Here is a 72089-nt window from a genome sequence, read left to right as displayed (position 1 = left end):
CATTGGTTAGAACTCCTGCCTTCGAACGCAGGGACCCAAGAGTGATTCCAACCTCGGGTGACAGCCTGTATGGATTTTGCACATTCTTCCCGTGTCTGCGTGGTTTCCTCCCACAATCCAAAGATGTGCAGGTTAGGTGAATTGGCCATGCTTAATTGCCCATTGTGTTCAGGGATGAGTAGGTCAGGGGTTAATATAGGAGGAACGTGTTTGTGTGGGTTTTTTTTGGAAGGTCAGTGTGGATTTGTTGGGCCGAAGAGCCTATTTCCACACTGTAGAAATTTTATATTCGATGTCTGTGCCACCCTCTCAGTTCAAAACAGACTCACAAATCCTCTCTCAATCCCCTGCCTTTCACTTTAAGTATGTATCCCTTTGTTTTTGACCCTTGGAGTAAGGTAAACAGCTGCTGTCTCTTCATCCTCTCCATTCCCCTTATGCTTTTGTACACCTGTACCAGGTTTCCTCCTCAACCTTCACTGCTGCAATGAAAAAAGGAGCAAATCTAGCCCTCGCAATTCACAGTTTGAGCACACACCTGTCTTGTTAATTCAGATGTGCATTATCTCACATTTATCAGTGTTAAACTTCATCGGCCAACAATCTGGATGAAGACATCATCTGTTTATATCGTCCTGTAGCCTAACCCTCCTGACTGTGAACCACTCATCTAATCTTTGTGTCATCCCCAACATTAGTTACCATTCCACTGCCGTCCATCTTCCACATTCTCACCATCATCATTAATGAATATCACAAACAAACCTTGATTTCCTTCCTGTTCTCCAGATGTTATTCACAAAAGAGGAATTAAGAATTCCAGTCTCTTGCTGTTCTTATTTTGGGGGATTTACAAAGTGATGTAGTTAACACCTATTGTGAGCAAGCTGCTAATAGCATTTTCGACACAGAGTTGAAATCACCTTTTACACTCTACCCCTCATCATGTCTTATTCATAAATGTTGTACCTCATTTAAGATGAACTAGGGTTTGGCACCTTTCACTTGAACATTAGCCATTTGTGTGGCGCTGTTCTTTTTATCAATAGTAGGGGCTGATTTTTTTCATCTGCAGGATAGACACTGACTCAGTGCTTGAATCAGTGAATGTGATGAGGATAAATATTCAATTAAATTCTACGTTATGGACAAACTGCAGGAGATCAAATCATATGCTCATGTCTACCTTGAATTGGAAGCAAATACATACTGTTAAAAAAAAATCAAAAATTTTGAGACACCATACCAGGGAAAAAAAAAACATGTCATCTGCATTTGATGGAGATGCTGAAATACAGAGTGAATGTGCAATCTGAACAAGAATCAAATGATAGAAAAAGAAATACATCAAATCATAATTTTCAATGGAAACAGATCCCAATTTTCCTGAACAGTGATGTTTTTCACCCAACCTCACATTTGCTAAAGCAAGATTTTCCCAGTCACTAAAACTTCATTAGCCATTCTTCCTCCATCTTCTTACTCTTTTTTGCACTCCTACTTCCCTTGCAATACCCCTTCTGCTGCTACATACTCTTCCATTGATGATAGCTCTTCGCATCTTCTTGTCCCACTCCCACTGTAAGTTACACCAGTTCCCTAGCTACTCCCACTTCCACTGGCCATTACTTTCCGTTTTTGCTTTCCAACTGGGGTGATGGGAACTGCTGCCTTCTGTGCTGCTATTGGTCTTTAGTGGATGATGAGATTGAGGTGATCAATGTCCAATTGGAGCAGATGTGTGTCTGTCACTGTCCAATGCACCGTGAACATGGTGATTCTGTTCCCCATAGAGAGTGGAACTGTATTTCGGACTCTTTGTCACAACGCTTAACCAAACAGCCTCATCACAAATAGGACAAACCTCTCCTCAGAATCAGATGACCATGCATCAGTTTTTCCTTAAATGTTGTGAGGACAGTGACCACATTGTTCAAATAAGCCGTGTTCTATCATTTTGCTCTTTACCATTTTAACTGATTTTCCAATGTCATTAGAGGTGAGATCAGAGTAACTCGCCTCACATCAAAGTAATATTTGACTCATGTAGCATCATTAACCCTCAGAAAACTGTGGTTAACGGGAATCAGAGGAAATTCTGTGCTGGTAATTTCCTCAATGAACAATGACACCTTCCCTAGACCTATTGGGAATGACAAATAAACTCTGCCTTTGCTACTGCCTTCCAAAACCATGGATGGATTTGTCTTATTAATAACATCATTTGTTTTCACGGTTTGGTCTAAAGTCTCAGAAAACTAATACCTTGCTGGTTGAGTGCCACCCCAATGACATCAGAGCATTACAATAAAATAACAATTCCGATTATTTTCAATCAGTTACTTTATGAGGACTGATCGTGCGATGTCACTGCCACTGAGATCAACATTTTCTCTGTCCACCAGCATCTCATCACATTGGCTCAAGGCTGCACCATTACCCAATTCTACTTCATTCTCCAGCTCATTCGCTGTGCTCGCCAGCTATATGAGGACTACAATCACTTAGAGATGCCTACGAGGTTCTAGACCTGCCATCCCACCCATGCCCTGCGCTCTGAGTCCATCCCCTCCCCCAAGGCCACCTCCTGTCGTGTATTCACCATCCCTCCTAAACTGCCACGCTGTAATGCTGAATGTTCTGTACTCAGCAAAGCTCTCAGATTTATCCCTCTGTACCTCCACTTTAATGAATTTCAGGAATGACATAATATTGAACTTCTCTTCCACCGCCTTCTCCTCGGTGTCCATTTCTTTGGACAAGAGTGCACTCACCACTCCACAGACCCTTAGCCCAGCTCCAACACTTTCCTTCCACCTGGACCCATTCCTCTGACATTTACTGTGATTCAACTGTACTTTGAGAACTTTCAATGTGACGTTGGTTGTTTTAATTTCTCTGCATCCCCCTCACCCTATCCCACCGATCACTCTCTGAAAAGACTGTACTCTGTATGCTTTGATCCAACCCTGACTGTGTTATTCAGCCTGTGCCGATAAGGGTGCTGCTGCTGTAGTATAGTGGACTCACCTCTCCATTTCAGAGGCTGAGTGTCAGCTGTCAGATACCTCCACATATCACCTGCTGCTCCATAACCCTGCCATGGCATTTCAGGCCATTTTATTAACTAAATCTGACAACATTTCATATGGAGATTCCCACCCACTCACCCCCACCTAACAGTTCCGAAGCTGATGGTCCTCTGATAGAAGAGCTCGCTTTTATCTCCTCCTGAAAATCCACAAACAGAACTTACTGGGCAGACCCATAGCTTGAGCCTGCTCCTGCCACACAGAGGGGGTGCATGGATACACACGTGGGCCCAAGTTATACCTGTTCCTTCATGGGGTACGTAGACCGTTCCTTGTTCCAGTTCTTTCTAGCCTCCACCCAAACTGTTTCTCCGATACGTAGATGATATCTTAGCTTTTGCGCCTCTCTCTTGGTCAGAATTGCAAAAGTTCATCGTTTCCAATTTGCACTCCTCCCTTATTTTCACCTGGTCTATCTCTGACTCCTCCCTTCCTTTCCTCGACATCTCTGCTTCTATTTCTGGGGATACGCAGGTTACTGATATCCAGTATTAACCCACCGACACCCACAGATACCTGGAGTATACACCCTCACACCCTGTTTCCTGCAAAGATTCCATTACATTCCCCCAGTTCCTCCGTCTCCACCGCATTGCTTCTGATGATGTCAACTTCAAAAATGTGGCCTCTGAAACGTCCATCTTGGTACTCAACTGAGAATTCCCCTGCACAGCTGTCGACAGGGCTCTCAACCAGTTATGACCCACCTCCTGCACTTCTACCCTCACCCTCTCTCCTCCCTCCTGCAACAGCGTTAAAAGTTCCCCTTGTCTTTACCTACCACCCCACCAGCATTCACATGCCGAAGATCATCAGTCTGCATTCCCCCACCTCCAGCGAGATGCCACCACCAGACACATATTTGCCTCCTCTCCCTTTTGCGCCTTCTGAAGTGACCATTTCCTCCAGGACACCCTGGTCCGTTCATTATTCACTGCCAACACCACCACTCCATCTCCCCCCAACCCCCCACCACAGGTCCACTTCACTCTCCCCTGCCGGAGGTGTTACACTTGCCCACCTGCTGCAAGCTCAGCAGGTCTGGCAGTATCTGTGAAGAAAAATTAAAGTTAATGTTCTGGTCCAGTGATCCTAATTAATCTGTATTCCCAATGATTAAATGGTGTGTATATAAAATATAGTTCACTTTATCATATTTAAAATGATCCTGTTCAGTTCACATTGTCATTCCGCATTGCATCTCCCAAATGTTGGCTGTTTCCTTGTGCATTAGATTTAATTCTGTCTGGCAGAAAGAGTGATGATGACTGGGGAATATCATTGTATTCCCCATGCAGTCTCCACAGCCACTATCCCCATTCTGTCTTTTCTCCCAGCCAATGTTATGTTCATTCGAACCTGACTCATTAATTTATAAGTCCTAATGAATAAGTTCATTGTAATTATCACTTTTGGTTTTGGACTGAGGCCAAAATGGTTAAAAAATGCTGTTTTAAAGCAAACAAAACTGCATTTAGAAGTTTGTCAATTTGTATAAATAAATTATTGAAGCATATTCCCTAAAGAAGTTCCAAAGTTGCCTTATTAGAGCAGTGAGAGGGACATTCAGAGAAGTCCACACTTCCTGTCAATATTCAGGGAAAAGTGCCCAGTGAAGGTGTGTTGGCTGGCGTTTGTTCCCGTGGAGGAGAGACCAGCACAGTAACAACATCCTGATTGTGATTCTTTTGGGGGGTGGAGGGATTTGGGGCGAGATGGTTACAGCATAGTAAACGAAAAGAAAACATCCATCATTCTCCCTCACAACTGACTTCACTAGAGCAAATGGTGATGGGAGATTTGACCAATAGCCAGCAATGTCAACATGTAGTCCAGTCCAGTTATATTGTCAACTGAATGTGCTGGATTGAAAGCTGGGACTGGTTGCTCAGTGACTACGATTAATGTCAGTCTCCATGCAATGTAACTGTGTCACTGGAGGGTTTCCCTCTCCTATTGGTGAGGGGCTTCATTCACTGTGCTATCCCCTGTCGTAGCAAATGCATCAATTCCAACAGTCGCAGAGATCAACAGCTGCGTAGACAGAGAGAGGACAGATCTGAATCCGAGAATAGCGGACTGGAACATTACAGCAATGGAGAGGAGGTTTTTCTTGAGTCTTTTCAAGATTTCTCCCTGTTGGGAATTTCTACCATATCGTATATCAGCAGTGCTGATGATTATTCTGGCGGGGTGAAGGGTGTGCTACTAACCTATTATCGCTATTGTTGGTGTTCTCTGCCTCTGTCCATTCATTAATCCTAGAAACAAGTTTGAACTCCGTTGCAATTTCTGTTATCGATATTTGTCAGAGAAAGAAACTCTTGTCTTCAGTTTCAATTGCAGTCTCCATTCATTACCCATGAATTACAGACCACTCCCTCACCAACATCTGAGAACAAAACTGTGCAAAACCCCGAGATCTCTTTTTGTCCTGAACTGATTTTTGTCTTGTGTTCTCTCTGTCACCAAACCTGTCCACTCCCAGCTCCTCATATCCACAATCTTCATCTCTGTGTCAGTATTGTTGCTGATCAAACCATTGGGTGCACGTTGGTAAAATTCAGACTTAATGTTTCAAGCTCTCTTCTGACCACTTTTCCAATTACAAATATTTCAATCACAAAATTGCTCTTCTTTCGGACGTTATTTCATGATTAGGACAATGTACGAATGTCGGAATGTCCTGGATATAATTCAGAAGCTAAGCTTATTAAACGAAAGATATTGTTTCAAGTGATTTGTTTCAAGTCCACCACAGCTGATGATAGAACTTAAATAAAAATGATAAGAATTGGAATAAAAGTGAATTTCACGAAAAACAAACATAAAAGCTACATTTTATCTGAAAACCTTCTTCTTTCAATGATCACCTTCGGTAAAGAAATCTAATGTTATTACCCAGTCTGGGTTAATTGTGACTTGAGACCCATGACAATGTGCTTAACTTTGTATTGGCTTGTGGAATGGCCTCTTAATCAGGGCGATTAGTGATGGTCATCAAATGATGCCCTTGGCAGAGATGCCAACATCCCACGAATTAACAACATTGAAGGTGAAATCAAGTAAAGGAAGTTGCTGAAAATCTGAAATTACAGAAAGAAATGCAAAGGAACGAACAGAAAGTGCTGGGAAGCATTCCTGAAATGAAAGCAGCTGGAAAGGAGTGTGATTAATACCGTTAACAGGGAAGTCTACTTTGAAGGGAAGGAGGAATCAATAGAGAAAGAGATATATAGTAGAAAAATATCAAACAAAGAGAATGATGATCAGCTGGGATGGAAATAAAATGTGAGATTCACCTCATTTATTTTTCGCCTTTCCCATCTTCCTGAATATCATGCCATTGTAAATACAGGTATCCCCCGCTTTTCACAAGTTCGTTTTTCGCCACTTCCCTTTCCGAATGACTTACATTAGGACCTTATTTCACTAACCAAAAGAAACGCGAACAGGATTTTCACTTTTACGAAGAAAGCCGAAATTTTTCCCATGTAAATTAGTGCTACTGCACTTTACACCATATCAGCTTGCGAACGGTTTTGTAGGAACACTCTACTTACAAATAGTGAGGGAAACCTGTATATATCAGCCGTATGTGTACAGGGAGTACAGTAGGGGGCTGAGGACACAGCCGTGTGTGTACAGGGAGTACATTCGGGGGTGAGGATACAGATATGGGTGAACAGGGAATACAGTGGGGGATGAGGGCACAGCCATCGGTGTACAGGGAGTACAGTAGGGGGCTGAGGACACAGCCATGTGCGTACAGCGAGTGCAATAGGGGACTGCGGACACAGTCATATGTGTACAGGGAGTGCAGTAGGGGGCTGAGGACACATCTTCCAGGAGCTTCAGTGTAGAGTCTTATTGTGGCAGAGGTGCAGATACCTACCTTCACTAATTGTGGTATTTGGGTCAGAAACCGTGGGACCGAGTTGCAGAGGGTGGAGCCACGACTAAGGTCAGGGAATTTTGAGATCAGTCTGGAGGGGATAATGATGTTTAAGGTGGAGGTCAATGAGCAGGAGTCTGGTGTTGGTGTCTTTGTTGTCCAGATGTCCAAGGGATGAGTGCAGGGCTTGGGATTTGGCATCTGTTGTGGACCCATTACATCAGTCGGTATATTATAGGGGATGAAGTCAGGCTGGGAGATTGGAGGTAATATGGGCCATAACCAACCTTTCAAATCACTCCATGTTTATTGAGGTTAGAGCCATTGGGCGGTAATCATTAAGTCATTAAAGCATGAGCTTTCTCACTTACAAGGTTGATGTTAGTCTTCTTGACGCAGGTTGGGACTTCAGCTTGTGGGAGGGAAAGGCTGAAATTGTATGTGAATACCTCTGCCAGTTGGTCCATACAGGATCTGAGTGCTGAGCCGGGAACACAATCCAGGGCCGTCGCTTTCCTTGATTTGACCTGCAGGAAGACTGATCATGCCTGCAGCGGTGACAGCGGACACAGGCACATCCGAGGCTGTCGGGGCAGGTTTCACGCAGGCAGTCACACAGTCATTCATCAAAGACATCCCTTTGCCGACCTCCCTCCATCGTCATCAATAAACAGTGACATGGTTAGTGTGAGCACCACTCAGTTAGTATTGAGACTGAGTGACATCAATGGACTGGGATTGTGCGCCATAATACAGTAAACTCACAACAAAAGTGGGTAGAGTGTGCTTTTTCTGAGAATCAATGGTGCAGGGAGTGAAGGCTTTACAGGTGTAATTCAAGTGAAGCCACTGCTTCAACCTGAATGGAGTCAAGCACCTTGAGTGTTGTGCCTTGCAGATGGTGGACGGGCCTTAGGGAGCCAGCAAGTGTATTATATATGAACAAACTGAACAAAGGACTTGAGGGCAGTTTTGCTAAGTTTTCAGATGATATTGAGGAAGTGGGGAAGCTGCAGAAAGGCTTGAACTGTTTCGGACTGTGGGCAAACACGTGGCCGATGGAACACAATATGGGAACGTGTGAGAAAATTCACTTTGGTACGCGGAATAGAGGAGACAATATGTTCTAATAGGATACATTAAATCTGAACCACAAAAGGATTTTGAAGGACTCGTCCTCTCTTATGCTTAACTTACATGTTCAGTTGGCAGTTAGGAAAGCAAAAGCAATGTTCGCATTCATTTTAAGAGTGCAAGAATGCAAGACGGAAGACTTACTGCTGAGAATGTAATGGGCTATGGACAGACGGCATTTGGCCAATTGTGAGCTGTTTTGGACACCATCTCTAGAGAAAGATCTGCTGGTGTTAGAAATGATCCATCCTGGGGATGACAGCTTGTCATGTGAGCGGCAGCGTGTGTACTGGATGGAATTTAGAATTGTGGGGGATGGGGAGGATTTGATTGAAACAATGGATTACGGCAAAGATTGATACAGTCAGTGTGTAGAAGATATTTCCACTTTTCATCGAGACAATGACAAAATGGCACAGTATCAGAGTGAAGCAATGGGCTGAATGGCCGAAATATATTGCTATATCTCATGCCGTTTAGGCCATAGGGTCTATTATTCAGGATAGAATTGTAAGTCTCTGACCTGCTCTTGTAACCTTGTATTTTATGTTGATTTGACTTCGCTTTCTGTTCAATGGTAACCCCTGTGATATGGACGGTGGGAGGATTCAGTGTCAGCCAGTATTCCATTAATATTTCGAATATGAGCTGCTGTCAGTGAGTCTCATCTGGCGGGAGTACATTCTCTCCACGATGATTGTCATTTTCTGTCTGGTATTTTCGAAGGATTGATCCTGTTACACCAGTATTGTTGATTTAAACAAAACAGTAGCAATTTATCACAGCACTGAGCAACAATATGTCATCGAATACTGAACACCCTTCTCATAACAGAAAAGTCTAAAATGTTCAATATTAGAAACACTACTTTCCTGTTCATGTTCAAATCAGATAACCTGTTCAATCGAGATGCTCAGCTTGGAACTATTTTTTAAAAGTTTTTTTTGGATGTGGGCATCGCTGGATGTGCCCAGAATTTCTTGCCCGTCCCCAGTTGGCCTTGAGAAGGTGGTACTGAGCTGCCTTCTCGAACTGCTGCAATCTACCTGCTGTGCGGTGACCCACTAGTGATTACAGAGGGAAATCCAATGTTTTCACGCAGCAACAGTGAAGGAACGGCAATACATTTCCAAATCAGAGGGGAAGGGCCTGTTTCCACACTCTAAGTAATCTAATAATCTAATCTAATAAAAAAATTTGAAGGTGGTGGTGTTCCCAAAAGTCTACTGCCCTTGTCATTCCAGATGGAAGTGTTCGAGAGATTGGAAGGAGCTGTCTGAGGATCTTTGGGGAATTTCGCCATTGTGTTTTGTATGTCGTGCACACTGCTGCTCCTGAGTGACCGTGGTGAAGGGAGTGAATGCTTGTGGATGTGGTACAAATCAAATGGGCTGTTTTGTCCTGGATTGTGTCAAGCTTCTTTAGTGCTGTTGGGGATTCAACCATTCAGGCAAGTGAGGATATTCCATCGCATTCCTGACTTGTGCCTTGTAGATGATGGGCAGGCTTTGGGAAGTCAGGAGGTGAGTTTTTCGTGTAGTATTCCTAGCCTCTGATCTGCTGTTACATTCATGTGGTGAGTCCAGTTGAGTTTCAAGTCAATGATACCCCCAGGATATTGATAGTGGGGGAGTTTAGTGATGATAATGCTGCTGAATACAAAGTGGTTATATTGTTTCTTATTGATGACAGTCATTGTCTGAATTTATGTGGCACAAATGTTACTTGCCACTTGCCAGCCCAAGCCTGGATATTGATCAGATATTGTTGCTTTGGGCATGGACTGCTTCCGTATCTGAGCATTTGCGAATGGTGCTGAACACAGCGCAGTCATTGTCGAATATCCCCACTTCTGACCTCATGATGGAAGGAAGGTCAGTGTTGAAGCAACTGAAGATGTTTGGATGGAGGACATTATCCTGAGTGACTACTGCAGAGATGTTCTGGAGCTGAGATGACTGACCTCCAACAACAATTACCATCTTCCTATTTGTCAGGTATGACGCCAATAATGGAGTGTTGGCCCGTGATACCATTTTGGCTTGGGGTCCTTGATGTCACAATTGGCAGAATGCAGCCTGGATATCAAGGGCTGGAATTCAGTTCCTTTTTCGATTTTGAACTAAGGCTGTGACGAGGTCAGTAGCTGAGTGACCCTGGCAAAACCCAAACTTGGCGTCACCGAACAGCTGCTGCTTGAATGCACTGTCGATAACAACTTCCATCATTTTACTGATGATGGAGAGGAGACAGATAGGCGGTATTTGGACGGGTCGAATTTGTCCTGCGTTTTATGTACAGAACATACTTGAGCAGTTTTTCCCCATTGTCGGTTTGTAAACATACTGGAACAGCTTGGCTCGGGGAGCGGGATGCTCTGGAGTACAAGTCTTCAGGACTATTGCCAGCATGTCATCAGGGCCCATTGCCTTTCCAGTATCCAGTGCCTTCAACCGTTTCTGGATATCAGTTAATCGAATTTGCTGAAGACTGCTTTCTGTAAAGATGGGGACCACCGGAAGAGGCCGAAATGGATCATCCACTCAAAACTTCTGACTGAAGATTGCAACGAAAGTTTCAGCCTTATATTTTGCACTGATGTGCTGGGCTCTCCCATCATTGAGGTTGGAGATATTTGTATAGACTCCTACTCCGGTGAGTTGTTTAATCGTCCGCCACCATTCACGATCGGATTAGCAGGACTTCAGAGCCTAATTCTGATGCATTGGCTCTGTGATCGCTAAGCTCTGTCTGTCCCTTGCTGTTTATTCTATTTGGCACGCAAGTATTTCTGTTTGGAAGCTTCAGCAGATGAACATTTTATCTTTGTACATTCCTGGATCTGCTCCTGGCATGCCCTCCTGCATTCTCCATTGAACCAGGGTTAATCCTCTGGATTGATGGTAATGGTTTACTGGGGTACATGCTGGGCCGTGACGTTACAGATTGTGCTGGAGCATAGTTCTACTGCTATTGTTGGTCCACAGTGTCTTATGGACGCTCAGTCTTGAGTTGCTAGATCTGCTAAATGTCTACGCCATTTAGCATGGTGATAATGCCACACAACACGATAGAGTTTATGGAGACAATAGACTTTGTCTCCACAAGGACAGTGTGGTGTTCACTTTTACCGATCCTGTCATGGACATATACATCTGCAGTTCGTTGATTGGTAAGGATGAAGACAGGTTTGTTTTTTACCCTCTCATTCATTCCCTTCACCACTTTCTGCAGACCCAATCTAGTAGCTATGTCCTTAGGAGCCGACCAGCATGATCAGTAGTATTGCTGCCAAACCACTCTTGACAGTCGACTTTGAAATCCCCCAGCCAGAATACACTTTGTGCCCTCGCTACAGTCAATGCTTTCTCCAATTGTCATTTAACATGGAGGAGGACAGATTCAGCTGAGGAACGACGTTACGTGGTAATCAGTAAGAGACTCCTTTGTCCATGTTTAATTTTTGCTATTTCTGTAAGGAATGATTCCGTAAGTATGGCTATGTCAGGCTGTTACTTAACAAGTCTGTAAGGCAATTGTTCCAATGTTGGCACTAGACCTCAGATGTTAGTAAGGAAGACTTTGCAGGCTTTACACTGATATTTCTAATGTTGACTTTTCCGGTGCCCATTTCGATGCCAGGTGTTCCATCCGGTTTCATTTGTTTGAAACAATGTAGCTATTGGTACAACTGAATGACTCATTAGACAATTTCAGGGGGCGATTGGGAGTCAATGACATTGCTTTGGGTCTGGAGTTGCATGTCAGCCAGACCAGGTGAGGATGGAAGATTCCTTCATTGCAGGATATTGGTAAACCAGATGGATTTTTCTGACAATCGGCAATGATTTCATTCTCAGCAGTAGTTTCTTAATTCCAGTAGATTCTTAATTCCATTATTGAATTGGATTTCCACCATCTGCAGTGGCGGGATTCAATTTGGATCCACAGAACAGGAGCTGATTTGTCTGTATTTATAAACTATTGGTAATACCATGATACCTACTTTGAACCACATGTTGTACTCAGCTGCCATTTCTTGTGTTACAATGTTTTTCATTCATTGCTTATGTTATTCTGGAATCTTATCCTTCATTAAATCCTGATTGAAATACATAGTCATGAACGCCTTCTAGACTGCTCGAATTTCATTCAGTCTGTTTTGTTTGAACAGACATTTCAAGGCAGCTGTACACCAGAGAAGGGCAAGAAAAGATAATGGGTGATTGTGCACTGTTCTTGTCACCGGACGATCATATCTGTCCAGGAAATATTTATTGTGGGTCAGAGAACCTCAATTATTATGGCATGGATGGAGGACATTCAGCCCATCGTGGAGTCACAAGCTCTCCAACTGCACAATAGGGGATAGAGAGAGTATGTGAAGAGAGATTGTGTGAGATAGAAATAAACAGAGAGAAAGCAAGTGAAGGGAGATAAACTGAGAGAGGATTGAAAGGGGAGCGACTGACTGAGTGCGAGAAGAAGAGGTCTTAGATAAGGGTGAAGATAGATAGATCAGAAGACCGCATTATGGCCTTCTGGACAGACAGAAGTTAGAAGCTTTATTTAGAAATTCCTCTGTACAGCAAGCCTTTTGTCTGGGCGCCATACACTGTGAGCACTGCGCTGATGCTGACTGTCATCCCAGATTATTTATTTCCAACAATATCACAGAGCTGGGTTACTGACAGCTAAACGGAACCCATTAGGCCAATGGATTAGTTCCATAGACAAAGCAGAGTTTTTAAATAGATTGTGCCAAGAGCAGCAGGAAATGATAACCACCACCCCGCCTCCATCATTCCCCCCCCCCCCCCACCTCCACACCGGAACTGTATGCGAGACTAGGCCAGAGAATCTCAGTGGGGGCACTCACAGACAGACATAAAAACACGATCTTAGCTGTGGGTCAAATAAAGATTGATAAAGTTTGTACACCACTTTCCTAGTTACGTAATTCACATTTCAATTTATATAGCTCAACATCAGGAATATATTTTAACAAGCTTATTTCTTTGTTCTTTGCAAATATTAGTGGGTGCAGAAAATCATTTTGTTCCTTTATTTTATATTGCATAAACGCATTTCATTAATATTTTCCCAGCTAATTTCTCATTGTAGATGTATTCTTGAATCTGTTCTTCATATGAGTTATAAAGAGTAACGTTCCAATTCTGATAAATGGGGAACATCACTGTCCCTCCACTCAATCTAATCAGCCATGTCCTCCAGTCCATTCCGTCTTCTGTCTTTTCCCCAATATCATAGTCACAATGTAATTGAAGTCCATTAAATGACACTTCATGACAGTTCCTTAACATGGATAACATCAACAGCATGACCCACACCTGCCCTCTCTGATCCTGGAATAACAATCTGTACTGTGTTGGCCGTGTGCAATTCTGTGTAATCGTATCCATGCTGTTTGTTTGTTGTAACCCACGTTTCGTTTTGGCACATTTTGCTTTCAGAGCATCGATGAAACATGCTTTCTCAATGTTTTACTGATTTTGCAATGACTGATCAGTAGTTACGGGATTTATTTCTGTAATTATGAACAGAGAAGTATGTCTATGTTCCGTTAAACTTCTGGAGTTACTTTCATATCCAAGGCCGACTGAATGATTAGACACAATCAATCTGCCATCTTCAACATTCCTTCCTTCAGTCACACTCGCATATCACACCCAGAATGCATAAATGTTCAAAGTTTTTTTGAATTTTAATAAAGTAGCATTGAATTCAAAAGGGTTAACTGGAGCTATTTGTTGAGCGATTGTAATTATATCAGTCTCCATGGATCGCATGTGTTCCCTCGAGAGTTTCTCTATTCTATCAATAAGGGAATGCTTTCAGTGTTTTACCCCATAGTGTGAGCGGGAGCATGTCCAACAGCAGTAAGAGGGATTAGCAGCTTCAGAGACAAGGTCAGGAGAGATGGAAATCTGGGAACATTCGACTGGAATGTTCCAACAATGGATAGGAGTTTATTCTATGGTCTTTACTGGCTTTCCCAGTCTTGGATATCATTAGCATCGCGGATTGAAGATGTACTGATGGTTATTCAAGCTGGTTACTATCCTATCCTTGCTGTAGTTGGTGTTCCTGGTAAATCACTCTATTTGTTTATTGAAATGGTCTGAACTGAATCGATGCTCATGACATGCAGATTTTGGAAAGGTGCAAGCCAACGTTTTCAGCTCCAATCAAATATTCCATTCCTTAGAAATTATAACTAGCAAACTATTACTTACACATTACTCACCATTACGCGACAGTGAAACACACTTTTCTCAACCTCTTTGATTCATTTTCTCCTGCAAAGTGTACATCTCCATATCCTACCCGTATACCAATCCTGTCCAGTACCACCATTAAGACGTCCCAGTCTCCATCTCAGCCTCAGTTCAATTCCTGAATAAACCATCGTTTGTTCCTTTGTTAATTCCAGATACATCTGTTTCATGTCCCTTCTAACCACGTGTTCATTGCAAAATAATTGCACTTGAGATGTTTAAATTGTTCGCTGCACAAAATCTGAAAGATGGGCAGACAGTGTATGGTGGGTCACGTCATTGGCTCGTATTCTACAACCACAGAATAATAACCAGTTGATATCGGCTTGCCTTATGCCCATTAGAGAAGGCAGTGCGTCATCCTTCTCTGGTCAAGTCTCTGTTTAACTGCAAACCCACGGCAATTTATTTTACTATATATTGTCCTGTGGAACAGCTGAAACAGCCACTCAGTTCAAGATTAGCATAACATGCTGGCCTGAGCATGGCTGTACACATCCCGTGAGGGCAGAACAAAAGGAAAAGTAGCTCCCTTCCTCTGCCTGCATCCCATATTCCAACGGCTCATTTCCATTCAGGGAGGTAGCCATTCACTGTTTTAGATGGACTTTTTGTGATTGAGTCTCTCCCAAGAGTGATGTCCATCGCCATGGTGCTGGCTTTATTGACGCTGACCTACAGATGTAAGGATGTTTTTAAATTCTATGTCAGTGGCAGTGCATTTTAAATGAATGGCTTCCTGTGTCACACCAATGAAATGGAGCCAGTTAAGTGAGGGAAAGGAATTATAGTTATCAAACCTGAGAGTGTTGTTGAGGCAGTATTTGGGGAATTGTGGACAGATTTTCTATCCTTTGTATGAGTGATATCCTTACCACAGAGAGAATGAAGAGGAGTTCCACCAGATTAATCCCAGATGACGGCACCATGAGGAGTGAGTGAAGGTTGATCTGCAGTGCTGTGAGAGAATATCGATGATTGTATTAAACCCTGAGAGGGCGGACAATCACTCCTTATATTCTAAACAGGCAATGTGATAAATTCCATGACTGCTATTTCACTCAGGATGCATGATTCAGGATAGTTTAAGTGCTTGGACGGACATTACGCCCTTCCACCGCAAACCCTACTCCTCACAGAGAGAGCCAGAGAGGTCCAAGTTTTGAATAAACTCTCCCCACATTAATACAGTGCAGTTGGTGAGTGATCCTGCACTGAATGTGGTATTATCCATTACCCCGCCAGCAGCCACAGTACCTTCATTCTAAAACAGTTAACTGTTCCAGTTTCTGACCTTCATGAAGAACACGAATCTATCTTAGAGATACAAGGCACTTCCTTAAGGTTCAGACCAGAAGACTATAAGATATTGGAGCATAAATTAGGACAGTTAGCCCATCGGGTCTGCTCCGTCATTCAATCATCGTTGATAGGTTTCTTAAACCCATGCTCCGACCTTCTCCCCATAACCCTTCATCCCCTGGATGATCAAATATACTCAATGACCTCCCCCACAGCCTTCTGTGTCAATAAATTTCAAAGATTCACCATTCTATGGTTAAATAACTTTCTCCTTATCACTGTTATAAAAAGTATTCCCTTTCATCTAAGGCTGTGCCATCTGATTCTAATCCAATGGAAATATCTTATCAACTTCCAGGTCATTCAGTATCCTGTCTATTTCAATTACATTCTCTCTCATCCTTTCAAACTTTATCAAGTATAGACCCAAAATACTCAAACATTCCTCATGCAATAAGCTTTTCATTCCTCTGACCATTCTCGTGAAAAACGCGTGAACACGCTCCAGTACCAGTACATCCTTCCTGAGCGATGGAGCTCAAACATGAGCACAATACTCCAAATGTAGTCTTACCAGAGCCGTACACAATTCTTCTCGTAGTTAATGCTCCCAATTGCCCTCCTAACTACTGCCTCAACCTGCAAGCTGACCTTGAGAGAACCCTGCACTAGAACTCACAAGTCCCTTTTCACTTCAGATTTCTGAATTTTCTCGCCATTTAGAAAATAGACCATGCCTCTATTCTTCGTGCCAAAGTGCATGACCTCACACTTTCCAACGTTGGAATGAATCTGACGATCTCTTTACCTGTCCAAATCCTTGTTCAGCCTCTCCACTTCCTCAATACGACCTGTCCATCTGCCTATCTTTGTATCGTCTGCAAAACTAACCAGAGTGCCCTCAAATCCCTCATCTAGATTCGTTAACGTAACAAGTAAAAAGTTATGATTCTAACACTGAGCATTCTGGATCACCACTTGTCACCAGCTGCCATCCTGAAAAGTACTCTTTTATCCCCATTCTCTGCTTTCTGCCAGACAGACAAGCTTCTATACATGCCACTATCTTGGCTTTAACACCACGGACCGTTATCATACTCAGTCATCTCCTGTGTGACGCCTTGTCAAAGCCCTTCTTGAATTCCATGTGGATAACATCCATTGGCTGTGCTTAGTCGAGCTGCTCATTTCCTCTTCACAGAATTCCTATAGATTTGTCAGGCATTAACTTCCCTTGATTAAATCATGCCGACTTTGCCCTATTTTACCAAACACTTTCAAGTATTCAGAAATCTCATCCTTCAAAATGGATTCCAGGATCTTACCCATGACAGAGGTTAAACAATTCATAGTGGGGTTTTTTTGTCTTTTTCCTTACTCCGTTGTTAAAAAGGGTTAGAAGGTTTCCAGTACTCGGGATCGTTCCTTACTCGCATGAATCCTGAAAGATCACCACGATTGCCTCCACTCCCTCTTCAGCTATCTCCCTTGTAATACTGGGATGTAGTCCATCTGGTCAAGGGTATTTAACCACCTTTGGGCCATTACATTTTTTTCTAGCATGTTCTCCATGGTAGGGGCCATCATATTCAGCTCTGGCCCCTGAATCTCTTGAATGTTTAAGGTATTACTCGTGCCTTCCACCATGAAAGCTGATGCAAAGTAATCATTCAGTTCCTTAGCCATTTTCTCGTTCCGCGCTGCGATCTCTCCAGTATCATTTCCCAGCAGTCCAATATTTTGCCGCTCTTTTATACTTTATACATCGAAAGAAACTGTTCCAGTCTTCCTTTATCTTATTGGCGAACTTACTCCCATATTTAATAATCTCCCTCCTTATTTTATTTTGTTTGCCCTCTGTTTTGTCTTTGTAAGCTTTCAAATCCTCAGGTTTCCCTCTGCACTTTGCCACATTATATCATTTCTCTTTTGCTTTTATGCTATACCTGACTTCCCTGATCAGCTATGGTTGTCCCATCCTCCCTATACAAGCTTCTCTTTCCTCAGGATAAATCTCTGCTGTATCCTGAATTACTCCAATAATCTCCTGCCATTGCTGTTGCACTGTCTGTCCTGCTGGGCCCGTCTCCCAGTCAATTCTACCCAGCTCCTCACTCATGTCTGTGCAATGGCCTTTATTCAGCCGTAATACCGTTACTTCTGAGTCTACCTTCTCCACCTGAAATTGCAGAGTAAATTCAATCATATTCTGATCAGTGTCACTTTAAAAAATTCCCTCATCTAGTCTGCCTGCACAAGCTGCTCCAAAAAGCCATCTCGTAGACATTCCACAAATTCCTTTTCCTGCCAACCACCATCAGTCTGAATTCCCAGTCCATCTGTATAATAAAATCCCACATGATCACTGTAACTTTGCCTTTCCTGCAGATATTTCTAGCTCCTGGTGTATCTTTGTAGCTCCCTGTATATAACTCCAACTGCATTTTTTCAACTTTTTGATTCCTCAAATCTACCGACACAGATTCTACACCATCCGACCTTGTTTCATTTCTTATTATTGATTATCGATTCAATTCTATTCTTAATACTGAGGCAACTCTATCTCTCTGCCCACCTGCCTGTCTTTTCGACAGGATGGATATCCTTGAATATTCATCTCCCAATCCTGATCATATTGCAGTGATGTCACTGTTCTGCCCACAATGTCGTACCTGCCAATTTATGGTTGAGTCACAAGCTCATTTACCTTATTCCTTATACTGCATGCATTCCGATATAATAGTTCAGTCCTGTATTACCTGTCGCTCTTCTCATTGTCATTTGTTTGTCCAGCTGTTGGTACCTACACGGACCCTGACCACTGGATCATTCCCCTCCCGGTCCAAGTTCTGCAACCCAGATGATATATCCCAACCCGAGCACCATGTAGGCAACACAACCTTCAGGACTCTTAATCCCGATCACGGAGAACAGTATCTATGTTTTTAACTATACTATCCCCAATTATCCATCTTTGGGCAGCATGATGACACAGCAATGCTGCCTCACAGTGCGAGGGACTTGGGTTCATTTCCAATCTCTGGACCCTGTCTGTGTGGACTTTGTGCATTCTTCCCGTGTCTGAATTGGGAGCATTAACTCTTTTCTCTCTCCACAGTACGTCTCTGTGTTTGCTTCAGATTTCTACCATCTACAGTATTTTTGCTTTTGTTCGATGGAGAAATGCAACAAATGTGACAGGTTTTTGTAAATGCAGCCGTGGTTCACGGTTTCCTCTGGATGTTTAGGAATCTTGCCTGGCCACTTGTCTGAGTGCAGTGTCCCTGGATGCCCATTCCATCTCTCTCAGTTCCCTCAGTCCATCGTCACTACATGCAGCCTTTCCTTGTGCCACACATGGGACTCCCCACACCCTATTGCCTGGCACTGGATACTCCCTTCGCAGTACTGTGCACGCAACGACACTGGAAATTTTCTGACCCGCTGGGGATGCTGGGTAAAGACCCTGCCATTGAAAGGAACAGAATAACTAGAATCCAGTTGAATAGCAAAGCTGAGTAAACAGGCTGAATTACATCCATCTGCTCTGACATTTTCTAATCTTCTGTTTATCCTCGTCCATCTGCAAATAAATGGTCCGTATGTATGCCTTGTCAAACAGGTTTGGTGACGGGGATAGATGTCAGATCAGGTGGTCATTGGACTGATTCAGTGGTCTCACTTTCCAGACGTCACACGTAAGCTTTTATTATCAAGTCTATCCAGTTTAAAGAAAAGGCCTTGCTGGAGTTGTGCTGAAAGGATATTTGAATTTTGGAGACATTAGAACATGTCACGTGTGAGTGAGGTCAGGAATCGTAAGGTAGCACAGTTAAATACACGATCAAAGTGCTGGTCGGGGAGGCAGCTCTTCTGATATGTGGATCATTGGGATTCCCGAGTCGGGAGAATATACACATAAAGGACGGTATGAACCCGAACTGGCAGCAATTTACGATATGTGGATTACTGGGATTCACGGGTCAGTCGGAAAAACACAAGAAAGATGGGATGCACATGAACTGATAACAATCTCCGATATGTGGATCATTGGGATTCCCTGTTTGGTAGGATATAAACAAAATGGACGGGATGGCTTTGAACTGGCAGTAATCTCCTGTCAGGCAAGTTTGCTATTGTCCTTTACGAGGGTTTAAACTAGTGTGTGGCGGCGGTGGGGGAGGGGTGTGTGGAACCACAGCCGTAGGTCCACAGGTACAGTGACTGAGGAGGAGTTGGAGACAAATCCCAGGACAGCTAAGACCAACCAAAAAAAAAGAGGGCACTGAACACAATGGCCTGGCAGTCTGAAGTGTGCTGATTTAAATATGAGGAATCTGTTTGTTTGAACAAATATTTCGATGTTGCTGCATGTCAAACAATATGAAGAGATAATGGTTAATTGTCCACTGTGTCCTTCACTGGACCAGCTTGTCTCTCCAGGCACCAAAATGTTTTACTGTGGGTCAGAGAACTTCAGAATTGATACAAGACAGAAGGAGGCCTTTCAGCCCGCCATGCATCCATGAGCTCTCCAACTTGACAACTTGAAAATAGAGGGAATGATCGGAGCTAGACTGACAGGGAGAGAAATAAACAGAGATAAAAACAGTGAAGTGAGATAAACAGGGTGAAAAAAAAGGAGCGACAGATTGAGTGACAGCAAGGGGTGTCAGACGAATGTGAAGTTAGATCAGGAGACAGCATGAGGAGAAATACAAAGAAACTTTTCTTAGAAACTCTCACAGACTGTACGCCTTTTGTCTGATGCCAGACCCTGTGAGCACCATGCCGATACTGGCTGTCATCCCAGATCATTTATCGCCAATAGCATCCCAGAGCTGAGTTGCTGACAGCTAAATACAATCCAATAGACCAATAGATTGGTTCCAGGGAGAAGGTGGATTAATTTAAATATTCTGGGCCAACAGGAACTTGTAGCCCATCTGGACACTGCGTGAGAGGCAGGGTGGAATCTCAGTGAAGGGAATCACTGGCAGAGTGGAAATCAGGATCTCAGCTCTGGGTCAAATAATGATTGATAAAACTTGCACACCACTTCCATGGTTTGGTAATTCACATTACAATTTATATAGCTCCATATAGTAAGTGTATTTTAACAATATTGCCTTTTTGTAGCTTTCATATTTTGGTATGTACAGAAAAGCTTTTTTATTCTTGTATTTTGTGTTGAATAAACACATTTTATTACTGAGGAAGAAAGGAGCTGCTCCGATGGGACAGTCGTCATCTGAACCGTGCTGGGACCAGAATCCAAATGAATCCTAACCAGGGCTGTAGACAGAGCTTGAGGTGTGTGTGTGTGTGTGTGTGTGTGTGTGTGTGTGTGTGTGTGTGTGTGTGTGTGTGTGTGTGTGTGTGTGTGTGTGTGTGTGTGTTTTGGGGTGCAGTTATAGGGTTTATTTAGAAATACCGCATTAAAAGAGTTGGTCAGAGCACAGAATTCAGGAGAGGTTATTAAAATCTCCAGCACAGCCACAAGTAGGAAAGAGCATCTGGAAATGTTTAGCATATCAAACTTCAAGTACACTGCACAAATGAATGATAACGAGAAGAGGGACGGTTAATGCTGGACTGAAGCTGTTCCAACTGAATGCATGCTGTAAAAGGAATAAGGTAAATGAGCTGGTGGCGCAGAACGAAATCGGCAGGTATGAAGCGATGGGCATTGCGGAGATGTGGCTGCAAGGGGATCTGAATATTTAAGGAGATTTATCCTAACGAAAAGATTGGCAGGTGGGCAGAGGGAGTGGAATTGCATTATTAGTAAGAAATGAAATTAAAACAATAGTAAGAAAGGAAGTAAGTCAAATGATGTAGAATCTGCGTGGGTGGAATTGAGGAATCCCAAAGGTAAGACAACCACAGTTGAAGTCTTGTACAGGGCTCCAAAGAGTAGTCAGAAGCTGGGGCACAAGATACACCAGGAGATAGAGAAGATGTGTAGGAAAGGTAAAGTACAGTAATCATGGGTGATGTCAGTATGCAGGGGAACTGGGAACATCAAATTGATAGTCGTTTGCAAGAAAAGGACTGTTAGGAGTATTTATGAGATGACTTTTTGGAGCAAATTCTGGTGGAGCCCACTTGGGAACAGATGATACTGGATTTAATGACGCAGGATTCGTAAGGGAGATTAGGGTGAAGGTAAACTTTGGAAGCAATGATCAGAACATGGTCGAATTTATTCTGCAATTTGAGAGAGAAGATAGAATCAGAGGTAAGAGTAGTTCAGCTGAATACACAGGCATAAGTGAGAAGCTGGGTGGAGTTGACTGGGACAGGGGTCAAGCATGAAAGACAGGGGAACAGCAATGACAGCAGATTCCAAGATTAATTCAGGAGACAGAGCAGAGATTCTTGCCAAGGAATAGAGGCAATGTACAGGGAGGATGAGATAGCCAGGGCTGAGGAGAAAAAAGTCATGGATTGCTTACAAGCAAAAGAGCAAGCGTATAATGTGGTGAGAGGCAGTGGGAAACTTACAAAGACTAACGGGGACAAAAAAAAAGGCAGAGAAGATTAGATATGGGCGTAAGCTAACTATAATAGAAAGAAAACTGTAAGAGGTTCTTGATATAGATAAAGTGCAAAAGAGAGGTTAAAGTGAATATGGACCATTGGAAAATGATGCTGGAGAGACTACAGTGGAAAAGAAAGAAATGAATGAGGAACTTTGCATCAATTTTCGTGGTGGAAGACACGAGTGATTTCCCAAAAATTGAAGAGAGTGAGAGGGCAGAGCTAAGTATGGTGGTCATCACCAAGAAGAACATGCTAGAAAACTGAATGGCCTGAATTTGGATAAATCACCTGAACCATATGGACTACACCCCAGCATTGTAAGGGAGATAGCTGAAGAGGTAGTGAATGTGAAAGTGGTAATCTTTCAGGAATGACTAAAGTCAGGAAAGGCTTGAAAATTGAAAACGTGACACTCCATTTAATAAGGGAGTTAGGCAGATTATGGAAAATTACAGACTGATTATCCTAACCTTGCTTGTGGGTAACATCCTGGAATCCATCGTGAAGGAAGGGATTTCTGAATACTTGGAAGTATTTAGTAAAATAGTGCAAAGTCAGCATTGTTTCATCAATAGGAGGTCATGTCTGACAAACCAGCTGGAATACTTTGAGGGAATAACGAGCAGATTTAACCAAGAGAACCAAGAAATGTTATCCACCTGCCTCTCAAATCCTTTGATAAGGTGCCAGGAAGAAGGCTATTGAGAAAGATTAGGACCCCTGGTGTTACAGGCAAGGTGCTAGCTTAGATAGATACATGGCTGTCTGACAGAAAGCAGAGTGTGGAGATAGAAGTGTCCTTCTCAGGATGGCATCCAGTGACAAGTTGTATTCCTCAAGACTCAGTTTTGGAACCACAAAATTCGCTTTGTGCATTAATGGTCTACATGAAGGAACTGAGGGCATTCAGGCTAAATTTTCAAACAGTGCAAAGATGGAATAGAGGCATAGGTACCATCGAAGAGGTGGTTCGGCTGCAGGAGGGTGCAGGAGCACCCCTCTGATTCTCACCTTCCAGACCACCAACCTCAGGATACAACGATTCATCCTCCACCATTTCTGGCATCATCAGTCAGACTACACCACCTGAGATATACTTCCCTCCCCACCAGAATTCTGCAGAGACTGTTCCTTTCACGACTCCCTCGTTCGGTTCACGAGTCCCACTCCAACACCCCCCCCCCCCCCGCCCGACACACACCCCAACATGCCACTTTCCTCTCCTGGCACCTTTCCTTGCCATTGCAAGAGATATGAAACCTGTGCCAACAACTTCCTCCTCACGTCCATTCAAGGCCCCAAAGGATCCTTCCAACTTAAGGCAGAGAATATCCTATGCATCCAAACACCTAGTCTACTCTGTCCATTGCTCCTCGTCTACTCTCCATTGGGGAGACAGGACATTAACTTGCAGAACGGTTCAGGGAACACTGTCCGTCACACACCCAACAATCTTACTTCACTGTGGCTGAATGTTTCGCCTCCGCCTACCACTCCTTCAAGGACATGCAAGTTCTTGGCCTTCTCCACTGCCACATTCTAGCCACCATAGGTCTGGAGGAAGAGCGCATCGTCTTCCACCATGGGACTCTTCAACCACACAGTATGCAGCGCAATGTCACCAGTTTCCTCATCTCCCCTCCCTCCACCTTATCCCAGATATAACCCTCCTATTGAGCAGAGCCTGTTAAATTGTCTTACCTGTCTATCTTCCATCCCATCTATCCACTCCACCTTCCACTCTTACCTTTCACCTTCATTTAGCCATCGCCTTCCAAGCTACCTTCCTCTTAGCCCCTCCCATTCATCTCTCAGCCCCTTTCCGCCCACCCACTTCATTCCTGATAAAGGCTTCATGACTGAAACGTTGAATGTCCTAATCCTCAGAGGCCACCTGACTGGCTGCGCTTTTCTAGCACCACACATTTTGACTCTGATCTCCAGCATCTGCAGTCCTCACTTTCTCCTGTGAAGATTTGCACAGGTTAGTGGAGTGAGCAAAGAAGTGGCAGGTGGAGTATAACGTGGGTATTTTTGAGGTCATGCAGTTTGCCAGGAAAAATAAAGGCATGACTATTTTCTAAATAGCAATCAAGTTCAGATGACTGGAGCGGGGTGGGGGTGGGGGGAAGGGTGTGCTAGTCCAAGGATCTTGAAAGGTAAACCTGCAGGTTGTCAGCAGTTGGGAAGGCAAATAAAATGATTCCATTTATTTCAAGAAGGCTTGAATATAAATGCAGGGATGTAGTTCTGAAGATTTAAGATTTTGTATAAGATTTTGGCCATGCTACATTTGGATTATTGTGCACAGTTTTGGTTCACATATCTCAGGAAGGATATACTGGCCCTGGAGCATTTTCTGATAAGATTCATGAAAGTGGTCCCAGGAATGAAAAGCTTAACATATGAAGAACATCTGAGGGCTCTGGGTCTATATTCGATAGAGTTCAGAAGGATGTTGGGAGGTCTAATTGAAACTTGCAGAATATTCAATGACATGGATAGGGTGGATTTTGGGAAGATGCTTCCAATAGAGGCGAGGCTAGTACCCGAGGGGACAGAGTAAAGAGAAGACCTTTTCAAACACAGATAAAGACGAACCTCTTCATCCAGAGAGTGGTGAATCTAGGGAATGCACTGCTACAGAAGGCTGTCGAGGCCAGGTAATTGAGTATATTGAAGAGTAAGACAGATAGGTTCTTGATTGTAAAGGGGATGAAGAGTTCCAGATAGAAAGCGGAAGAAAGGGGTTGAGGATCTTAACAGACATCATTGAAAGGCAGAGCAAGCTCAATGGGCTGAATGGCCAAATTTCTGCTCCAATGTCTTCTGGTCGTATGGTTAATATCGGCTCTCCTCATTCCTCATTGGAGATATATCCTGGAATCTCACATTCTTATGCTTTATAAAGACTAACATCCCAATACTGATGACTGGGAAATATAATGTTCCCTCCCTCCAGTCTCTGCAGCCATGTCCCCAATATCATAATCACACTGTACTTGAAAACCAGTGCATGGTACTTAATGACAGTTGATTGACATCGACAACATTAACCGCATGACATTGACCTGCACTCTTTGATCCTCGACTAACCATCTGAATTGTGTGTCAAATCATATTCTCTGTTAAGATATCCATGCCATTTGTCTGTTATAACTCATGTTTTCGTAGGCACATTTGCCTGTCAGATTATATACTGACAAAGTTCTCTCCATATTTTACTGGCGTTATAATCACTGGTCAGTAGTTGCAGACTTTATGTTTCCATTTATAAACGGAGAAATGTGTTTATGTTCTGACAATCCTTTGACATTTCTCCCAGATCTAAGGCATATTGAATGAGTACATGCATTCAATCTACCATATCCAATATTCCTTTCCTCAGCAACCCCCACATATCCCAAGCTAAATGAGTAAATTTTAAACGTTCTTTTGAATTTTACTAAAATCAGTATTGAACTCAAAGGGGTTAAATGGAGCTATTTGTTCAGTGACTGTGATTAATGACCATGTCCGTGAATCCTAATTATTACAGAAGAGTTGTCATCGTTGAAAGATAAATGGGTTCTATTCAATGTGTTATCCCATAGTTTCAGTAGGAACAACACTTACAGCACTAATAGGGATCAGCAGCTCGAGAGAGAGGGGGAGGAGAGATCAGAATCTGAGATCATTAGACAGGAACGTTACAATAATTGTTCATAATCTGAGGACCATGGATTGGAATGTTCCAACAATGGATCAGAATCTGAGAACGTTAGACTGGAATGTTGCAAAACTGGATCAGAATCTGAGAACATTAGACTTGAATGTTCCAACAATGGACAGGAGTTTATCCTTGCCTCGTTACTGGCTTTCTCAGCCTTGGATATCATTAGCATATCGGATCCAGGATGCCCTTTGGATTATTCAAGGTGGTTACTATTCCATCCTCGCGACAGTTGGTGTTCCTGGTAAGTCATTATATTTGTCTACTAAACGGGGTTCAACTGAATTTCTGCTCATGATATAAAAATTTTGGAAAGTGCAAGTCAATGTCTTCAGTTCCAATCAAAAATTCATTTCCTTATAAAATTTAACTAACAAACTACAATTTATAAATTAATTGCTGATAGGCGAGAAGGAACCAGACTGTTCTCAAACTCGATAATCCATTTTATACATCACAGATTTACACTCCATGCCCTCGCCACTCACCAATCCTGTCCAATACCACATCATGATATTCCAGTCTCGGCCTCAGTCTCAGTGCAACTTCTGAATACACCATTATTTGTGCCTTTGTACGATCCGGATGCAACAGTTTAAAGTTCCTTCTAACCACATGTCCGTCACTAAATAATTGCTCTTGAGGATGTATAACGTGTTATTTGCACAAGTTTATGGTGTTCAAACCATTGACGCCTAATCTGGAACCACAGAATAATAGTCTGTTGGTATCTCATGAAGGAAATTGGTGGAATTTAAAAGCAACCATTATCATTTGTTATAATAACCCATCTGCTTGCCTCAAGTCCTTTAGGGAAGTCAATGTGTTATGCTTCGCTCGTCAGGTTTCTGTGTGACTTCTGTGATGAACACGTGAGTGTACTGTAACTTTGAGGGAATTAAAAACCAACAATAACTACCTAACAGCACCAAGAGTTCTGAAAAACAGATGTAATAAAACATTTGGTTGAACAATCCACTTAGCCCATTGTCTTGAAACAAATTCGGCAAAACATTTTAAATTATACCGCAAAATACCCACCTCCAACCAAGTTTCAATTTATTATATTGACAATCGTAATAGCCAATGATACAATCCAATAGTTTAACGGTAAAAGGCCATGGAAAATTGAACAGTTGAGAGGAGATCTGCCAAGCTACCAGCATGCCAAGATTGCCCGAATAATAGCTCTCCTATAGGTGTCTTTATTGATTAGTAACTGGTGAAGCAGAGACCCCAAGAAGAAAAGAAGATAGGAATATGGAGAAGAACCGAAAGCTTCCTGGTTTTGAGATAAGAAGTTTTCTGTCGTAAATCTTAATGAAGAATCTAATCGGACTCGTATTGTGGAGGGGGAAGGTCAAAGACAGTTCAGAGGAAGAAGTTGTAAATAGTCGTTCGTTTATTATTCTGTTATACTTTAAGAAACAAAGTTGTTAATTTTTACTTTAAATAGATCTGGACTCTAGAATTATCACGGATTACTGCGTGGGATAAATATTTTATCTGTTGCTGGTTTTAATTAAGCAGGAAGATTAATCCTGTGTTGTAACACTACAAACGCACAGCTATGCGTTTTACTCTTTATGGTACTGTGGAACAGCTGAACCAGCCACTCAGTTTAAGATCTGAATAAGATGCTGCCCTGACCAGGGCTTCATACATCCTGTGAGAGAAGAACAAAGGTAAAGATAGCTCCCTTTCTCTGCCTGTTTTATGTATTGCTACAGTTCATTTCCTTTCAGGGACCTGATCATCCCTTTTTTGGGCGTATTCAATCGCATTGAAATTCTCCCCGAGAGTGATGCACATCTCCATAGCTATCTCTGGTGCTGGCTTTATTGATGCTGGCGTACAGATGTAAGAGACTTATAAATTCAATATCAGTCGTAGTGCATAGAGAATGAATGGCTTTTTCGTGGCATAGGAACGAAATGGCGATGTCAAAGTGAGAGAAAAAAAAATTTTGACAATCCCTGAGAGTGTTGTTGAGACAGTATTTGGGGTACTGTGGATAGACTTTCTCTCAAGTTTCACCAGACTAATCCCTGGGATGATGGCACCATGAGCAGTGAATGAAACTCAGTGAGCGAATAAGAGGTGATTGCATTGAACCTTAAGGGGGATGGACAATCACTCATGATGTTCTAAACAGACACTGATACGGTGATAAGTTCCATGGCTTTTTTCACGCAGATTACATGATTCTCGATAGTTTAAGAGCCTCTGAGAACGTTCCACCCAATCACTCCCACTCCCTATTTCAACTGAGACAGAGAGAGAAAGAGAGGAGAAATGGTCGGGGGTGGAGTGGGGGGGGGTGGTAGAGAGAGAGTGGTTCAGGCTTTTGAATGAACTCTCCCAACATTAATACAGTTCAATTTGTGCGTGATCCTGCAATGAACCTCATGTTATCCATAATCCTGACAGCAACAACAATACCGTCATTATAAAAGCGTTAACTCTTTGCAGCATTGTAGAGAGAACGAAAGTATTTTTACGCCACAGGAAAGAAGTGGAGATGTCTAAGAGGAAAAAGAGTTATTGTGATCATCACTGAGAGTGTTGTTGAGGCAGTATTTGGGACACTGTGGACAGACTTTCTCTCCTTTATAAGGAATTATCGCCTTGCCACAGACAGAGTGCAGTGGAGTTTCACCAGACTAATCCCTGGTATTTTGGTACCATGAGCAGACAGTGAAGATTACTCTCTGGCGTTGTGAGAGAATGAGAGGCGGATTGCATTGAAACTTGAGCGGGAGGGACAGTCACTCACGATGTTCTAAATAGGCACTGATACGGTGAAAGATTCCATGGCTTCTTTTTTACTCGGGTTGCATGATTGTCAATAGTTTAAGAGCTTCTGAGATTATTCCCCTCACTCCACACCCAATTCCCATATCGCATGAGAGAGACAGAGGGCCAGTCTTTGAATAAACTCTCTCCACATTAATACAGTGCATTTGGTGTATGGGTCATACACTGAAAGTCTCGTTATCCGCAATCCCTACAGCAGCCACAATACCTTCATGCTAAAACTGTTAACTATTCCACCAGATTCTGACCCCCATGGAGAACATGGATGTGTCTTCTTGGCAATGGAAAATACCTTCTTGAGACTTGGCACAAATCATTTGGCCTCCCTCCTTTTGCCAGCAAACTATGTTAAAGCAGCACACGTTCTACAAACAATGGAACTATGTTTAACATCATGGAGTCCACTATCAGTGCAGTCTCGGTTTCATTGGTTGTTCATGTTGGAATATCAGTGACCCCCATTGTTCCTGTATAACTGTCTCATGGGGATGAATAGCCTTCTCCTCGTCTCATGGAACAGGTTTAAGGGTCTGATTGGGCTCTGCCTGCTCCTGTTTAACACTCGATGTACTGAACAAATCACTCTCCTTCCTGTGTAACAGGCAGGAGTATTGAATCTGCTGTCACTCTTCTTGTTCCTGAATGTTAGTTCATACCTGTGTTCAACCAACTTGAGATGCTGAATGAGCTCCTCTTTTAACTGTGGAAATGTGCAGTGTCTGGCCGTGCTGTTACATAAATGTTACCGAGACTTTAACAGCACAAACCGGAATGCTGTCAGGGTCTTGCTGCATATGGACACAGAATGTTTCAGGAACTGATGGGGGACAAAATGTTCTGAACATTCTGTAATCTTCAGTCATCATACCTGCTTCAGATTTTATGATGGGAAAAGACAATGATAGAGCAGCTGAAGATGTTTGTACTGAGGAGTCTAGCCTGTGGTTCTCCTGCAGAGATGTCTTGAAGCTGAGAGGACTGTTGGCAACTGACCCTAATCCTCTTTAGTTGTGTTCTGAAAGACCCCGTCCAGTGGGAACGTTACACCTGATCCACATTCAGATCAAATAAGTAGGTGGTCCCGATGCCATCCTCAGTCAAATACTGCATTGGTGTCAAAGCCATTCACTCATTCCTGAGCCCCTGTGTTCGCCTTCTGTTCATATCAATAGGTGACGGGGTATGTGTAGGGAGTGCTTTCCTCTCACAGAGGGTAATCACTGTCAGTAATTATCTGGGCGAGAGAACTAGGGGAGCTATATTACTGAAAGCATTTAAGGAGGGGTTAGATGGATTTTCGACCTGTCAGAGAGCTAAGGGGTGAAGAATTGGGCATTTCAGAGGAGTTACTGTCAACAGTAGATCAGCCATGATGTTATGCAATGGCTTGATCATCCGAATTACCTGATCCTTTTCCTTTTGTCCTCACATTCAATAATTGCAAAGTTAATGGCTGTAATTTTCCTGAATGTTCTTTTATTGAACGTTGCAATCTGAGAGAGTAAAGTATTTTGTGAGTCATCTCTGGTTGAGGTATTTGGACTATATTCACGGTGAATCTGGGTCTATGATAACACCAACAAATGAACCACACGTTGCAGAGAGTAAACACTCTGTAAAGTGACCAGAGGCGTCTTTCAAACCAAATAACATTTTCCAACCGACACCAAACCATGTGTGACAGTCTTGAGCGACTGAATGAGATCCTGTGTTACTGCTGACCAGGTATCTGGGACAAGTGGCCTCATCTGCTCCTTGCAGGAGGTGTGAGGAGTTGAATAGAACATAGAAACACAGGACTGAGCAGCAGGAGTGGGACATTAGATATTTTGTCACTGCTCCATATGCTTTTGGTCTCAGCAGCACGTTTCTGTCTGTATACCATTTTACTACATACAAAAACAACTTTGAATAAATGCTGACATCTAGGCACCACAATCCTCTCGGGAAGGGAATGTCCGCTTGAACACCACTTTGAGAATTTTTCATTTGAGTTCCAACAAATGTTGGAGTGTCACTATGTAGTTTTCCAGTCCCACTACTCCACTGGTTACACCCATCTTAAATGCAACCAGTTTAGTGAGGTGACCAATGATTTAGGTCTCAGGGCAAGGCCATTTTCTGGAATAGTGTGAGACACAGAGAGTTGAACTCATAACAAATGGTAAAATGATAGAGTGCCCCAAATGTTATTCTGCCTTTGAAGTTATTCTGCTCACACAACCTACTGGCAGTGGGATTCCTTTCTGAAACAGTGGGATTTGGCTGAATTCCCTTCGTTTCAGGCAGTGGAGAAATTCCAATGAGTCCTCACCAGAAATCCTTCACAAGTGGTAAAGATGATGCAAGGATTTTTGGTCTCACACTTTGCTATCTGGCGGAACAAAGTAAGATAGAGGGATCAATCGGCTGCTGCTTCTCAGGCAGACAACATATTTCTCCGTCTCTGTGTTGGAACATACAATTTTGTCAACTGAACACCAAACTGGAGCATGTGCGATCTCCTGGAACATTCTCTGAAAAACCTGATTATGGATTATAGGCATTTGCGTCATTGCTCTTGTTGTACACAATTCCTTCCAATCGCAAAAAAGTCCCCAATTTATAATTTGATGACATGCTTACATGTGTCTGTGCAATTTGTAAATATTGGTAGGTGTCTTCATAGTATGTGTGTTAATATCAATGGATCTTTTTCTTAAAGTTTTTTTTCTCTCGCTTTAGTCGCCCTGACAGGAGATAATATGCATCCAGCTGATACACTTTTTAGAAAGTCATGGATGGTTCAATATTATTTCTCAGCTAAGATCAAAACTGATAATCCCCCATATCAAAAGGCCCGGCATTTCAGGAATGAGTAAAGGGAAACCTCTTTGAAAATTTTCGAAAATAATTATGTACTTTTGTTTTAGTTTAGGGGATCAATCCTGCACACAGTGCATCAGGTGTGGTTTCAGCAATGCCCTGGACAGATGCAGTAAAACATTCCTGCAATTAAACCTTAACCTTTTGCCAAAAACAGCATCATTCCACTTACCTTCCAAATCACTTGCTGCATCTGCAGACTGACTTCATATGACTCATTTCGCAAGAACATGGAAACCTCCTGTATCACAGAGTTCTGCAATCTCTCTCCATTTAAATTGTTTACCATTGTTTCATCCTTCATGCCCAAATAGACAACTTACCTTATGTTATTTCTGCTGAAGCTTTGCTCACTAACATTCCCTGTCTGTTTCACATTGCAGACTCACTACCTCCATTTGACGACACATTGAATGACCATCTTGGTGTACGAGCTAATTGAGCTCCAAGCCAATCCCTCCCCTTCCTCCAGATCTTGATACAGATTGTTGATCATTGATGACCCCACGGTGATCTCTGAGGCACTCCATCATCGAGGTTGGATTGAGGGAACACGTTGCCCATTCGGCTGCACTGTTCAGAATCTCATGGCTGCTCCGAGTGTGACTGACCATCCATTCCCTGTCTGTTCCCAATAAATACTGACCCTTTCTGTCCAGTAATGATCAGTCGAGCTTTACCTTGAATACTGTCAATAACTGAGTCTTCACTGCTCCCTGAGGATGAGCACACCACAGGTAACACAACACTAAAGTGAAAGGGACGTCCTTATTTCATTGTGGGACTGTTATTTTAAAACCGTGTTAACTGAACATCAAATCACCACCTCTTTTCAGACATAAGAACATAATAATTAGGAATAATTAGGAACATAATCCATTCTGAACTCCAAACCTATTCCACATTCCCACTGACCCTTTCCAATCAAATATCCCTGATGATTTTCACCGTCCACTCCAACATGTACAGTGGTGTGGGGATGTCAGCTGGGACTGACAGCAATATAAAGCTCAGCAGGTCTGCCAGCATCTGCGGACAGAAGTGAAAGGACACGTCCTCAGAACTAGTGTCAGGGGGTTATTATATTACTTTAAGCACATAGAGACTGTCAGACTCGCTCCACGCTGATACACACAAATCGACACACGCGAAGACAGAGACATGGAGACACTCAGTAATATACAGAAGCTAATACAGACATGGATTGTCCGTCAGTATTTGTCTTGCTCCACCGTAACCTTGTCAATATTTCACTTACTCTGTCTGGTGTGTGTCAATATTTAAGACTGGCAGTGACGGTCATCAGGGAGCGTGTTAGTATTGCACTTGTTCACAATTGTGCGTCAGTATTTTGGTGTGGCGTGTGACTGTAGGGCAATTTCAATATTTGCAGATATCAAACCTGGAAGAGTTATAAAGTGTGTGGCGGACAGTGTGGAACTCCAACAGGACAGTAACACGTTGGTGCAGTTTTCAGGTTTATGGAAAATCAGGATCAATACAGAGCAGTGTGAGGTAATGCACTATGGTAGGAATAACTCTGAAAGTCAATATAAAACATTCTGTACCATTTTAAAGGGGTGTAGGAGCAGATTATATATGAGCACAGATTATTGAAGATGTCAGGACAAGTGGGGAGAGCTGTAACTCTCACAGATTAGTTTCAGTATCTGAGCTGTTTACAGGGGGAGGTGTAGGAGGGAGTTTCCATGCTGCCTTCCTGGGAGGTGGTGGTGACGATGTGTTGTGATCCCACTCTCCTACACACCGAGACCGTGGGGATTCCATTTGTACCAGCTCAACACGGAAGGGAGATGGTATCAGGGCCACGTCATCTAAATTGTGCCGGGGGTAAACGGAACTGCCATTTGGTTTAAAGTGAGAATCGCCCTTCAGTGAACATTATTCCTTGCTGGGTTGGTGGGACGTGGATGTTTCAGAATCTCCACACGAGGCGTCCTGATACTCTCCAGCTCATACCAGGGTCCTCCCCACATGGCAGGGGGAGGAAGGGTAAGAGAACGGGTATCGGTTACTCCACCACCCAGCTTGGTCCGTTCTGACCTATTTCAGACTGTTACTCCTGGCATGGGGGAATGAGAGGGAGTAAGAGTGGGAGTGGGTGGCCCTGCTATTACTGCTATTGCAGTTGGGAAGGGGGAATATGGTGAGGTGTCTGGAATGAGTCAATCAACAGTGCTATATCCATGCAGCGTTATTAGTGTTGGTGGTAAAGTGGAGGGAGAGCGAGAGAGCTCGAAGGTGCTGCATGCAGTAGTGCTGGAGAGTGGGGGACATGAGTCTTGTTTGGGGGTCGGTGTTATAACAGACGTACTGTGAGTGTGATGGAGCAGAGAGAATACAGTGACCCTTATCATGTCAGAGCGGAGAAGGTTATTGATGCTTTACCTGAATTGCTGGACATTTCTTCTGACGTATACTGCACTGAGCTGTGTGGTGTGCTCAGACCATGCTCGGTGAGTCTGGTGGTGTGGCCCACTCTGCGAAGAGAATGGTCCTCCTCTGTACTAGCCCATCCACCTGGACCTCCGTGCCTCTATCGACAAACTGTGGTGGAATTACCGCTTATCTGCCATGCTCGGGGTAAATTGTGCAGGGCAGCTCCAAACTGAGAAAGCTCAACCGTGTTCCCATTAACCTTTTAAAGATGGAACCAGTGCCAGGGACCACGGAATATCTAGGGTCATGCTGGCGGTGGTGAGTGCCTCCAGCCATGATGGGTTGGAGAATCGGGCTGGCATTGAATGAGAGGGACGCCATGGGGTGGGGTAGGTAGTTAATGAGGTGAGTCCGATAAGATATCATCAGGAAACGAGCTCAGGCTCGTACAGACAGTCCCTCTATCATACTCAGTGAAAACATCACTGAGACAAATTATTGTTAGATTCAACCCAATGAATCGAAGTCTGCACTAACCCTACTTCCCGTTACAAAGCTGCAGAACAAATGATGACCCAATGCTCTCCAGCACCTAAACTCACACCATTATCCTATTCATCCATCATTCCTGGAAACACTGTCTCATGTTGTAGAATACTGTCGAAGTGTCTTCATTCAGCAGTCTGGAACCTGTGATCACATCCTCCCATGACATTGTCTCTCAGTCTCCCCCTCTCTGTCTATTCCCCAAACCCCTGTTATTTGTTGATACTTGAACTGAATCCCCCGCCATCTCTCCCTGGCAGTGACGTTCACACCCACAGCACCCCGTGTCATGGCACAGTGGAGATATGGAGCTGTAAATGGATGAGAGCTGCACATCCTATCACTTCCAGCACGGGCTGCAAGTTTCCCCATGCTGGGCAGTGATCTAACACAGTGTTCTGACAAATGCACTGGGGTGATGGACACTATTCCACAACCTGGTCACATATCTCATCTGGGTTTATACATCAATGCCCTGCTGTGGTCTGTATACCTTTCCTCTCTCGGTAGATTGTGGGTTGTATTGCACAGTACACCAGTCCAGTCGGCACAGAGCTCTCTGCTGAAGACATACTCATCTGGGTTTATAGATCAATGTACTGCTATAGTGTGCCCAGTGTTCCGCTCTGGACTGATTGTAGGGTGGTGTTCAGCAGTACACTAGCCTGGTCTGCGCAGTGTTCCCCGCTGAACAGATATCTCCTCTGGGTTTATGGTGTCTAGTCTGGTTCTGTGAGGTGGATTGAAATTATGATATAACTAATCATTTAATTTAATATGGCAATGCCTTTATTTTGTTCTCATTCATGTGATTTGACCCTCTAAATTCTGATTTCTACAACCAGTCCCATTCTTCAATCTACCTACAACTTGTTGTATCATAAATAATAGTCCAGTTTCAATGCGAATAACTGTCCTGTCTGTTTCCCTGACCTTTGAAATTGCTCACCCTGGAGCATCGGATTGACTGCAGTAAGGTCACTCGTCAGAACCAACGCTCCAGGGAACATAGCCCCAGCCCATTCAGACTCTCCGTGTAGCTCAACATCAGTCGCCACCACCACCCAACCAAACACTGTCAATATGCTTGGAAATCTTTTCTGAACGCTTCCAAGATTAACAGAATCTTTTCAAAGCAGTGAGAACAGAATTAAAGTCAGTATTACAGAAATGGCTGAAACTAACATGGAGGCGAAAGTGAGTATTGCAAATGCGGGTGATTAGAGTCGAGAATGTGGTGCTGGAAAAGCACAGCAGGTCAGGCAGCATCCGAGGAGCGGGAAGATCGGCGTTTCGGGCAAAATCCCTTCATCAGAAATGAGACCGGGGGTTTGAGACATAAATGCGAGGGGAGGGGGTTTGGGGGAAAGTTATCCGAGAACGTGATAGTTAGATGAAAGTGAGGGAGAAGGTGATTCCTGATGAAGGACTTTTGCCAAAACGTCGCATTTTCCTGCTCCTCGGATGCTGCTTGACCTGCTGTACTTTTCAGGCACCACACTCTGAACCCAGTGTGTATCCCAGATGTCCTCCTTGTTGAAATACAGCAATTTCACCTCCCACGTGGTCGACGATGCCATCCAGAGCATCTCATCCAGTTCCTGAACCTTATTATTCGAATTCCACCACTCCAAACTCAACAGGAAAAGAACACCCTATTCCTCGGCTTCCACCCCACTAAACTTCCTGATACAACGCATTATCCTCCCCCATTTGATCCACCTACAAACACAACCCACCACCAGGGATATGTTTCCCTCCCTACCAGATCTGCATTCCATAAAGAACATTCCCAGCATGACTGCCTTGTCAGGTCCACGCCACTCATCAACCCCCCCCCCCCTCCCCCCCACTCCTGGCACTTTTGCCTGCAACTGCAAGAATTGGAAAAGGTGCACCCTCGCCTCCCCCTCACCTCCATCCGAGACCCCGAACGATCCTTCCACATCCTTAGGTGTTTTACCTGCACTTCCACACATGGTGCCTCCAGTATCCGCTGCTCCTGATGTATCCTCTACATTGGGGAGACAGGAAGCCAATGTGCAGAACACTTCAGAGATCATTGCTGGGGCACCCGCATCAAAGAACCCCACCACCCTGTGGCTGAACACTTTAACTCCCCCTCCCACTCTGCCATAGACATGCAGATCCTGCGCCTCCTCCACTGCCAAACCTTAACCACCTGACGACTGGAGGAGGCATCATCTTTTAACTTGGGACTCTGCAACCATTTGGGATCAATGTGGATTTCAACAGTTTTCTCATTTCACATCCCTCCATATTTTACCAATTCCAATCTTCCAAATCAGCACCACCCCATGACCTGACCTACCTGTCCACTTCCTTCCCATCTATCTGCCCCACCCTCCTCTCTGACATATCACCTCCAAACCCAAATTCATCTACCTTTCATATTATCGGCTACCTTCCCCAACCTCATCCCCTTCCCATGTATCTCTCAGCCCCCCTTGGGCCACAAGCCTCGTTCCTGTTGCAGCCCTTATACAACGAATGTCAATGCTCCTCTGATCCTGGCTGACCTGCTGTGCTTTCCCAGCACCACATTCTTCTCTCTGATCTCCAGCATCTGAAATCCTCACTTTCTCCCTTAAGTTAATGTACCCAGAAATTTCCCCACAAGACATTTTATGCAGCTGGTTTGCTATTTTATCTCTGTCTCCTGCAGTACTCTGGCAATACTCCCACATACAAGGAAAAAGTAAAACAAAATTGAAAGATTTACAGTCAGTCCGTCAGTAACCCTCATCCATTCATTCGAGACTGAATAAATATTCCCTTTTATTATGATATGAAATGTTATGTAAGGAAGGGGTTAACTGAGCCTGTTTGTTCGGTGACTGTGATTAATGTCAGTCTCCATGGATTCGAATTATCCCAGTGGAGACTTCCTAACTTTTAATGATAAATGGGCACTGTTCAATTTGTTATCCTAAAGTATGAGCAGGAGCATCACCGGCAGCAGTAACATGGATCAGCAGCAGAGAAGGGGAGGAGAGATCATAATCTGAGAACATTAGACTGGACTGTTCCAACAATGGATCAGAATCTGAGAACATTAGACTGGAATGTTCCAACAATGGGAAGGGCTTTATCTGATTATGTTTGGTCTCTTTCTATATATTATGATCGATTTTCATTATCATTTCGGATCTATCATGTTCTTCGCATTATTCAATATTTTTATTATCCTCTCCTGTCTATCAGGGGTGTCCCTGGTCAGTCTCACCGTCCAGCTATGTTTGTCTTTAAAACAGTTATGACTGCATTACTGTTCTTTCATATCGTCTTCCCTTTTTCCACCATTATTGTTTCATGTTGAGACTTCAAATCCAGATATTCACTGTGCAGACCACTACTAACGGCATCAGGGAAAGTGTTCAATTACTGTCTCCCTCCTTGTTTCTGGCAGTGTTACTCATGGGTCTCTATGTTGACCTACACAGTTTCAGATGTGAACAATTGTCTCCCTGATCTTGTTATTTAAATATTTGGAGTGTGAAGGTCATTGTCCTCTATTATGTTTACAGACTCCATTTCCATCCTGAGACTCCATCCCATCCTTTGCCAATACCTTTTTTTATTCATTTCTGGGTCTTGGGCATGGTTGGCTGGCCATCGTTTATAGCCCATTCTTGTTGCCCATGAGAAGACGGTGGTTAGCTGCCTTCTTGAATCACTGCAATCCACTTACTATGAGTTGACCCATAATCCCATTAGGGAGGGAATTCCAGGATTCTGACCCAACGACTATGAAGGAAAACTGGTGTTTTCCACATCAGTGTGGTGATTGGCTTGGAAAGGAACTTGCAGGAGGTATTTGACACAGACGAATCACAACTTTGATTATCCCTTTGGATCTCTTGAGCTGATTCCTGACACCATGCCCTGACCATTATTAACTTTAAATACTCATTGCTCCAGAATGAACTTCACTGGCTTAACCCACCTGCTGTTTTGAAACTTGAGCTGTGAAATACAGACTTAATGCTGACACCCTCGAGTTGAAACCTGCAGGAACAAATCTGATTCGAACTCAGATCAAAACCCCATCCAGCTGACATTTCTGTACATGCTGATCTACATCGCTGTTGTGTCTGGAAATGCCTTTATTTTAATATTCTTAAACACTTTAACTCGTCTGTCCATGAATCTTCCCTCAATCCCTCTGTGCCGATTATCCAAATCCCTGTCAGTTAGTCATATTTAACCTGGTTTCCTTCAAGTGCATTTTCTTTCAAGCATTGATTTTCACATTCAACCACCCAAATGCATACCCCCACCATACTCACTTACTCACTCACTCATACACTCACTCACTTATTCACTCACTCACTCACACACTCACACACTCGCACACACATACACATACGCCTTATTCTGTTCCAATGGAGATATAAATCTTCCTCTGCTGTGTGTATTTGATGTGTTTATCGTTCCCATATATTAGTAAAGGTTAGCAATGCTCCTCTTGCTGGGCAGATAACCCACGTTACTGAGCAATACATTAGTTTGGCCTGCACAACTCTCCATGTTGATCTTCTCCCAGTTTATGTTGTTTGCAGTATTCCGTGAAACCGATTCAGAATTTGATGAAATAATCCATTTCAGCTGATCTGAAAATACCTTTATTCAATGCTCTCATTCTTGTAATCTTGCTCTCTAATAAATCAATCCACCAGTTAGTCCCACTATCCATCTTTTCCTCTATATTTCCACAACATGTTCTCAGTTAATGAACTGTCTGTTTCTGTCTTTGCTGTGAATCTCTCTGTCCCTCTCTAGCTTTCGCAGGCATTGGTTTTTGGCTCTCTATTGTATCGAGTGCTGGCATTGTGAAGTTCAGAAACATTGGCACAGTGTATGTCAGGCTGATGTTCACTTCCTGGTGTGTCTCATGTGGTGCTCCATGGACGGGATTGTGTGCGTCAGGCTGTTGTTCATTTCCCCGTGTGAGCCAAGTACTGCTCCATGGATGGGGGTGGTCGTGGGGTGTCGTGCTGGTGTTCACTGCCTGGTGTGTCCCATGTGTTGCCCCATGCTGGAAAGGCGGGGTGTGTTTCAGGCCGGTGTTCACATCCTGGTGTGTCCCATGTGCTGTTCCATGTTCACGGATGGGGTTTTGTGTCGGGCTATTCACATCCTGCTGTGTCCCATGTGCTGCTCCATATTGGAAATGTGGGTGTGAGTCGGACTGTTATTCACTTCCCGGTGTATCCCATGTGGTGCACCATGATGGAAAGGCGGGCTGTGTGTCAGGCTGTTGTTCACTTCCCCGTGTATCCCAAGTGGTGTTCCATGGAAGGGGTTGGGTGGGTGTGTCAGGTCTGTTGTTCACTTCCCAGTGTGTCCCATTGCTGCTCCATGTTGGAAATGGGGCTGTGTATCGTTCTGTTGTTCACTTCCTAGTGTATCCCATGTGCTGCTCCATATTGGAAATGTGGGTGTGTGTCGGACTGTTCTTCACTTCCCGGTCTATCCCATGTGGTGCTCTATGATGGAAAGGCGGGGTGTGTGTCAGGCTGTTGTTCACTTCCCAGTGTATCCCATGTGCTGCTCCATGTTTGACATGGGACTGTGGGTCGGTCTGATGTTCACTTCCCGATGTGTCCCATGTAGTGTTCCATGTTCACGGGTGGGTGTTTACATCGGGCTGTTATTCACTTCCCGGTGTGTCCCATGTGCTGCTCCATGTTGGAAATGGGGGTGTGTGTCGGTCTGTTGTTCACTGCATGGTGTATCATTTGTGGTGCTCCAGCAGCTTTGATTCATATCTTTCAAAGATGGTCTGTGCCTGTCCACTAAACGTCTGACTTCTGTAACTGTCCCTCTGAGTCGATCGTGTGGCCAGTAAAACGAGGAAGCCCCTTGAATATTATTGTAAAGGATCAGATATCTAACATCTCTGACATTGCTGTCACTTTAAAAAAGTTTTTTTGCGCCTTTTCTTTAAAGAGAGATCTTAAATGTCGAACTGCCGACTACAAACGACTCAAGTATATAATTTAAGAGGTTCTTAGGTTTTCTTTTTAAATAGTGATAACAACGGCCAGCTCTCACAGACCAGACTTTCCACTTTTTCTGAGCTGTAACAGTCACCAGGTGCTTGCGGTCAGAGAAGGGACGGACACTTCAGTAAATGATCCTTTGCTGCTATTCTCTCTGAAATCTGTCTTGACGCTGTTTCCTCCTGACTTGGAGATCTGCATGGAAGACTGAAGGGCCTTGGATGTGTCTTTTTGTCAAGGGATGACTTTATGAGTAGTTAGTTCATTGTAACAGTTCATTAGTAGACGGTACTTATCTATTATTCTATTAAGGTTGGCGTCCAGGCTACTATACTAAAATATTTTAAGCCCGTCTGGTCTGGTCCACAGTAAACTGGGGACACTTACCCTGTTAGAAATCGACAATTCCAAATTTGGATTCGGAATTATTATCCCTATAGTGTGGAAACAGGTCATTTGGCCCATCAAATCCACACCAACCCTTCGAAGAGTAAGCCACCCAGACCTATTCCACTCCCCATTACTCCATATTTATCCATGACTATTGCAACTAACCTGCACATTCTTGAAAAGTATGGGCAATTTAGCATGGCCAATTCACCTAATTTGCACATCTTTGAGCTGCGGGAGGAAAACGGAGGACTGGGAGAACGTGCTCAGGGAGGTTGTTGGGCTCAAAGGCGGCATCTGGGTATTTAAGAGGGTTTGTTGTTCCAGGTGTTGAATTCGGTTGGTTTGAACAGTGCTGAATTCAGTAAAAAAAAATTTCTCTCTGGAGGAGTCCTCTGAGTGTGGAAGAAGTGAAGTTCGAGATTTTCAAAAGGTGAGGAAGGTAAAGCTGTTAGAATTGGCAGACAAGCTGGAGTTGGGTTTGTGTTTGTCTGTGAGAAAAGGAGAGATAATTAAAGCATTTTTAATGCTTTGCATTAACACTTTGGTGGAGACATCATCAGAACCTTTGGAAACGGATGGAATTCATTTGCAAACGAGGCAGCTTGAACACAAAATAGAATTGAGACAGTTTGGAATACGATTAAAAGTAGAATTAAAATAAAAGGAGAGGGAGAAGAAAGACAGAAAAAGAACGAAAAAATGCAGAAGGAGAGAGAGTTTCAACTTTAAAAGTAAACAATTTGAGAGGAAAGTTGACTTAGCAGGGTAGAGGTAAAGGGAGACGGTAGGCTGAATGAGGAGGATGTAAGGGGCATATTTTTAAGCTGATTGGCGGAAAGTATAGAGTGGATTTCAGAGGCGGGTCCTTTCCATACAAAATTGTAGGAACATGGAATGCGTTGCCAGTACCAGTTGTGGTAGTGAGGTCATTGCGGATACTTAAGAGACTGCTGGACATGCGTATGGTCACAGAAATTTGAGGGTTCGTACATTAGGTTTACCTTACATGAGGATCAATGGTCGGCACAACATCGTGGGCTGAAGGGCCTTTTCTGTGCTGTACTGTTCTATGTTCTATGATAGTGAGCAACTCTATGGTAGCAAAAGGCCTGATGGTGATCTGCTTAAATATGTCCAGGCCTTGTCTACATTTGCTGAGAATGATGGGGAAGCCTTTTTAATTTCATTTGAGAAAGTCGTTAAATGAATGCGGTGGCCAGTGACGATATGGATTTAGTTGATCCAAACAAAGCTGATAGGTGTTAAGAGAGAGATATTTGCATCCCTATCGGAGAAGGTACCTGGAGAGTATGAGGTGAAACAAGCATACAAGCATGTGTCAGAATCCGACAGACAGCGTTTTAGGAATCTAAAAATAGGCTCCCTGGTTAAACGTACATTGGGTTTGAAAGAATCAAACAAAGTAATTTTGAATGATGGGAAAGGGTATTAAAAGCAGAGCAAACCTATGGCACTCTTGGAGAGATCCTTACTTTGGAGGAGTTCAAAAATTCACTTCCTGTAGTTGTGAGAACTCGTGTGTGAGAGCAGGGAGTTAAACTCGCAAGATTAGAAGCTTAAATGGCTTATCATGATCAGTTGGTCCATAAATCAAAGTTTGGCTTCTGCGAGGGATTGAGAAGAATGTGCGAGATTTTCTTAAAACATATACCTGTGAGAGTAAGGTTTACTGGCATAGGCCAGGAGTAGCCGGTAAAGTGGTTACAGCATTAAGAGGTACAGAAACATTTAATTCTTTTAAGTTGAGACATGAGGAGACATGTCACTGAGAAGGACAGTGAGAGAGATAAGATTTGCTCCATTATGAAATGTATGGTTGGAGTGTCCGCTAAAACCATCAACAGAAATATTTCACAATGGGAAGGAGGCCTTGAGCTTGGAGTTGGTGTTACAACAATTCAGCATTTAAATTGCAAATAACTTGCCTGAGACAAATTTATATACGATCATAACGCCTCAACGTTTTTGGAGAAATTGAGGGAGAGAACTTCTGGTCTGTTCAGCTAGACGTTATTATTGTTGCCATTCAATTTAGATGAATAAAGACGGAGGCGTTCTGTGGCAGGAGTAAACTGACTGAAATAGAATGGAGTTGTGAATGTTTGCATACTTAGTGTCAATGCAATATGTACAGGAGTCTACTGAAACAGTAAGAATAACCGGTTTAAAATGAGGCCATCATTGTATATCAATGTTTCGGGGTTTGTTTTCAAAGGGGGAGTTGTGACGATATTTTCACTGCAAAATGGTTATTTTCTCTTGAAGTTATTTTATTTGAAAAGAGATCTGAAAGGCAGAGGTGAAGAACTGCCTACTGACAACGGCTGAAGAAAATAACTGAGGAAGACTTTAGGTTTTATCAAAACGGTGAGAACAATGGAAGGGCAGTGGCCAGCTCTTCCAGACAAGGTCTCTTCGGTTTGTTTTTAGCTGCAGCATTCAGAAGCTGCTCGGGGTCCCTGAAAGGTTGGATGTTTCGATACATGATCCCCAGCTGCTATTCTCTCTGAAATCTCTCTTGAAACGGCTTCCTCCTAGATTGGAGAACTGCATGTAAGATTCAGTGTTTGAATTTACCTTTTTGCCAAGGAGCATGTTTATGGGATTTACTGTATTAGCACTGTTAATTAGTAGAAGGCACTGTATCCATTGTTTGCACAAGTGTTACAATAGAGAAGCTATCCCAACTAGCTCTTCTCTTTGATTGTTTTTAACTAGAGCGTTTGAATAGATTATATTTTGCTTAACTTTGAGTGGTTTCACCAGTCCCGACACATCTGGAACGTCCAATTCATGTCTACATTTAAAAAAAGGAAGCATTAGGGTCTGGGCTGCCTTCTTAAAACACGTGTAGCTGAGGGGCTGCTGACTGGACTACCGTTATGGAAAAGTTAGTGGAGGTGTTGGGGATAGTTTGCAGCAGGTTGTGCTGTGAGCTGCCGCAGATATTCAGGAAGACCTGAGGATTTATTGACCCAACTTTGGTCAGAGCATTGGAACTGTAACTACAGAATCTTTGTCTGTAACATTAAACCCAAACAGAGCAGAGGCTGCAGGGAGGGGAAGCTCTGAAACACGGAATGAGTGTATGTGGGGAAAGGAATTTGTCATATCTATCTGTGTCTTGGCCTGGACAAGCACACACTCTCACTCTTCCCCTTATAAACACCAATGCACACCCTCACTATCTGCCCCACGCACAAATTCACACTCCCCCTCTATCACATGCACACATACATATTCAGCTGCGTCACATGCATGCATACACACCCCCTCTCTCTCTCCCTTCCACGCTCACTCATACTCTTCCCTCACACTCTCTCTCGTACACATACTGTCTCTCTCTCCCCTTCACACAAGCGCACACACCCTCTCTCTCTTTCACACGCACAAACACACACACGTACACAGAAACACAGACGCATCAGTATGCATATAAATGTGTGGGGTTCATTTACACTTGGTCATATGTATTTGCATATATAATCTATTTTGTTCCAAATACATACAATTTGCAGACAATTGTTCAGTGTTGTATTTATCACCTTCTTTGCAAATGAACCCAGTCTGACTCCAGGTGAAGACACAGACAGACTCCAAACAAGACCTCACGCCTAGAATGCACTGTCTGATCGGAGGGGTCACCTCCTTTCATCGATAATACCTGAAGGTATCTCCAGGCAGCGACATGAATGAAAAGCAGAGACTTGCGTATTAATCAAGCAAAACTTATCCCTTCATTCTAATTAATTAAAGATTGAAGAGCCATCGTAGATGTGTTCAATTCATGCGCATGAGTTGCACACACTTTGACCTTTTCCTTACAAATGCGGTCTCTAAGTCTTCTTCTCTCCCTAACACCTGGTGAAGAAACATCTCACAGGTTTTTAAGTAAACCTGTTGGACTATAATATGGTGTCGTGTGGATTTTGACCCTGTCCAACTCAGTCCAAAACCAGCATCTTCATATCATGGGTTTTATTAGTTAGCCAATACTCTCTCCGAGCATTTTTCTCTTCATAATTCAATGTGCTCTTGTCTTGCCTATTAATGTTTTGTGAGGCATGCATTGAAAATTGCTTGTGGAAGTCCCGATATAATACATCGCTAGTATCCCCTTTATCCATCTTGCTTGTCATATTATTTAAATGTTAGTCAAATCATTCAAACATGATTTATCCTTAGTAATCCTATGTTAACTCTCATGGACCGTGGATTGACATTGAAAATATCCCGTTATTAACTCCTTCATTTCAGATTCTAACAACTTTCCTTCAATCCCAATAATTTGTCCAATACTTTCCATTCCCTAGTGAAGTTGGTTATTCTAAGTTCTTCCCTTTCCATAACCCGCACGTTCTCTTTCAATTCCTGTGAAACAAGCAGAAAGCTGAAAAATATCTGCTCCAATTGCAATGTAAGATGAACGAGTGGCTGATTGGATTTATTCAGTTTAATGTTTGATCAGGGATCGTCAGCCTGAAGTCATCAGAGGGAAGTCATACCAAACGAATATTACTGATTTTTTTCGATGAGGTCATTTATATGTTTTTTTTTCAAAGCAGCACGGGGGAAACTGATAAAGAAAGTGCAATCTCATGGTATCAAGGGTAACTTGGTAAGTGGCAGTCAAATTGTCTTAGTGGCAGAAGACTTTGGAGAAGGCTGTTTGTGTGTCGGAAGACCAGTGTCCCCTGGTGTACCACAGGGATTAATACTGTGTCCCTGATTATTTGTGGTATTCATATATAATATAAATTGGAATGTGGTGGTGGGTGGGGGAGTGTAATAAGTAAGTGTATGTTTGAAGCAATGATTGGACGGGTAGTCGTCAGTTCGGAGCAATGTCTTATGTTACAGGAAGATACAGATGGAATGGTCTGACGGGCAGATCGATGGCAGATGTAATGCAACCCTGATAAATATAAGGTGATGTACTTTGGAAGAAGGAACCATGCAGGGGAGGACTCAATGAGTGGCAGCACTCTGGGAAGCTCAGACGGTACTTCTCCACACAACCCTGAATGTGACTGGAAAGGGTAATAGGTTTGTTAAGAAGTCACATGCGACTGTTGGCATAACTTTTATTCAATGAGACATAGATTGTAAGAGTTATACAGGATCTTGGTTAGGCCAGTATGGAATAATTGTGTAGTTCTGGGATGAAAGGAAGGATGTGATTGCACTCTCGGGCTGCAGAGGAGGTTCACCAGGATATTCCCTGGGATGGAGCATATCAGCTATGGAGAGAGACTGAATAAGCTCGGGTTGTTTACCTTGGAGCCGAGAAGGCTGAGGGGACGCAATTTAGAAGGATACAATTACGAGGGACATGGATAGGATGGATGGGCAGCAGCTGTTCCTTTTTGTCAAAGGACCAAGAACAAGAAGCCGACTTTTAAACTGAAGGGTTTGAGGTTTAAAGAGGATTTGAGGATTGTTTTTCACCAGAGGGTGTTGGGGTCAGGAATGCACTTCCTGAGAAGGTAGTTGTGATGGGTAATCTCACAACCATTAAACAGTAATTGGACCAACACTTGATGTGTCATAACATTTATGGCTATGGATCACATGTAAGAAAGTAAGACGAATGTAGATCATGCTGTTTTCTTTTGATGGAACAGAGTCTATGCTTCTGTGATTATTTCACTGTGGAAGAAGTGGCAGTTAGGAAGATAAATGATGTGTTGACCTTTATTTTAGGAAGATTTGTGTACAGGGTTATGGGTGTGTTACTGTCGCTGTGCAGGACTTCAGTTTATCGTCAGGTTTAGGTAAACGTGGTTCTGACTCTGGCATGTTCACCCTCACTCATCACTGAACCATAGATTAGCTTGATGGTAATGGTAGATTAAGGGATTATCCTGGGGGAGAAGTTACAGATTACGATTGAATACAATTCTGCTGCTGCTACTTTGATCTACAGCACCACATGAATGTCCCCTTTGAGTTGCAATATCTGCAATTCACTTCTACTGACTATTCCACAGTACACACCGAGAGCCATTCACCCAACAGCTCTGTACTAAGTGACCTACTCTAGTTTGTCATGTAGGAATACTTCCATTTTCATATTCTCATTCCACTGAGGGTCTCTCCTTGATGTCATGGCCTCCAACTTATTACCTTCCTTAAACCCTTTATAATATTTATTTGATTGTTTTCCATTCCCATAATACCATCATCTGCGTTTGATGCGAAAGCCTTATTTAGTTGCAGTGCCAATGAACGTGTGCACCCAGTGCTATTGTCCACTTTCTGGTGTACAGTGCTCCGTGTCAAACAGGGCGTTCGAGCAGCTTTGACACATGTCTGTGGAACTTGTTCAAAGACAGAAATTGCTGAAGAAACTAAGCGGGTCTGGCAGCATCTTGTGGAGTGAATGTAAAGTTGATCTTTCAGGTCCAGTCACCCTTCTACAAAGCTCACAGTTTCTCCAGTAATATTTGCATTATTATTTCCAGTATCCGTAGTTATTTGTTAAATTGAAAATGTGTTCTGTGCCTATTCATTTCTGGAGAAACTCAACAGGTGTGGCTACATCTGCAGAGACAGAGAAACAGAGTTAGCGTTACAAGCCTAATGTGAAACTTCTTCAGAACTGAAAAGGATTGGAAACTGAGTTTTTTAATCCGTTGTCAGAGGTGCGGTGGTGCGTGACGGGGAAAAGAGAGCATTGCAAAAGATAAACGGGTTTTTATCAGTCGTGAACGTGAAGATGATGTGAAATAGCTTTAAATTAAGATGCGAATCGGGGAAAAGTGTTCTCTCTATCGAGTGCAAGATAACGAAGACACAACCACATAAGGTCATAGGGAGGCCAGGAGAAAGAATGCATGAAAAATGGAGAACGGCCATATTGGGATCAGGCTGTGAAGTTATGGAACTGAGTATTAACCCCTACAGGCTGTAACATACTAAAGTGTAAACTGAAGTGTTACTCGAGGTTGGGTTGTGTTTCAGTGAGACATTTCGGCAGCCCAGAACTGAAATGTTAGCATGAGAGCAAGGTAGTTAATTGAAATGGGAAGCGACGAGAAGGTCAGGATTATTCCTCCAGAGTGGGCGTGTTCCCCAATGCAGTCTCTGTTTGGTCTCCCCAATGTAAAGGAGACTGCATTGAGAGCAGCAATGGCAGGAGACTGGATTGAAAGAGCAAAAGTGAAATGCTGCTTCACCCGGAAGGTGTGACTGGGGCCTTGGACAGTGAGGAGGGAAGAGGTAAATGGGCAAGTGTGGCAGTTTCTTCAATTGCATAGGAAGTTGCCATGGGGGAGTGTGGAAGTGCTCGGGTAATGGAGGGTGTCACAAAGGGGATCGTTCCTGTGAAATGCTGACAGTGGACAGGAGGCAAAGATTGTTTGATGGTGCTGTCCTGCTGGAAGGTGGTGGAAATGGCGAAGGATGATTCTGTGAATGTGGATTCTAGTGCAGTAGGAAGTGTGGACAAAGGAGGAATCTATCATTGTTCTGGGAAGGAGGGGACGGAGTGAGGGTGGCACCACGGGAGATGGGACAATGACAGCTGTTGGCCCTGTCCACCGGAGTTTGGGGATTTCTGTTTTGACGGAAAAGGAGGTCACGTCAGAGGCTGCCCACCGGAATGTGGCATCATCAACCAGAAACAACAGCGACGGAGAAACTGGGAGAATAGAGTTAGCCTCCGCCGATCTTGTGCTCAGCCACATGTGGAAGCCCCCCAAATGATTGAAAACAACCAGATATCTAAATGTAGGATTTCTGCCTCACTTCTGGTCTGAATGTGGATTTGACAATAGACGCAGAACAAGGTCAGTGAGTATACATGGGCAGACATTCAAGCAGATAACCCATAATGCTCAGCAATTTTTTTTTCTATTGAAGTAGGACTCGATAAGAAGGTGAACCACCCATGGTTGACAAAAGCTGTCAAGGGTACTATTGATGAGCGTTAGTGTAGGGCCAGGTTTAGGATGTTTATTCCAGGGACCATGAGCAGATGCTTGGCATGACTTTCAGTTGTGCTTCCTGAATTACACCCAGAATTCCCTGCCATTTCTGCTCCACCCTTTCCCTGCACGTCTCCCCTTCCTGCTGCCAGGTTCTCCCTCTCAAATTACAGAGCACATTCTCTTACATTATGATCACGACCCACTTCACCTGAAGCTCTTTGATCAAGCCTACCTTCTCTGCAGTAGCATCAAGCTGCGTTTTGTGCTGCCACTTTGCCTCTGGTCTCAGTGTGGCTCGGCCTCTCCATTCATGCTGATTTACATCTCCCACTCACATCTCATTCTGGAAAGTTTCCTTCTTTGAGTAAACCTTATTGAAAACACCTCTCCCCTTTGCATTGAATTCACACTGTGATCCAAATTTCCAAAAGTATACTCAGCCTTCATCTCACTCTGCTAAAGGCAACTGCACGCTGACCGTGTAGTATAAGAATTCCTTTTCTTACATAGATCTGGCCAGAAATAAGTTTTCACTGTAGAGATCATCACCCTCTTTAGACAAAGGAATTCAGGTACTTGACATCTTATTGGCACTAGTAAGAGTTTCACACTGCCTTAGTATTGTAGCATGGACAAAAACAAATCACAGTATGAAGTTTGCGCTGAGTGTTGTTTACCTGTCATTTTGAATACTGTATCATATTAGTCGTGCTTATTTTGAAATGCTTGTTCTTGAAGCTAGTATCAGATGGAGTGTAGGAGGTTGAGGGGTGACATTCTAGATGTTTATAATATCATGGGAGGCATGGATAGGGTGACTAGCCAAGGTCTTTTCGACAGGATAGTAGTATCCAAATAAAGAGGACGTAGCTTTAAGGTGAAAGGGAAAAGGTTTAAAAGGGACGAAGGAGCAATGTTTTCACACAGAGGGTGGTGTGTGTATGGAATGAGCTGCCAGAGGAAGAGTGGTAGATGTAAGTACAGCTACAACATTCCAAAGACATTTGGACAAACATATGAATGGGAAACGTTCAGAAGCATATGGGCCAAATGCAAGCAGATGGGACGAGTTTAGTTTGGAAAACCTGGTCAGCACGGACACGTTGGACCAAAGTGTCTGTTTGTGACTATAAATTTGGAAAGCGAGGAAAAAGGAAGAAAAAATATGATATAAGCAAATTGGCAAGAAATATGAAATCAAGCAGCACAAGCTTTTCTGTGTATATAAAGAAAGTTCAAGATGAAAGTATGACCTTTGGAAGAAATGAAGTCAGGAAAGTATATTGAGGACGTTTGGAGGGTGTGCCTAGAGGGAGCAGATAGATCATTTACACCAGAATTTTACATCATTCCTCACAGGAGAAGGCACTGTTAGTATTTCAATGATGTAATCAAAATGGTACTCGGAGGGAAGTTTATGAACTGCCTCTAACAAAAGGAACAAGATTTTTTAATAAACAAATAAGAGGAAGCATAGGGCAGGTCAGCAGTAATTCATAGTTGGTTTTAAAAGCAGCGACTGGTGTGAAATATTCTATAACTCTCTGGATTACAAGAGTGTTCCAGCGAAACTGGAGACCCTCCAATGTGGCGCTTGTCTGAAAGCAGGAACTATTCAGCCTCACCATTATTGCTGGGGATATGCGAGAGTATGTTATTAAGGAAAGGCATCACAGGACATTTAGAAAAGCTGCACGCAGAGTCAGCATGGTTTTTTGAAAGGGGGTCTATATTTTGCCTGCAAAATCATGCAAACCTTTTCTGGAGATCCCTGAGAATGGAGCAATCTGGCGTGATAACGGGGGACTCGCAGACACGAGGCTTTCCAGAGATTTTCTACAAGGTATCACTAAATAAAAATTGTTACATAAGACAGAAGCTCATAGTATGACAGATACTATATTAACATGGGATGACGGTTGGTTAACACATAGAAATCAGAGAGTCAGGGTTAACGGATCTCACTGGTAATATGTATCTTCTGGAGTATCACAAACATCAGTCCAATGGCAAGATTTATTTACAATCTATACTGACAGCCTGATGACAGGAGCTGAGTGCAATATACATCCGAGGTTACGGATGACACTGAGAACCAAAAGGCAGGCTGTTATTTAATGGAGAGGACTCACACAAAAAAAACAGTGCACAGGGATGGGATTATTCTTGTGCCTGAAACATAACGTCAGCATGCTGATACAGCAAGTATGTACGTTGGTTCGTTAGGCGGGTTCCTGAAATGATCGTGTTTAATTATTGAGTACATCTAAAATGGTAAGACAATTATTCATTCTGGTTGAAATGAATGAGGATGATATTACTGAAACTTATAAGAGACAGAGGGGGCTTGACAAGGTAGCTTTTGAGAATCTGGATTCATTTCAGGGCAGAATCCCGAACACAGGAATGTAAATGCAGAATAAATGATATCGATTTCAAGCTGAAATGCAAAGAAATGTGTTCTTTCAGACGATAGTGCATGTCTAGAATTCTCCAACTCAGAGAGTTTGGCGATTGGGTCACTGAATGTATTTACAGACGGGGTGGATTGGGTTTTGACATATGAACGAGTGAGGGGTACTAGGGGGTAACAGGAAATTGAAGTTGAGCCCTGAAGTAGATCAGCTATGTTCTGGTTAAATGACAAAGCGGGCTTGAGGGGCCGGATAGACTGCTCCTGTTCCTATTTCTTACGTTCTTTTGGAAAGTAACTGGTTATTGTCCTGAAAATGGTGTTGTACGATGCTGCATTTAGGGAGAGCAGAGGGTTTGTTTGAGTTAACCTTGGATGCGGTAGATGGCTGTATTTACACTGAATCTGGGTCTGTAACATGACCCATATTTGCAGCAGAAGTTACAGAGAGGGGAAGCCTGGAGACAGGGATTGGGGGGACGGGGTCACTTCCTGACCCAGCCTGGATTTTCCAAGTAATATTCTGAAACTACACCAAACCATCGAAGTGGCCTCGATCTGCCCTGTGTAGCAGGTCCGAAGGTGTTGAATGGAACATCAGAACACAGGGCAGAGGGACACGAGTGGGCCATTCGGCCCTTTGACACCACTCCACCAGGAAATAAGGACGTGGCTCATCTCATTGTGGTCTCAGCTACACTTTTCTGTGCATGTGCCATTGTCCCTGATTCACCTGTCTATGGAAAATCAGATGAAGCCAGCCTTGATATAATATAAAGATTCAGCCATCCCAAACTTATGGAAAAGATAATTCCCACTTGAATGAAATCCCACTTGGTGAATGTCTTCTCCCTCCTGTTCTGAATGGGGTTGGAGCATGTTACTGTTTCTTTTTCTCGTCCCACTCCTTCACTGTTCACAACAAATCTTACATGTAACCAGGTTGGTGATATGGCCGATGATAAACTCTCAGACTTGGTCAGGTTCAGTGCTAGGAACAAGTCAGGCAGATTTCTTTTGTCAGCCACAAGTAACGAATAGAGCAGCATGGTGATTCTGTTGTCAGCACTGTTACCTCACATCACCAAGGAGCTGGATTCAATTTCAACGCCATGTGACACTCTACATGGAGTTGAACATTCTCAATGTATCTATGTGGGTTTCCTTGCAATGTTCCAGTTTCCTGCCACAGTCCAAATTTGTGCAGCTTAAAGTGGATTGGCCATGCTAGATTGTCCATAGTGCCCAGCGATGTGTCAGTTAGGTGGGTTATTTATGGGAAATGCAGGGGTACATGGATAGGGTTGGGGGACATGTCTGTGTGGGACGCTGGTTGATGGGTCAGTGCGGATTTGATCGACAGAATGTACTGCTTCCACACGGTAGAGATTCTAAAACAATGACAACAAGTTTGGGCCATAAAAATACCCAGTGGGTGTCTACCTGATCGACTCTCCTCGAAGTCTTGTATGTTTCAATAAGAGTAATCGGATAAAGTCTCCATAATATAAGGCATTCTACCTTGGAACACATGAAGTGAAACATCTCTGAACCGCTTCTAATGTAATTATATCTATTTTCGGGTAAGTGGACAAAACGTAACCACATGCCCCAGATGATTTTTATGCTTGTTTTCTCAGTGTGGTGAGTCTTTGTAACTCTCTTCCCCACTGAGCTATAAAGGCAGAGATATGAATAGTTTTGAGGCGCAGACATAGGGTTCATAAGTAATAATATAGTCAACGAGTATCTGGGAATGGGCAGGAATGTGCAGCATGGGGAAATGCTGACAGTGGCACAAAATGGCACTGCTCCAGAACGTCTGGCAAAACGAAATGATAATCTAGAAAACATTTTAAAAAGCTAACAGTGATAGAATAGCATTTCAAAGGACCATGGGGCTGCTCTGCCATTAGAGTGAGACCACTCGTGGTAGTTTATCCTGAGGGTCACCACACCTCGCGTGATACGTTGAGGGTGAGAGAGCTTCCCCTTCACGATAATCTCTGTCAGTGTGGGGGAATTGAACCTGCGCTGTTGGCCTCCCTCTACATCACAAACCAGAAGTCCAGCCAACTGACTGGGAGACTGTGCAACTGGCACAGACAGAAACAGTCACAAACAAAGGGCAAGAGAAACCTTCATAACAAGGATAAAAGTACAATTCAGATAATGGTCAAGGTAACGACTGAGGATAAAGACGTTCTCTGCCAGAAATTGTATTTTATAATGAGACAAGTGATTAGCAGCTGTCTTTGGCTGAATACAATAAGGTGGAACAAGTGAAATAACCAGAATTACTAATTGTGCTTGTATATCGATAACCATAAAATAAGCGCATGTGTTTGATTGGTCTGGGTAAAGCATACTTACCATGACATAAACGTATAAAGCTGATGGAATATATTGTTCGTAGAGTGTGTTCCCATGGAAAATGTCCTCTAACAGGGGCTTGAAGAAAACCGGGCTAAAAGTGGCCAAGTGTCAACTGCTCAGTGACAGAAAGTTGGGGGGTAAATGACTGAAAGATCCTGCAACATGGAGCTGAGAAAACCATTCAGATCAGCCCTGACCTTATAAAATACTAGAATGCGTTCGAAGGATTCAATGGCCTCGTGGTGGATTTGAATTGTATGTGATTTGAAAACTGTACACCTTTACTCCTTCGCATTCTGTGTTATATGCTGGGGCATTGATATTTTCCAGAATGTGCGAATTCTTTAGAACACTAGCTGGAACATTCCAAAATCAGCATTCTTCAGAATATTCCATCAACATGTGGGGATATTGCAAAGGCGAGTGTGTGTGTGTGTGTGTGTGTGTGTGTGTGTGTGTGTGTGTGTGTGTGTGTGTGTGTGTGTGTGTGTGTGTGAGTGTGTGTGTGTGAGAGAGAGAGAGAGAGAGAGAGAGAGAGAAGATTTTGCATGCAGTAGTAAGAGTGGTGGAGCATGAGACTTGATCGGGGGTACGTGCGATAACAGATATACAGTGAGTGTGAGGGAGTAGAGAGAATACGGTGACCCTTACCCTGATAGAGCGGGGAAGGTTATTGCTGCTTGTCCTGTATTGCTGGACATTTCTTCAGACCCCAGAAACTGCACTGAGCTGGGAGGTGAGGTCAGACCATGCTCTGTGGGTATGGAGGTGTGGCTTCCTCTGGGAAGAGAATAATCGTCTTCTGTACTAGCTCATCCACCAGGACCTCCGTGTCCCTGTCGACAAACCTTGGTGCAATTGCCCCTTATCTGCCATGCTCAGGGTAAACTGTGCAGGGAAGCTCCAAACAGAGAAACTCAATCGTGTGCCCATTGGCCTTTTACAGATGGCACTAGCGCCAGGGATCACGGAATATCCAGGGGTACCCGGGCGATTGTGAGTACCTCCAGCCATGATGGGTTGGAGAATCGGGCTGGCACTGAATGAGAGGGACACAACGGGATGGCTGGGAAGTTAATGAGGTGAGTTCGATATGATAGCACCAGAAAACTTGTTCAGCCTCGTGCAGACAACACCTCTGTCAAACTCAATAACATTCACACAAAGATAAATTTTTGTTAGGTTCAGCCCAATGAGTTAGACTTTGCTGACCCCACTCCCAGTTACAGAGCTGCGGAACAAATGCTCATCCAAAAGTGTCCATCATCAAAATGCACACCAATATCCCATTCACCCATCAATCCTGAGAATATTGGCTCATGTTGCAGGGTACTGTAGAAATATCTTCATATCATCATACTGAAACCTGTGATCTTCCATGAAATATTCTCTCAATCTCCCTCTCTCTTTTTCCCAAAATTCTTCTGTTTGTTGTTATTTAAACTAATTTCTCCACTATCTCTCTCTCTCTGGCAGTGATTTTCACACCCACAGCACCCCTTGTTAAGGTATAATGGAGATATGGAGCTGTAAAAGCCTGGCAGCTGCACATCCTGTCACTTCCAGCATGGGCTGCAAGATTCCCCACGCTGGGCAGGGATCTAACACAGTGTTACTGAACAATGCACTGGGATAGGGTACACAGCTCTCCATGCTGGGAGGGTAACTTCTCCAGGTTTGCAGATCAAATCACTGCTATTCACTGTAGATCCACCAATACTGAACAGAAGCCTTGACGCATTTGTAATGCAAGACACTGGCGTAGGCTGCATATCACCCCATGCTGGACAGACTGTTTCATCTAGGTTACTGAATCAATGCACCAGTGTGGTCTGTGTTGGTCCCTATGTTGGACAGATAGCTAGTGGCCTGGTGAGACCTGTGCTGTATTCCATCCTGGAGAGATTGTTGGGTTGTACTGAGCCTGGTCTGCACAGTATTCCATCTTGGACAGATTGCTGGATTGTACTGGGCCTAGTCTGCATGGTGCTCCACGCTAAGCAGATATCTCACCTGGGCTTATACGTGTCTCGGCTGCATCTGTGAGGAGGATTGAATATCAGGGATTATTCCTGATAGAGCTATCACTCTCCCAGCTTGGCGCATTCCGCTGTTAAACTCCGTATTTCTGCAACATGTTGTCCATTAAGTAATTATCCAATTAAAAGATGAATATCTGTCCTTCTTGCGATGCACACGAGCAGACGTCCTTGAACATATATGATGAAGGTAGTCTTGACACGAATATTTTCTTATTTTAGAGGGAAATGTGAGGTGCGTTGTTTGGGTGCAATTCGCTTGGTATTAAGCATTAAGCAAAATACAATATATTCAAACACAGTAGACAAAGTACAACAAAAACAAGAGTAACTTGGAATAACTTCATTCTATTGGAAAACATAACAGAATAATAGATTACGTAACTACTACACAGTAACTGCTCCAATTTGGTAACATCCTTGAAGCACACACTTTTCACAAAACAAATTCAGGAAATAGATTGTTTCACATGCAGTTCTCCAATCCAGGAAGAAGGATCATCAAAAGACAATTCTGAGAAAAATCTCAGACAATGTGTGGCATCGTGGAGATATTTCCTGCCTTCCAATCCAGCAATAAATGGCGAAATGTAAAACTAAGAATCCTGGTTCTGTGAAAGCTTCACGATCAATCCACAGGACCAGGCCGCGGCTGTGAGGCTCACAAGGAATGGACTGTATCTACACCGCCTATGGCACTGTAGGTGTCTCTCAAAAATGCCTAACCCCACCTAAGCCGTTAAATGATGGAAAGATATATGTCAAAGTTAAACATAAATAAATAAATCAAAGAATGCAGCAGGCCTGGTGATCAGACACAGATGGCCTCAGGAGCCCAGAAATTCCTACCCTGCCAAAACGCTGTAGAATCATCGAGCGTGTAAAGATAAAGCATTATCTCGCTCCGTCACCTCTCACTTTACAGTTTTAGATGTAGCATTAGCCCAACAGTCAGCCATGTCAGCATCCCACCCAGGACAAGTATTATTGTGACACATAAGGGATGCCGTGAAATGGGTTAACTGGAGCTGTTTGTTCAGTGATTATAATTGATGTCAGTTTCCATGGGCTCGAACTGTGTCACTGGAGATTTTCCCTCTTTCACAGTTAAGGGGCTTCTTTGAACCTGTTATCCCGTAGTATTAGGGACGGCGTCATCCTCAACACGATAGAGATCAGCAGCTCCAGAGAGAGGGAGAGGAAGTGAATCAGAACAAAAGACTGCAATGTTCCAGCAATGGATCCGAATCTGAGAATATTAGTTTGGAATGTTCCAACAATGAATAGGAGTTTATCTTTGGGTCTTTACTGGCTTTCTCAGGATTGGCCATCGTTAGAGTTGTGGATCGAAGCCGTACTGAGGATTATTCAAACTGGTTACTACCCTATCCTTGCTATTATTGATGTTCCTGGTAAATCTTTTCCTGTCAATTCTATAAACTATGGTGAAGAGATTTCTATTATTTATATTTAGCAAAGATGTACAGTATTTCATTCAGGTTCAGTCACAAACTCCACTTCCTTTAAATTAATTTTAGACTCTTCACTCATAACGCTCTAAGAAGGAACATGACTGTTCACAATCTCAAACTGACTTTTGCCCTGAACTGTTTACGTCTCTGCATTCTCTCTGTCATCGAACCTGCACACACCCACCTCGATAATATTCCCAGTCTCCACCTCTGCCTCAGTGCTCTTGCTGAATTAAACATCATCTACACTTTTGTTAACTTCAGAATTTATGGCTCCTGTTGTATTCTGACCTCTCCATCAGTGACAAATATTTTGACCACAAACTTGTTGCCGTCACTACAAGTACTTCACAACAGGTTCTCTGTATCAGATTCATAATGTCACTGGACGTGTAATTCAGAGGTAAAGGTATTGTTTGAAATCCTACCACAGCCGATGACTGAACTTAAAGTCGAATGACAAAAAAATTGCATGAAATTTCACTGATGGAAACCATAAACAATCAGGATTTCTTTTAATATTTCACTGATAGCCTTTGGTAAAGAAACTTAACATTATTGCCCGGTCTGGACTAAGGGTGACTTCCGTTCCACAATAAAATGGTTGTCTCCATGTGGTCTTGACAAATGGCCTCACAGTCAATGGCAATCAGGATGGACAACACATGCTGCCCTTGCCAGTGATGCTGACATACCATGAAACAACAACATTAAAGGTGAAATAAACCAAGGAACAGTGGATAATGGAGATCTGAAATAAAATTCTTCAGTGTCCAGAGAGAGAGAGAAAGGAAAAGCAAACAAAGGGATTGCTGATGATGCACTGGAAGGAAAATAGAATGACAAGTTATTCTAACATTCCTGCTTTTCCCATATTCCCGAATATCACGTCCATTTAGGTATGTCCCTGATTAAAGTGAGTTATGTTCCCTCTGTCTCTCTTCTCTGAGTGTGATCATCTATTCCATTGGCAATACTGGTGCTGCCCTGACAGTTGCTGAGATACAGAAAAAGGTAATGTTAAAGTGTCAAATGCTTCTTTGGAGAGAGGAACTGTTACTGTGGGACTGTGCAAAGATGCAACAGCTTTTTCAGCCAGGAAGAGAAACTGAGGAGAGGGAGGCATTTTCAACACTGAATGGGTGCACCATGTGTGTTGGGCATTGACTTGCTGCTTTCATTAGAAAGTCAGTTGGGTTTCTGTGGATGGTGTTCTCAGGTTTGTTTTGTCAGCTGCTGAGTTTATTCAGGGAGAACCGAGGGTCTGGTGACCACAATCTGGACACTGCATTTACAGAGTGTCTGGGTCCATGGTAAACAAATGGAGTGAAGACTACACAGAAGGGAAGCTGTGGAAACAAGGAGGAGCAAAGTACTGCACTTTCCTTCCTGGGATTTCCAGGAAAATTTGTCTAAGCTGGACCCATTGAGGAGTAAAATGTGAAACCAGCTTGTTTCAAACATGAGGTGCTCACTGAGATGTGTCCCTCCTTCAGTATAACCTGTAGCCTCACACCAGGGACAGGACTGTGCTGGCTCTCACCATGAATTGAACTGTTTTAATTCTGGAACTTTCCAGGCAGGAGTTGGAAATGTATCCACCATCTCTGAAGTGTAGTCCTCCGACGTATCACAAGCTGACATAAGCCACCTGCCTGCTGAGAGGAATGCATTGATTCCATCTCCACAGGGGAAGCTACAGAAACCACATTCCATAAATACTAGAGAGAAGGGGGACTGGTGAAAATGAGGAAATGCAGGAAATTAGAATTAATGAAGGGTATCCTTTTGGATATGCAATTGATCTGTAGTTTCATAAGTTGTTGCATCTGATGAGCTACATCTCAGATTATTGAGGAGATGAAGACAGAGTTAGTGAAAGAATTATTGATTATTCTTCAAAGCTGGTTAGATCCTGGAAAGGATCCTGCAGACTGGAAAGCAGCTATTGTAAATGTAAGCATTTAAAACGGGACGGAGAGGGAAAACAGAAAACTAAATAGCTTGATATTAGCTGTGTGAGAGAAAAAAAAACATTGGAACCTTTTATAAGGAACATGACAACTAGACACTTGGAAAATAATGATATCATTTGGTAGAGTCGGCCTATATTCAGGAAAGGGAAATGGTGGTTGATAAACCTTTTTGTGGAGATTGTGCCTTGTGACATCAACAATTGAGAACCAATGGGAGTGGATTATTTGAGTTTTGAGAAGATGCTCGACCTGATTGAATACAGGTGAGTGGGAAATGGGAGAATCCATGGGTGTGTAGGGGTGGAATAGGGGGAAGTGATATGTGGCTCTTCATGCAAAATGATTGAAGCACCAGAGTTAGAACATCTTTCCCATTGGTTTTGTTGAGAGAGTATTTGTTTGATCTGCTTTATAGATAATGATCTCTTTGTCACCGAGACAGTGCAAAGGAGTTTTACCAGACGAAACCCTGGCATGATTGGACCATGAGGAGTGAGTGCAGTGACTATGTGTTTAATGTGTAGTGTTCTGAGAAAATAAGAAGCTGAAACTTGATGATTATGGACGTATATTCATTCTGTCCCAAACAGCTGAATAGTGTGAAAATTCCATACTTTTCATTGGATGATTGATTCCCGATAGTTTAGATTAGATTACTTACAGTGTGGAAACAGGCCCTTCGGCCCAACAAGTCCACACCGCCCCGCCGAAGCGTAACCCACCCATACCCCTACATCTACCCCTTACCTAACACTATGGGCAATTTAGCATGGCCATTTCACCTGACCTGCACATCTTTGGACTGTGGGAGGAAACCGGAGCACCCGGAGGAAACCCACGCAGACACGGGGAGAACGTGCAAACTCCACACAGTCAGTCGCCTGAGGCGGGAATTGAACCCGGGTCTCAGGCGCTGTGAGGCAGCAGTGCTAACCACTGTGCCACCGTGCCGCCCAAACATGCATCTGCAGTGCCCCATGTCGATTGACAGAGAGCTACAGGGTCTGAATGAACTCGGGACACTTGAATGCACCGTTAGTGTTTGACACTGCATTGAATGTCACTTTGTGCAAAATCCTGTCAGCAGCTACTATAACTTCATTTTGAAAGAGTTAGTCATTCCCCACCAGCTTCTGACCTCCATGGAGACATGGGTCTGCCTTCTTGGATATTGAAGACAATTATTTGGAGAATACTTTAAAAAGGTTGACTTCATTTCGAATGCCAGAAAACCATATTTAAGTAACACTTACGTACTATGACTAATTGAGTCATGTGGATCAATTTGGAGCAGTCTATCTGTGCAGCCCCTGCTCCATGTGTTTGCAACGTTAGAACATCTCTGACCCCTTCCTGTTCCTGTGTTAATGGCTTGATAAGCTGAATTACCTCTTCCTGTTCCTTTTTAATGATTCTGGGATTGAAATGGTCTCTTATTGATCCTGTGTACGTGGATGTGGGTGTGAGCAGATTCCTTGTCTTCCTGTTTTATAGGCAGAAGGAACTGAATGGACTATCCCTCTTTTTGCCCAGCAGTTTTGATGGGCTGAATGGCTTCTCCATATTCTTGTGAAACCACATTGAAGTGCTGAATGAGCTACTCGTTTTACTGTGGAAATGTACAGTGCTGTAACATAAATGTTACCCAGACTTAAGCAGCACAATCTTGAATGTTGTCCAGGTCTAGTTGCACACGGACACAGACTGCTTCAAGAGCTGAAGAGGGACAACTTGCTCTAAACATTATGTAAACTTCAGTGAATATCCCCACTTCTGCTCAGTTTTGACTCAATGGGCTGGAACTGCAGGATTCCCCGCTGACAAACAGAAGATGCCTGGGCTGCGGGAGCTACCTTGTGGATCTCCTGCAGAGATGCCGCATGGCCGAGATGATTGATGCCCACCAATGGTAATCATCTTCCCTTGTGCCGTGAATGATTCCAAACAGTGGAGAGGTCACAATCGATTCTCATTAAGTGTGATTTTCCTCAGGCTCCTTGATCTCATCCTCAGTCAAATACTGCCTTGAGTTCAGGGCCAGTCTCTCTTACCTGAGCCTCTGTGTTCCCTCTTTTGCGCATATCAATACGTCATGATGTAGAAGCAGAGAATGTTTTCTTCAAACAGAGGGAAGTGAATGTCAGGAATTCTCTTACAGAGAGTTAGGGGAGCTACATCAATGAAAGGGACCAGTGGTGTTCCGCAGGGATCGGCTCTGGAACACCTATCCTTTGTTATTTCTATAAATGACTTGGATGGGGGTGTGGAATAGTGGGTTAGCAAGTTTGCCAATGACACAAAGGTTGTTGGAGTGGTACAGAATGTGGAGGGCTTTTGTAGGTTGCAACGGGACATTGACAGGATGCAGAGCTGGGCTGAGAAGTGGCAGACGGAATTCAAACTGGAAAAGTGTGAAGTGAATCCCTTTGCAAGCTCGAATGTGAATGCAGAATACATGGTTCAAGACAGGATTCTTGGCAGTGTGGAGGAACAGAGCGACCTTGAGGTCCGTGTCCACAGATCCCTCATATATGCTCCCCCAGTTGATGGTGTGGTTAAGAAGGGATATGGTGGGTTTGAGATTAAGAGCCGTGAGGTTATGATGAAGCTCTATAGAGCCCTGGATAGTCCACACTTGGAATATTGTGTTCAGTTCTGCTCACACCATTATAGGAAGGATGTGGAAGCTTTAGACCGAGTGCAGTGGAAATTACCAAGATGCTGCCCGGACTGGAGGGAAGGTTCTATGAAGAAAGCTTGAGGGAGCAAGGGCTTTTCTCATTGGAGGAAAGAAAGACGACAGGTGATTTCATAGAGGTGTGCAAGATGATGAGAGGCATAGACAGAGTGAATTGCTGGCAACTGTTTCCTGGGGCAGAAATACCTATCACAAGGGGTCATAATTTTAAGGTAATTGGAGGAAGGTTTAGGAGCGATATCCGAGGTAGGTTTTTTAGATAGAGAGTGGTGGGTGTGTGGAACACACTGCCAGAAGTGGAAGTAGAGTCAAATACGTGAGGGAAACTTAAGAGCTTCTTGGATAGGCATATGGAAGAAAGTGAGCGGAAGCATGGAGGATAGTCTAATCATAGAGTAGGATAAACGGGTGGCACAACATCGAGGGCCGAAGGTCCTGTATTGTGCTCTACTGTTCTTTGTTCTGTGTTCTATGGAAGTGCTCATAGAGGTTGGAGATGGATTTTGATATGTCAAAGAGGTTAGGGCTATGAAGCCATGATCTTCGTGAAAGGCAAGGCAGGCTTGGGAGGTGAACGACCTGCCTTTGTTTCTGATATTCTCACATTCTGTTATTGGAAAATTTGATTAGATTAGATTAGATTAGATTACTTACAGGAAGGTACCTGGAAGGTCTGTTATGGGATGTTGCAGTCAAGGAGCCCAGACGACTTTGTGAGCCATCTCTGGGTGAGGTATGGGGGCTGTATACACAGTGAATCTGGGTCTACCAACAAATGGAGCACAAGCTGCAGAGTGGGGAAGCTCTGTAAAGAGAAATGACGGACCGCTTTCATATTCAGCTTGGGTTTTCCACTTACATTTTCCAAATCTCCCAAACCGTGTGTGACAGTCATGAGGGAGTGAATGTTCTCCTCTGTTTCTGTGCACCAGGTGATAGCAGTAAGTGGCCTCCAGCCGCTCCTATACAGCGGGTTTGAGGGTCTGAATGGAACATAGAAACAGGGGACTGAGGAGTAGGAGTGGGTCATGAGATACTTTGAGCCTTCTCCACCAGGCACTAAGATTGTGGCTGATCAGGTTTGGTCTCAGCCCCACTTTCCTGTCTGTATCCCATTATCCATGACGCAGTCTCTGTCAAATCTTTAACTAACTCAGCTGTGAATACTTGCAATCAGAGAGGCACCATAAACTTCTGGGGAAGAGAATTCCCATTCAAAAGCCCTTTTAGCCTTTTCCTCATCACTGTGATAGAATAGGAGAGTCATACAGCATGGAAACACATACTTTTGTCCAAATTCTCTATGCCGATCAGGCATCCTAACCTGACCTAATCTCACTGGCCAGCATTTGGCCCATATCCTTCTGAACCATTCCTATTTATGTATCTATCCAGATATATTTTAAACATGTAATTGTACCTGCTTTCACCACTGCCTCTGACAGCACTTTCCGTACACCCACAGCCTCTGCATGAAAAAGTGTCCCCTCAGGTCCCATCTAAATCTTTCCCCTGTCATTTTCAACCTATGCCGTATAGTTCTGGAAGTTCCTACACTGGGAAAAAAGATGTTGGCCGTTGAGACTATAAATGGCCCTCAGGATTTTATAAGCCTCTGTCATGTCACTATTCAGACTCCAACAGTCCAAAGGGAAAAGCCCCAACCTGTTCATCCTCTCCTGCAGCTCAATTCCTCAGGTTCCAGAAAATCCTTGTAATTCTTTTCTGCACACTCTCAAGCTTAGCAACATCCATCCTTTAGCAGTGCCAACTGAATTGTACGCAATATTCTTAATGTGGCCTCACCAATGTCCTGTAGAAATGAAATATGCTACCCCATCTTCTATATTCAATGTTCTGACTGAACATTAATACTCTGTCTACCTGCTACTCCACTTTCAAGGAACTATGAACCTGCATCCGTAGGTCTCATTGTTCAGCAACATTCGCCAGGGTACCACCCTGCTTTAACTTACCAAAATGCAAAACCTCACAACTGTCTGCATTAAATTCTATCTGCCAGTCCTTGGCCCTTTGTTTGTCAAGGGTGCCGTTGTACTCTGAAATTATCATCACTGTCCACTGCCCCACTATTTCTTTGATGTTACCTGTAAACCGACTAACCATGCCTCCGATAATCACATATAAGTTGTTTATATACATGATGAAAAGCACTGATTTCAGCACTGAATCTTTCAGCACACCTCGTCCTTTCCTGTCCATGTACTTGTCCAAATGCCGTTTAAATATTGTTAATATAAATGCTTCAACCACTTCCGCTGACAGCTCATTCCCTTTGTGCACCACTCTCTGTGTAAAACAGTTTCCATCCGTTTCCTTTTTATTCCTTCCCATCTCACCTTAAATTCATGCTCTCTCGCCCTCAATTCCCCAACTCTGGGAAAAAAGGCTCAGTCCATTCACCCTATTCGTGCCTCTCATAATCTTGTACACTTCTATAAGATCCCCCTCAGTCTCCTACGCTCTAAAGAAAAAAAGTTCTCGCTTGTCCAACCTCTTCCTATAATTCATACTGTTGAGTCATGGCAACATGTTTGTAAATTCCATCTGCACACATTTCAATTTAAAAACATCCTTCTGATTGCAATGTGACTAAAACTGAACTCAACACTACAAGTGCAGTCTCACCGAATCCTGTATAACTGCAACATAACTTCCCAACTTCTCTCCTCCATGTCCTGACCGTTGACTGCCAGTGAGCCAAAAGGCTTCTTCACTGCCCAAATCTCCCTGTGACTCCACTTTCAGAGAACGGTGGACCTGAACTTCATGGTCCCTCTGCTCAACGACACTGCTTAAGGCCTTACCATTCACCATGAAACTCATACATTGATCTAAGTTTGCAAAAAATATTCCTCAGCCCACTTCTCCAGTTGATCAAGATCCTACTGCAATTTCTGGTAACCTTCCTCACTGTCCACAATACCACCAATTTTAGCGTCATCTTCAAATTTACTAATCATGCCTTGTACATTCTGAAGGATCTCTGAAATAGATAATAAACAACAATGGGCCCAGCACTGACCCCTGAGGCATTTCATGTGTCACAGGCCTCCACTCCGAGAGCATCCTTCCACTATTACCCTCTGTTTACTACCATCAAGCCAATTGTGTATCCAATTTGTCAGCTCCCTCTGGATTCCCTGCGATTCTAACCTTCCAGACCAGCCTATCAAGAGTAATCTTGTCAAAGGCCTCACTGAAAGCCATACGGAATATGTCTACCTCGCTGCCCTCATCAACATTCCTGGTCACTTCATCAAAAAACTCAAGCAAATTTGTGAGGCATGATCTCCCACTCACAAAGTCATGCAATCGTTTCAGTCTAAAAACAACTATTCATAATAATTATTCAAATAAATAACAACAAACAATAATAAATAATTATAAGATGGCATTTTAATTGAGAATAAATTATCCATGGTATGTGGCATTGCAATGTGCATCATTGGTGAAGGGCAGAATAGATTTTGTCCCTGTGCCATTGAGCTGGATCGACAAAAAGCAAGGGTGGCATAGTGGCTCAGTGGTTAGCACTGCTGCCTCATCGTGCCACGGATCCGGGTTTGATTTCAGCCTCGGGTGACTCTCTTGTGGAGTTTGCACATTCTCCCTGTGTTTGTGTGGGTTTCCTCTGGGAGTTTCATTTTCCTTACACAATCCAAAGATGTACATGTGAGGTAAATTGGCCACAGCCTCATGTGCATTAGTCAGGGGTAAATATAGGATCGGGGCAAGTGAATGGGTGGGTTGCTATTCAGAGGGTCGGTGTGGCCTTGTTGGACGAAATGGCCTGTTTCCATACTGTAGGAAACTGAAAAAAATAAACTTTTTCTCATCAAACCCTGTCTTTCCAAACGTGTGCATATCTTATCCCTCAGAATATTCTCAAGTCACCTACCTACTACAGATGTTAGGCTTCCCAGTCTATAGATCCCAGATTTTTCTTTGCTTCCCTTCCTGAATAATGGCACAACCTTTGCTATACTTCAATATTCTGGAACATAACCTGCGGCTAACGATGATGCAAAAATATCACCCAGGGCCCCGTAGGTTCTTCTGTAGCCTCTTGCAGTATTCTTGGATGCATCTGTTTAGGACCAAGAGATTTATCCACCTTCATCCATTCTAATGCACCCAACACGTCCTCTCCTGTGATATTGACTCACCCCAAGATATCACTACGACCTTTGTTAACCTCCCAAGTCTTCTTGTATTTCTCCACGGTAAAGATAGAGGAGAAATATCCATTGAGAATCTCACACATCTCCTATGGTTCTAGACATGCATGTCCACTTTGGACCTTGAGGGGTCATATACTCATGTAGTTATTCTTTTAAATTTAACATACTTAAAGAACCTCTTTGGATTCACCCTAATCTTCTCAGACAAGGCTATCGTGTGTGCCCTTTTCGCCCTTCTGATTTCCTTTTTCGGTAAACTCCCGTATTCTCTGTACACTGCCAGGGATTCCCTTGATCTCAGCTGCATGGACCTCAACCAGACCTCCTCTTTGCCTGTAAAGGAACAATATCTCCTGACCTCCAGGATTCCCTCTTCCTGCCAACCTTGCCTTTTACCCTCACAGGAACATACAGACCTTGAACTCCAGCCATTTCACTTTGAAAGTCCTCCCATTTGCCGGAGGTCCCTTCTCCTGCAAACTCCTCCAAACAACCCCGACAAACTCCTATTTAATTCCATCAAAATTCGTCTTGCCCCAATTTAGAAATTGAACATGCGGGCCAGTTTTGTCCTTCTCCATAGGTATTTAAAATCTATGGTCATTGGTCCCAGAGTGCTCCGCCACTGTCCCCTCAGTCACCTGTCCTGCCCTATTTTTTAGAGTAGGTCAAGTTTTACCCCTTTCCGAATTGCTCCCTCTACATACTGTTTGAGGAAACGTTTCTGAACACACTTAATGGATACACCCCATCTCAGTCCTTAATTCTATGTAACTCTAAGTCAATGTTAGGAAAAGTAAAATCTCTGACTATGGCAAGCCTATTGGCCCTGCAAGTCTCCCCAATCTCTGTACATATTTTAATTATTCTAATTCCTCATTTACTATTTGGGGGCCTATATTACAACCCAAATAATATCATCATTCCCTTTTAATTTCTTAGCTTCCGCCAGAAATCCTCACTGGATGATCCATCAGTTATTTTATCCCTGATTACTGCTGTGGTATTCGCCTTAATCAAAAATGAAACCCCCACAACTCCTTCCACCATCTCTGTCTCGCATAAAACACCTGTACCTTGGTACATTAAGCTGCCAGTCCTGTCCGTCCCTTAGCCATGTTTCTGTAACGGCTATAATATCGCAGTCCCACATACCTCTCCACGCACTGAGTTCATCGGCCTTACCTGTCAGCTCTCTTACATTGAAACAGATGCAATTTAATTCAACAGGCATTCCTTGCTCCCTGTCGTGTTCCGGCCTAACCTATCTCTGCACTTTAATGTTTGTGATTACAGTATCTCCTTCCAGCCTCGCACTTGCAACCCTGCTGTTGAGGATCCCAAACCGTCCCCCACACCAGCCAATCTAGTTGAAACACTCCCTTGTAGCACTAGCAAACCTGCCTGCCAGGATATTAGTCGCCTTTCAATTCAGGTACAACCTGTCCATCCTGAACAGGTCACCTCTGCCCCACAAAAGATTCTAGTGATCTAAATCTCTGAATCCTTACATCCTGTACCAATTATTTAGCAACACATTCCTCTGCCATGTCCGCCTGTTCTTACCCTCACTAGCACGGAACACTGGAAGTAAACCGGATATTACCACTGCCGTGGTCCTGACTTTTACCCTTTTTCCTCGCTCTCTATAATCACTCTGCGTGACCTCATCACCTCTTCTACCTGTGTCATTTGTACCAATGTGCACAATGACTTCTGGCTGCTCCCCCACCCCGGTGAGAACGTTCTGCAGCCGCTCTGAGACATCCTGGACCCTGGCACGGAGAAGGCTATACATCATCTTGGATTCCCATTTGCAGCCATAGAATCTCTTGTCTGATCCCCTCACATATCGAGTCTGAATAATTACTTCTGAAGTTATTTGTTTCGCATAACCTTCTGACAATGGGATTTCTTCCTGAAACAGTTGTATTTGGCTGAATTGCTTTGCTTCAGGGAGTGGGGAGATTCCAATGAATCATCATCAGGAATCCTCCATGACTGGGAAAGACGAATCGGCTTTTTTTCACTCCCACACGTTGCTGTGTTGAGCGGCAGGGAAACAGAAAGGGAGCAATAGGCGGTTCCTTCAAAGATAGGTTACATTTTTCTACCTGTAAGTTAAATCATTGACGTTATCAGGACCCAGACTGGACCATGTGACCTCTGCTTGAATATTGTCCGAACTATATGACTCCATCACATTTTCGACTCCAGGTCAGTGCGTTATTGCCGTTGTCATACACTGAATTAATTTGTTAACAATAAATGGTCCTACTTGTTTTGAAGATGTGTTAATATGTGCCTGCACAATATAAAAATAAGCGTTTCATTTCTTCACAATATCTGTGTTAAGATGAATATGTTTTATTCTTAAACAAATACAGACATTGCTGGAAAAGCTCAGCTGTCTGGCATCAGATATGAAGAGAAATCAGAGTTCAATTTTTCGGTCCAATGACTTTTTCTTTGAACCTGACTTATTCTTAAATTATTTCCCCAATTTTATTCTCCCACATAAGAAGAAATATCCATCCGGTATTCACCAACTACACTCTTCTCAAGATGTCATACGGTCAATAAAACATCTCTCATTCTCAGCTCTAACTGTTCCTTCTTCGTAACGTAATGCCTTTATCCCAAGAATGAGTAAAGAGAAAAATCTTTGAAACTTTTTGAAACAAATTTTGTTTTCATCAGTTAAGGCAATTATAACGACACATAATACATCAGATGTGATCTCAGCAATGCCCTGTACTGATGCAAAAATCATCGCTAAGATCAAACACAACACCCCTTGCACGGAACAGAATAATTCCATTTACTTCCAAATCACCAGCGGCATCTTCAGAGTAATTTGGTGTGATTCATGTACTAAGACACACAGATCCCTCTGTACCACTCAGTTCTGCATTCTCCTTGCGTTTAAATAATTTTCTGCTGTTTTGTCTTTTCCCCAAAACAGAAAATTCCCATCACAGAAATGTATTTTTTTTCTGCTGAAGGTTTGCTCAAAACTGTCCTCTGTCTGTATGCCATTGCTTGATTCTCTGCCCCTCCCCCGTCTGTACCCCATTGCAGACACTCTGCCCTCCCCGTCTGTATCCCATTGCAGACGTTTGGCCCTCCCCCGTCTGTATCCCATTGCAGACGTGCTGCCCTCCCCCTATCTGTATCTCATTGGAGACGCTCTGTCTCCATTTTACATCTTATTGATTGACTATCCTGATATATGAGCAAACTGAGCTCCATCCTCTTCATCCAATTCATTGGTATGGATTGTAATTTGTTGATGACCTCACACAGATCCCTGAAGAATTCCACTAGTGACAGCTTGCCAAAAACAAAATGAGTAATGATCTCTTCTCTGTATTTCCTGATGCTGCCCAGGGCACCCCTGCTCCTGCGTAACAGCTTGGGATGGTTAAATGGCACCCTCCTGTGCTGTGTAATTTACTGAAATGATTTGAATACTTCGTTCTATTCCTGTCTAATCCCATTGAAGGTGCATTATGGCCTCCTCCTGCTGTATTGTCACGATGCTGACTGGCTGAATGGGATCTTTCTCTCCCTCTGCAACAGCCTCGGCTGTGAATTGACAGAACAACGAATGAGGTAGGAGCAGTAGTTGGCCATTCGTCCCCTCCAACTTGATGCTCAGTTTAGAAACATCATGGCTGGTCTGATTGTAGCTGAATACCCCTTTCCTGTCTGTTCCCAATAAACATTGACCCTCCTGTCCATCAACGGTCAGTCAAGGTCAGCCTTGAATATCCTCAATGACCTAGACTTCACTGTTCCCGGGGGATGAGAACGCCACAGATCGAACAATCCAAAGGAGAAAGGAGCAATGCTATCTCAAATGGAAAAGGGAGAACGCTTTCATTTTAAACTGTGTTAACCTCACAGCAAGTCACCTACTCTTTTCAGAAAAAAGGGCACAGCAAATAGGAACAAACATATACCATTCAGCCCCTCAAACGTATCCCACAGTCCCATTGACTGTTCAGTCAAGTATTTATCAAACTCAGTTTCTACTGCACTCTTGGAAAATAATCCTGACACCTTAAGGCCACAGACCATAGGAAATTGGAATTAGGCCATTTGGCCCATCAGGTCTACTTTGCTGTTTGATCCTGTCTGGTGTGTATTTCAATTAATGATTTTAACACAATTTCCCTGCCTTCTCACTGTAACTCTTGATCGTGGTTTTAATCTAACCTTTTTCTTAAAGACATGGTTGCATCAGTGTCTCTGTATGTGTGTGTGATTGCGTGTGTATTTCTGTGTATATCGGTTTAATGGCAGGAGACAGGGTGATGGTGGATGGTTGTTTTTTGAACTGGAAGCCTGTGGGCAGCGATGATCCAGAGGCAAAATTGTTGGGTCCACTTTTGTTTGTCATTTATATAAATGATTTAGATGAGCATTATAGAAGGTATATTTCGCAAATTTCAGGATGACATCAAGTTTGGGTTTACAGTGGACAGTGTTTGTATAATGGTGAACAGCTGAAGATTACAAAGAGACCTTCATTAATTAAATCAGTGATTCATAGATATGTACAACAGGAAAACAGACCCTTCAACTTGTTCATGCCATCCAAATATTCGAAATTAATCCACTCACATTTGCCAGCATTTGGCCCATATCCCACTAATCATAAAGCAACCCAGTTGCTGTTTAAATGCTGTAATTGTTCCAGCCTCCACCAGTTTCTCTGGCAGCTTAGTCCATAGAAGCACCACCACGCCTGCAGGAAAAAAAAGTAACTCTTCATTGTCTTTCAAATATTTCTCTTCCCACCTTAAACCTATGCCTTCTAGTTTTAGACTCTCCTACCTTGGGAGGAAGGAACCTTGATCAGTCACTCTATCCATGCCCTTCATAATTTTATAAACCTCTAGAAAGTGTAAATGTGACTCCAATCAAGACGGTTGGCTGTGCTTTCAGTCATCCTGGGTCTGTAGGTTCAAATTCAGTAGTCGTACCTCTTCCTTCTCCACCAAGGCACTATACCAAAAAAATTTAATCAAGTTGTTCAGGCATATTATGAAACAGCTCTGTGGGAGTTGAATCGAGAATATTCGGCGCAGTGATAGATACACTACCATCATTCAGCACTAGCCCCTAAAACTGGAACATGATGCTCCTGTATGTTGTTCATCAGCCTGTTGTAACACGCTGTGACACACTTCCATAGGACATGAATACACTCCACCTTCTCCAGAGATAGGGGTACTATCAAACATTCATGGACTGGAATCGAATCCAGAGCTCCGGCTCAGAAACGTGGGCACCATCCATTAAACAAGGCCTAAACTATGCCCAGATTTTGGGTCATATTTGAAGTGTATGGATTTATTAAATTCTGGTTAACATTACCAAATTATACAGGGGACAATTCTCATTGAAAAAAAGTGCAAATTATTAGCCTCAACTATAGGATGTTGAGTGCATTCGCTGTACCATTGAGATAAACTATGAACATCTTTAATTGCTTGGCTATGATTTCTGGTTTAAGTGTCTTTTACCAGTAGTCTGCTATATTAGGGAAAGAAATCCTGCAACACACTCTGCACTATGAAGGATCTCGAGTCGATATCAATACTGAACACCAGAGAGGAGGAAAGAACACAATTCTGGGCCCAAAACACCGGTCACTATTTCAAATCTCTAACATGTGGCTTCCCTCTTCCTAAAATCATTAATTGATATAAGACAGCTATTCCCTATCCAGCTTTTGCTTACCAACTCCTCCCTCTGCCTGCACAAGGCAAAGCAAGCTCTGGGTCTTTGGGAAACTCAAGGCTGGTGTCTGTAGGCCTTCTGGAGAGGGGATTGTCGTTTTAATCCGAAGGGGAAGTATGAGGGGGTAGTAATATCATTCACTGGGCTGAGGTGTGGCAGATGGGGTTTAACATGGATACA

This window comes from Chiloscyllium punctatum, chromosome 7 (genome assembly GCF_047496795.1).
Source record: "Chiloscyllium punctatum isolate Juve2018m chromosome 7, sChiPun1.3, whole genome shotgun sequence".
Lineage (NCBI taxonomy): Eukaryota > Metazoa > Chordata > Chondrichthyes > Orectolobiformes > Hemiscylliidae > Chiloscyllium > Chiloscyllium punctatum.
The sequence above is the reverse complement of the archived record's forward strand: the minus strand, read 5'-3'. Positions refer to the sequence as shown.